The sequence below is a fragment of the Gouania willdenowi genome, chromosome 12, assembly GCF_900634775.1.
Source record: "Gouania willdenowi chromosome 12, fGouWil2.1, whole genome shotgun sequence".
NCBI classification, from domain to species: Eukaryota; Metazoa; Chordata; class Actinopteri; order Blenniiformes; family Gobiesocidae; genus Gouania; species Gouania willdenowi.
The window spans coordinates 19,049,537-19,112,600 of NC_041055.1; the positions used below are offsets into that span (position 1 = coordinate 19,049,537).

Sequence of the window (63,064 nt, forward strand, 5' to 3'; positions counted from 1 at the left end):
AAAATGTAACAAAGGGCCTCATGTGGCCCATGTCTGGTATAGATACAATATAGGTACGGTGTGGTGATTATCATCAGCATTGGAGAGCTGAGAAGATGCTGGATCAGACAACATCAACTTTGTGCAGCTTGGTCCAAGTCTCTCCACTTCATTTCTGCTGACTCGTTCTAAACTGTGACTCGTACGAAATGTTGTTTCTTTATTTTTAAGCCATTACATTCATTTAAGAACTGAAACATTTTGTTCCAATATATATATATATATATATGTATGTATATATAAGCATGCTTATGTTGTGGGGAAGCTCGTTTTATTCACCTTCCTGTCTGATCTTTCAGGGCAGCCACAGATCACAACTCAGACAACACCACAGCGATACTAAAGGAATGGCTGACTGTCGTGCAGAAGTTCTATCATTACGTCGAGTGGAGACCGATGGAGAAGCCCACGTGAGTTGCCATGAATCTGACGATACGATATATCCCAATACACAGCAATTCGATATACATTGCAATATATCGCAATTCCACATTTTACCTTCACAAGTACAAAATGGCGTGAAATACAGTTTATTTCCTTTTTTTTTTTTTTTTTTTAAACTTGCGAGAACAAGTAAATGGTAACTAACTGTAATTCATGCACCAATATCTAAAACAAGTGGTATGTTTATCAAACTGTCAAATTACATTTTTCAAAAAAGTTTAACTTTTTGAAAGATTCTGATTCTGTTAAATTCTTTAAAGTAAAAAGGAACAACTTACATTAGCTTCTAAGCTAAAATGCATTGAGAGGAGTGAGGTAGTTTAACAAGGTCTGATATGGTCCACTGACACCTAGTGCTATGCATATGTTATATGGTGTTTTAGTTCAAATCCGTGATTTAAAAAATCCATTTGGACTTTTTTTTTCTATCGATACGATGATCGCGTGGTGAAATATTTGCTAATCTGTTTTTTTTTACACCCCCACGTGAGTCCTGTGCTGATGCATGAATATATCCTCATCTCAACATGATTTTTTTGATTTATTTACTCAAGGATCTTTTGTAGCGGCACTGATTTTATATTTCACAAAGTCCTTTTCAGAGTTTTACTATTTACGGGTCACCCGGGGCGCAATGACAAATAAAGATAGAGAGAAGAAAAAAAGAAATCAGATTGCTTTTTTCCCTTTACGGTGTGAATTCTGTTTTTTTTTTTTCCGACTGTTTTCCTCAATCACAAAAAATCGTAGGTCCTACTTTTGTTCTTATACAAGGTCTTCGAAATGCTTAACTGTGAACTCCTAATCAAACTGTCCTCACTCATTTAGTATTTAATCTGCTGGCCAATGGTTTAGTGAGGACACAGCACATCTCGGCTGAGGAGCTCTTTTGGAAAAATCCATATCATTGCTCATTTATTCACTCAATTGTTCATGTTCATATTGTTTTTTTTTTTTTAAATATATGTATATATGCAAATATTTGGCGTTTGTTTAATTTAACTCCAAACAAACACCAATGAGTCTGTTCATTTGATTTTCACAAACATCACAGTATGCCTGTGTAGAGGAAAAGGAGCACAGTTGCTAATCCTGTTAAGGAATATTAAAAAAGTACTTGAGATTTACTTTGTCATTTTAATCCACATGGTGAGTGTATTTTGCCATATTCGGCCTTGCTCTGTTTTCAACTATGAGGTAAATGAATGCTGTAGTGCACTATGATAGTGTTTGGTTGCCTGTTCTGATGATTTGTTTCTTAGGTCGTATGCTGGGGAGCTGGGCCCTAAACACTGGCCCAACAGCAGATATGAGTATGTCATGAAGCTGAAACAGGCTGCGCTCAACTTCGCCCGCAAACGCTGGGCCGACTACATCCTGGTATGCATGAAGTGTGAGGAATAAAAGCCAGTTCTCCTTCCAACCATCCATCTTTTACACACATGGAAAACCAGTCAAAGCCACGAGAGAAAAAACTCACATAAAACTTCCCACATTGGTAGTTGATCGCTGAAGAAATCAAATTAAAGTATGTTCTTAACTTTTCTCTGTGTCTCTGTTTCAGTATGCAGACACAGACAACATTCTCACCAACCCTGATACCCTAAACCTGCTAATCGCAGAGAATAAGTCCGTCGTCGCTCCCATGTTGCACTCCCAGGGAGCGTACTCCAACTACTGGTGTGGGATAACCCCACAGGTGAGCTTCTCATCTCCTGAAAAGGAAAATGAGACTTTAATTCCTCTGAACTTGGGGTGTATAAGGATGAATACTCTGAGCTTTTGATGGTCAAACTAAAGTAAAGCTTCCTCATGCAGGGATATTACCGCAGAACAGCAGAATACTTCCCCACCCGTCAGCGGCACAGACTGGGCTGCTTCCCAGTGCCGATGGTCCACAGCACCGTGCTGCTGGATCTGAGGAAGGAAGGGATGAAGAACTTGGCTTTCTTCCCTCCTCATGAGGACTACTCATGGCCTTATGATGACATCATTGTGTTTGCCTTCTCCTGTCGGGCCGCAGGTTTGCGAACAGACAATGCGATTGTTGAGCACTTTACTGCTGAGATGATTAAGGCCCTGTTTACACGAGAAAGTTTTTTAGTGAAAATGCAAAAGTTTTGCTGAGTCTTGGCTGTCTGTTTCCACGGCAAAAGGTGTTTTGGGAATTTGAAACTTTTTAAAAACCGACACCAGAGCGGAAGTTTTTGAAAACGCTTTAGTCTCCATGTAAACAGAGAACCGACACTTTCTGTTTCACGGGCATGCGCACCTCGGCTGCAGTGCCTCGGACCCTTTGGAATTTAACTGTACCCTTCAACAAAGTGTCGATTTACTTCACCATCACTTGGATCAGCGGATTTGTGCGTGCACCAGATTACAATCATAGTGCTACTGTCCTACTCAGAGCTGTAAATATTTGGCTTAATTTCTATCTTTTTAACACAGACTCTTGTTGGACTCAGCTGGAACGCTGCGCGATGAATGTACGGTCAGCGGGCACATGTGCGCACCACGCACGGACGTGAATAGTGTCGGGCAGCAAATATTTATATTTATTTGGGTTCGGACGGGTTTGGGCTATATTCTGTCAGTCTCGGGCTGAGTCAGGTCTAACTTTGTAGGTCAGAATAAAGCGCGACTCTTACTTGTGTTCAGTGGAAGTGTTTTATTTTGGTTCATTGCAAAATCACACCGCCATCTATTGGCCTGGCATGTTTACTACATCGCTTTTTATGTTTTTCCTGCGGTCTCACGTAAACAGATATTGTTTTGAAAACGTTGCTTTGTGAATACGGAACTTTTTGGAAATGGAAGCAAAACCTTGTATAAACAGGGCCTAAGAGGAGATTTTCATCAATACAGTTTATTTGTTCCCTGTGTTGCCATGCAGGGGTACAGATGTACCTGTGTAACAAGGAACGCTACGGCTTCCTCAACGTTCCTGCCAAACCTCACCACACGTTGGAGGATGATCGTCTCAACTTTGTCCATGTCCACCTGGAATCCATGAGTGAGAGCACACGAAAAGCACGGACCTCCGTCAAGTACCAAATATCCTCTTTGCCAGATATTGGATCAGTGACCCTGATTCTGCTACCATGATCATTAACCCTTTAAAGGCTTGGAAGGAATTTCTATCTCAGTTAATAACAATACAGTAGGTCCAAATACATTTTTTGGGAAAAATTGCGATGAATGCGCAGTCTGAATCCGATCTGGGTGAAACTCCGTACAGTAAGTAGGCAACCAAGCCGACATTATTTAGCCAAATTTCATAAAAATTGATCATTTATGAAGAGATATATGAATATTTTAAATTTCACCAATGATGAGAGATGATGATTTTTCAAACTGATCCAGAATCAGTACATTGATCCGGATCCCCTCCAAAATGTAATGGAATCTTCCATGGCTTAAGCTTTATCTTTGGTGAAATTTTGTCAAAGTCCATTAAATACTTTTGACATAATCCTGTTAACAAACAAACCAAACACTGGTTAAAATGATTTCCTACTTGGTGGAGGTAATAAAGATAAAAGATTAGGCTATTACAGCAGCTCAGCGCAACAAAATATGAAAAACTGTAAGAAAGATTTGAAAATACTACAGTATGAGAAACATTCTAAGTCAGTATAATTGAATCACTGAATCATTGATATCACTGTTATTTTAAAGAACAGAGATAGAGAAGTACAAAAAACTAACATAAAATCTAACAAATAAAAACGAGAAGCATAAACTTCGGTGCACATTCGTAGTTTCTCTGTCCAGCTGTGAAGTATTTCATTTATTCGGCCATTTTATTTTGTCATTACTTTATCTTTTCTTTATCTTACAGTTGATGGACCTCCCATGTCTCCGTCTCGCTATATCCACATGTTCCCAAAACAAAGAGATCTGATGGGATTTGATGAGGTGAGAGACATCATTGTATTCATCATTATTAGCCATAGGGCTATAAGCTGCTCGTTGCGGGCTACTTTTCAGCCTGTGTAAGGCTAAAAATGACTTAAAGTGCATTATTATTGCAGCTTTTATATAATATCACTTATTACCTGTTTTGTTCATTGTCAATTATTATTGCTGTAATCCAACACGTTGGTTAAATATAGACAAATGTAGAGATGTGGAGCTCACAAACGCTTTGCCAAAGCTTCATTTAAGACATGTTTATTTTTTTTTCTCTTTAGATTTATTTGATCAACCTGCGGCGCCGCCCTGACCGTAGAGAAAGGATGTTGTTCTCTCTAAACGAACTGGAGATCGACGTCAAGGTGGTAGATGCTGTGGATGGGAAGTGAGTTCATGTCGATAAAATAGAAAAAAAAATGTTTTACAGTACAAAAAAAAAAAGCATGATATTCTGATCCTCAAAGGAAAATGTCAACTAAATATGAAATAAGCATAAACTTTATCTCGCATTATGGAACCGCCGCTGGACCGTAGTTGAAGGTTTAGCTGTTGTGGTTAATTTTTTTTTTTCATATCTTATTCTAAACACAGTTTAAATGTGGATTCTTGTGCTTGTTGATCATGTTATGACTCTGTAACAATGCACATGATGAACATAGATGCTCATATTGATTTACAGGCAGGATTTGGCATTTTTTCCCACATATATGTTGATTTGTGTTTGTGTGCGCGTGTGTGTTCTGTGTGTGTGCAGTGCCCTCAACAGCAGCGACATTAAATTATTGGGCGTGGACTTGTTGCCGGGTTACTACGACCCGTTCTCAGGACGAACGCTGACCAAGGGGGAAGTGGGCTGCTTCCTCAGCCATTTCTTCATCTGGAAGGAGGTAAGTGTGGGAATCTTTCAAATCTGACATTGTCGTCTGTTTAATGGGTAAGAAAAAATGATACATAAACTGAATGAGATAGAACCTGGTGAAAAAATTTCACCAAAGAGGGCGGGCCACACATTTTGTCACCTTAATGTTTAGAAACAATGAAATGATGGACAACAATGGTGGATTGTTTGCTTCAGTAAGGCTGTGCGTTAGCATGACACGTTTTCCTCTTTTGATCAGATGGTGGACTTGCAGATGGACAAGGCCATGATCTTTGAAGACGACGTTCGTTTCCAGGCCAATTTTAAACGTCGAGTCATCAGATTAATGGAGGAAGTGGAGCAAGCAGAGCTGGACTGGGACATCATGTAGGAATTTGTTTTAATGGGGGGCAGTGGAAGAGATAAAGGCAACATCTGATTACAGCAAACAAGCACACCACAATCCCAACAAAGTGCAATCGCCTAAAGCAGACGTGGGCAACCGGCGGCCCAGGGACCACATGCGGCCCTCGGCCTAATTTTATGTGGCCCCCAAAGTAAATGACAGAAAAATACACAAAACAGAGCTCAGAAGACATTAAAAAAAAATACAAAAAAAACTGTGCAGAAAAATACAGTAAAAGACAAACACACAAAACTACTACAAAACTGAACAAACTGACAACAGTAATACACAAAATGACTCCAAATAACACAAAACGACAACAAAATTACACAAAATGACTAAAAAATATGCAAAATTACAGAAAATGACAGCAAAAGTACGCAAAAAGAACACAAAAAATGACTCCGCAAATGCACTGTACTAACAAACAAGCAACATGACAAAAAGAAATGCACAAAAATTAGTACAAAAATCCCCGCAAAATGACAACCTGCACGCACAATATGACTCCAAAAAACATACATTTTACAGGAAAAATACACAAAAAAAGTAATCATTACAAGCAAGACAACAACAAACGTGCACAGAATGACAGAAAAACACACAGAAGTATCATAAACCTGTGTTAACGCTCATTGGTCATTATTTTAAATGCTGACATGAATGTTGATAATGTGGCCCTTCGATCAAACAAACACACATTTGTGGCCCCCGCTGCGATAGAAGTCGCCCACCTCTGGCTTAAAGGGTATCTGTAGTTAATTTTCAATTGCAAGTTTTATGAAAAGTTCATGTCTAATACTAAAGGTTGTTTTCTTTAAAGTGTATTCCTTCGGTAGAGGCTTTAGTGGCTGATAGGTGGCTGAACTTCACCAGTAGGAACCACCGTTTAGTTGGGTCACAGGGTTTGCCAAAACACCTACTACCACTCGTAGTAGGTGGTGGTGGTGGTAATTGAAATTCACTAAAGCTCTTCTTTAAAAGCAATAAAATGACATGAGCTATTTAATGTAGTTCCCAAACATCACTCATACACTGTACAGTATGAGTTTGTGTTTGTCTTTGACTAAATTGAATACATTTGAAATGTATTAACAAATGAAAGCATTTAAAATATAGGGTTTTATAGTGCTTATTTTTAGTTAAAAATGACATTCATTGTAATGATGAAGGGTCAGTCTTGTTCTCACGCCAAATGTGTGTTATCACTCCTTCATTCCATCATTATGCTCTATAGTTGTTGTTTTTTAGCAATGTCGGACACATGCTATTAATCACATATATGTATTTTCCTGCCTTTCTCATGTGGTATGACAGCTATGTGGGGAGGAAGCAGGTGAATCCTAGCAAAGAGGAGCCGGTGGAGAATGTTCAGAATTTGGTGTTTGCCGACTACTCGTACTGGACTCTGTCCTACATCATCTCCCTGCAGGGAGCTCAGAAACTGCTTAATGCTGAGCCGCTTTCCAAGATGCTGCCTGTGGACGAGTTCCTCCCCATCATGTACGACAAGCATCCAAAGTAGGTGTTTCCTGCATATATAAATATACTGTATATATATAACCAAATTATTACTTGTGCACTTCTCCTAAAAACGTCTATCTTAACGTAAAAGTGACTTTTGGAATGAAACCTGTCTTTCTCTGCATAGTAAGCTATAAAAGATTTTTTTTTTTTTTTGCTGCCTAAACTTGTGTCTATTCGTTATTTTTAGATTGCATTCAAATCTTTTGGTTTCTTTGAAACAAGTTCACTTCAGGCAACATGTGTGTCCAACCATACAAAATCACCACATGTGAAATACTTTTTATGATCTCTGGAAATAATCTTTTTATGAGGCACATACCTCATGGCTGCATTGTTGTCAGCTGTAATAGATTCCAGGCAGAGATAAAAAAAAAAAATAATAGTCTGAGGCGATTTTAATGTGTTTGTGGTGAAGTTTGAAATACATTTATGAAATGTTGGCGTGCCATTTAAGTGGCTTATACATAAACTGCTTACCGGCCTGTCAGTTATGATGCCCACATAGTCAGCAGTGGATCACATCTGGAAGTAAAAATAGAATTTACACAACTATTTATCAATAAGAAAGTAGAGATGTTTGATATTGGCTTAAAGACGCATTAAAGAGGAACTAAACTAAACAATAAAATCCTGAAAGAACAATCTATGCTATGCTACCTTACTCAATGCTCTCTATACCTCTCTATTCACAATTCCTTCAATCCAACTGCTCACCACAGATGCTAGTTTTTATAGGAGGGGTGGAGCCAACAGTGCCTATAGTGACATAAAAAACTCATTACACTACACTACATTTACGCTAATTCATAAGAATTCACTAAAAAGTCAGAAAGCATCATTCTCAGCCAATAGCTAAATTTGATTGTAGCTGGGTTTCAACCCATAAAGGCCAGTCACTCTTACACTTTTACAAAACAGTATGCAAAAGTTTAATATTTTGATTAAAATATCAAGTGGTTATAAGGTTTATTTACTCCTTAAGCCTAATTTTAATGTGATGCCCCACTGGATGTATTTCACAATTTAACATGATCTGGGCAATAGAAGAATTCTTATTCAGCTTCAGTAATTTGTTTTTAATATTTAGTCTCAAACAAGTTACAGCCTCAGTAATTGTCTAGCCTAACCATCCAACAGTTGTAAAACCTTCTCAACAAACAAGGTGTCTTTGAAGATGTTTAGTGTGAGGCGCATCCAGGCGCATCACATTTGTTATATATTATGTACTGGTAGCTAGTGGTTAACTTGCCGTGAGCAAGTTAAAAATGTTCTAAACAGGGAACCAAGGCTGAGCAAATAATTGCATTTGCGATATTATCGCGATATCACAAAACGCGATTTTTCTATTCACAAAGGCTGTGATGTATTTTTTTAATTTTAATTTATTGATTTCTTTTCTTGTCCTGTCTTGTACTGTCCTGTTAAGTTCAGAGAGTGTTTAAGAAGTGCAGTTTACATGTTTACATGTTTCATGAAACGTGAAGTTAGTTAGATATGTTGAAGAGGTAAAGCCACAGATTTGTTTGCTTTATTGTTGTAACCTCTGCTTTAAAATTTATATTTTATATTTATTTAAAGTTTAAATACATCTGAAATTGTTTATTATGAAACACATTGATTTATTGCTTGTGTTCATTGAAAAATACATGACAAGAGGCCCTTGAAAAAATTGTCGCGTATTAAATCGCAATCGCAATATTGAGGAAGAAAATCACAATTAGATTATTTTCCAAAATCGTTCAGCCCTACAGGGAACAACAGTCTATTTAACAGTGTGTTATTGGTTTTGACAGGAAATGACCTGGATTGTAAAAGTCAGGGCAGGAAACCCAAACAATATTCTTTTCCACCACTAGAGAGCACTGTAACACCGTAAAAGTTTCAGTAACGCTAAACTTGAGGTAGAACGACAGAACATATAGACTTTTCAATAGCGTTGGAAAAACTGATACCGATGTCGAATGATATTCAATTTTAAAGCAAATATCGGCCGATAATATCGCTCATCTCTAGTAAAAAGTAATGTCAAAATGTAATGTACACCCTAAAACCACTTTTTTCTACAGAATACGTAAATGATTAGATATGAAGTAATGTCATTTATTGATTCTAGTCCCACTCTTCACATTTTAGTCTAGGTATTTAAATTTAAATGTCAAATCCTCTTTGGGTTAAATTGTGGCTATTGCAATTGAATTTTGCTATTGCTGAGGTTAGATCAGTGATGTCACTAACCTTCACAGTTTGCCCCGCCCCTCCTATAAAAGATGGGAGGGGGGGGCAGGTTTCCTCCTCTCACAGCCCTCAGTGAGCATTGATTGACAGCTTCGTGCAGAACTGTGCAGTGCTGGGGGGGCGGGGCTGCTGTGACTGGGCGTGTCCTAACTACTCTAGGAGCAACACTCATAATCAAGGCATTTTTTGAATTTCCCCCCAGTGGCAGATCAGCGAAACCTGGGGTTGTACTTTACACTTTAAGCACCTGCAAACTGGCTCAGTTTGTATTAGTATGTATGTTATGCTGCTGCTCTGAATCTGCTCTGTCGCTGCCATTGTCCGCTTTCTTTCCCCTTTCTATAGCTCCTAGTTTTCCCTGTTACTGACTCCACTTTACTTTCCTATGTAAATGCACCGAATGCTGAGGGATCTGCAGAGCAGAAGGCTTGGCAGTGTCTTTGTGCTCCGTCATGTGTGGAAAAGTGGCTTACAGCCAGCTGAGTTTTCTCTACTTTCCTTCGTTCTTTTTGTCTGTTCGGCCTCTGTAGATCTAATTCATATGCTTGACTTCACTGCTAAGAAGAATGCAACAACTGCACTCCATCGGTGCCTCTGATGCTAGACATGCCCGGACTAACTGAACTCAGCCTCTCTCTCCACCCTATCAAATTTCAAAACGTCATACATTTGTGACTTATCTTATTGATCATGTGATCACTATTGTTTTCTTGCATTGAGAGCAAGATGTTCATTTAAAAAAATGTTTTATGTATCTACAGACACTTACTGGCATTGAGGAGAATTCCTTTACTTTGCTTCCTTATGTGTTTAATCCCAGCAAAGTACTTTATTTAATAAACGTTATGACTAGAGACTTAGAGCAATGTAGTACACTTAGACACTTTTACATGACAGCATATGACCAAAGTGGGGACATACTAAAGACGTAATTTGAACAACTTTTAAGGATTCAAAAAATGCGTCGTTATGACTTTTTTAGAGCAAAAAACAACAAAAAAAACCATTGGATCGGATTATATTAGCCTGCATCTAAAGTCTCCGATACAGGCAGTCCATTCCAGATTCCACTCCAGCAGTTAACAGAACTAATTACTGACAGTCAAAAATAGTGGTTGTCAACTTGTATTGTTGAATTTTCAGAGTATAATTTGTTTTCATTATTTTTATTGGGTTTTTTTTACGTTATATTTCAGGGTTTTTTAAATATATTTTTTTATTTATTATATTCAATTCTAGAATATTATAACGTTTAAGTTCAACTAGTGGTTATTTTACACTTTGAAAATATATATTGTTTAGTTATTCTACTCACTATAGATGACTTACCCGCGCTGTTAGACAGTGGGGAGCAAAGTGGCGGCCATCTTACCTCAGACGGCTACATCGATGTCAATGGTGCATGTACTATTTAAATAACCCTAACTTGCTCTATTTTCAACCAATTTTCTAACGGCAAGCGGAAGTTTCAACATGTACAGGCATCCTATGTCGTACCTACGTATAATAAGGTTTGTAATAAGGCAAACCGTTTGTAAATCCGCCAATATTTAATCGAGTTATGGGTGTTTTTGTTTAAGCTGATCACTTCAGAATGTCAGTTGTCTGAGGTAAGATGGCCGCCGTTGAGCTATGCTGGCGAATCCCTCTTGCGTCATAGTGTTTTTATATATATCTATGCTTTAACCAGCAACGTTTCTCGTTTTTGCCTCCAGCCACGTCACGAGCCATTAAGGGGTCTATGACATCATCAACAAGAAGTTCCACAGTGTGGATGGGAAAATGTATAGGATATCTATATATTTTCTTTTGGTAGCCAGAACATCATTAAAATGTAATCACCTGTCCCATTTATCAATTCATTCATAACATAATTCATAACAATCCGTTCATAACTTTTCAATTTATCTTGCTAACTGACAGACAGACAGACAGACAAACGGAGGGTAAAACATAACCGTACTGCTCTGTGCTTCGCACTTGGCGGAGGCAATAATTATAATAATAATAAATATAAAGGATGAATATTAACATATATACAAGTAGTGCAGGTAATCAGATTGGTATCGTGTCGGCAAATACACAATTCTTCAATATTGACCAGTGTAAACCCGCATTTTACAACCTGTTATGTTTCCTCTTTGCAGTGAGGACTACATGTCCCACTTCCCCAACAGAAACCTACAAGCCTTCAGCACACGCCCCCTCCTGGTGCAGCCGTGCCACTACGCCGGAGACACAGAGTGGGTGAGCGACACGGAGACGTCGACCCTGTGGGATGACGATTCGGTGAGGACAGACTGGAGAGGCTCCCACAAGACTCTGAAAGGATCTGCACAGGTGCCAGAGATGCTGTCGTCTGCCTACAGGGATGAACTTTAGTACAGCACAGAGACTAGAAGGTCAAAGGGCACAGAGGTCAGAGAGACACATGCCTGTGAGAGAAAGTGCTCTCCACTTTTATGTCACTCCACTGGCCTGCTCGATGTTACTCGGATGCTTTTTTTCCCCCTAAAGCATTCATCAGATGGAAACTAAAACAAAGGTCAGTCTTTATGAGGCTGTGGATCCTGTCCAGATGTGTCGACTTTTCAAATGCACGAACTTGCACGAAAGCTTTAAAACTCTTCAGACATTTCAACCAAAATGCAATAATGTTTTTTTTTTTTTACAAGAAGTCAGTTTGTGTAGCTCCAGTCAGGAACAAGTTCATTGGAGATTTTTTTTAGCCTATTCCTCAAGAGACAATCAAAGACCGAGGCTTCGATAGCTGCACTGTGCACAACTTCTGCAAAGTCTGAACCAATGTCCTTTCATTTATAATTGATCACCTCTTTATTCTCTTTAATGGCATTTCTCTTCCACGTGTGATCGATGTTTTTGTGTTGCAGGAAGATTTTCTGCACGGTGACACAAACACATTGAGTGTTTTGTATTCTGAGTTTTCTTCATGATGTTCATTTTAAAACTTGAATAACCGACCTTTTCTATGGTACGTTTAAAGTGTCAATCCTTCTTCCAGGAACAGTGTGTCCTCGTGGTTTGTCTCTACTTCTAAACACAAGTCAAGGTAAACTTTGGGGGTTCAGGTAGATCGGGTGATGGGAACGTTTTCTGCTATGATGGTGGTTTGTTTTAATTGAGAACTGCAGACAAGAGCTTATCTTGATTATAATATCATGGTTGCAGATGATTTGCACAGAGCTTGAAACTACATAATAATCAGATAAAGATATCTGATATCTTAAATAAGAGGTGTGTCATATTTAAATACATCAACACGTGACCGTGCAGTTTTTTCTCAGTTTAACTATTAAAGTTCATTGACTTGGAAACAACAGCTCTGTGTGTCATTTCAGAGACTGGTACCATCACTACACACAAAGTAAAACTTTTGTTATAATGGATATGGATTATTTATAAATAGTACAGTGCCCGTCTGAAGTATGTATTCATAGAGTGGGAGGAGCTTAAGTAGAGTTGTCAATTATGGCCAAATGAGTATGTGTTTGAAGGTTGGATGTACAAGTTTATTTGGGTTTATTTGAGGGTCAAAAGTAAAATAGCATGTGCATTTTCCTCGGTTTATTTCTATGGGACATGTGCATGATGAATTTGTTTTTGTTTTTTTTTTACTCATTTTTACGTTTTTGTCATTTAGTGTATTTTTCTGTAATGTATGTTTATTGGAGTCATTATGTGTATTTTTTGTGTCTTTCTGTTGTCTTTTTGTGCTTTTTTGTAAATTTATTGTTTTTTGTTGTCATTTCAGTGTGATTTTGGAGTCATTTTGTGTATTTTTGTAGCTTTCTGGTGTAGTTTTGTGCATTTCTGTTGTCATTTTATGTGTATTTTGTATAAATATTTAGTTTTTAGTTTATTACCCATTTTTATATTTTTGTTGTTGTTTGGTGCATTTTCTGTAATGTATGTGTTTTGGAGTCATTTTGTGTCTTTTTGGAGCCTTTTTGTGTGTATTTAGAGCCTGTGTGTATTTAAAGCCTTTTTGTGTATATTTACTGTTATTTTGTCGGTTTTTGTTGTAATTTTTGGTGTGTTTCTGGAGTCATTTTGTATAGTTTTGTGCATTTCTGTTGTCCTTTCATGTGCTTTTTGTGAAAATATTGTTTTGCTTTTTGTTTTATTTTACTCATTTAGTATATTTATTTAGGCTGCTCGCACGCTCTCTCTCTGCCCGCGGTGACAGTGGCTGGATGCACACACTGGAACAATGTGCAAGCTGATAAAAAAGTTTAAAAACAGCCAAAATGATGCATGCATGCACAAACACACAGTGTCTAATAGACAGATTAGTCAGCAAATCCAAACAGACTGCTCCGCAGGCAAAAAAGGATCAATGAGCTTATACAAATGTTACATAACAAGACAATTGTCTTATTATTCAACATAAAGTGAAAAGATTATGCTTAGCTCATGCAACTTTAATGTTTTTTTGTGGAATTACAGTAGAATGAGACAGAAATATTGATTTGTTTGAATATTGTTTAGTTTGTTGAATTTTTAATTTTACTGCTGTATATAATGTAACATTTGTGTGGTTGATGGTAAGGTGATGTCATAACATGCCCACGTGTTTTATTTGTTTTCAAGATGTCCTAAATCTGGGCATGTTACTCCACAAGATGTGATGACAAAGGACTATCACAAGGGGGCAGCATTTCTAAATTCTTACAAACCAAAAAAAGGTGGGGAGGCCTGCAGAGCTGCTGTCTGGCTCCATAGCAGTGTAATATATATATATATATATATATATATATATATATATATATATAATACTCTCTTTGTGTAATAACAGTTGGGCAAAGCTTTTGTAAAGAAAGGCTGAGGTTTACGTTTTAGTTGATTGCTGCTCGATTCTTAAAGGGGCAGTATTATGAAAAAATCACTTTATAATGGTTTTGCTACAGTGATATACATTCCTTTAGCCTCAGTCAGAGGGCCAAAGTTGAAAAAGTTCTGTTTCCTCCCACCTTTATTATTCCACATTTTGTAAAAAATCAGCTCCAAACGGGCGAGTTGGATTTTTCTCGCGTCGTGACGTCACATCACGGAAACTCCTCCTCCTGGCAATCCTGGCTCCTCCTACCCTATAAGAATGTGAGCTCCTCCCTCTCAAACTTCCTCACAGGTAAAACAAACACTGTGGTTTAATATAGAAAATTGTCATTTATGTAAAGCTACATTCACGAAATGTGTTCTCTGCATTTAACCCCTCCCTGAGGAGCAGTGGGCAGCCACGGTGTAGCATCTGGGAAGCAGTTCCACTTTTAGTGGCCGTTACACTGCCTCGTACATGACATGATCTGACGTGTTTGTGACCCAATGCGATGCAGCGGTTGCACAAAACAAACTATTATCACCTTAAATGGACTATTCCTGTGGTTAGGAGAGCTGAGGAGGAGAAGAAAGTGACTTAGCGTCTTAAAACTGGTGAATGTTTGAAACCGTTGACTCAGCTGACAGTTTACTCCGCTGATGCTGAAGCAGCTTTTGTTGGACTCACAATAGCCGCTTAAATAGCCATGTGTTTTAATGTAATGTACAGTTTTTTGGCTAAAAACAACGAGTGTGTGGATGGCAAAAAAAAATTGCTATGGTAATAAAGCTGTGGCGTGGAGTCGACGTCTAAAGACACGCCCACTCATGCATGAAAGCCCCAAAACAGCCTATTCATGACATTGACTTTTCAGAGGGCTGAAACTCTACAAAACCGGCAAGATTGGGAAAATAAACCTCAAATACTATGTTGTTGGGGTTCTTAGAACAAATGGAGATGGGTGAAAAATAGCATAATACCAGACCTTTAAACAATGAATTTAAATTCATCTAGTAAAAGTACGGACATGCTTTTTTTCATGAGCATGCTTTGAGCTCTATTCTCAACATACTAAAACATTTTTTGCTCCTTCCTTTGGAGCAGAGTATTGTATTGACTTGAAATCAATGTTGATTTCCTGTTCATTCAAACAGTGCAATAAACCTAATGATATTGTTCACATGAGCTCATTTAGTTGCATTTCTTGTGCATACACCACAGCATGACAAACAAAATGTATGTCATGCTGTCGTCTACGCAGTAAGCGGTTTCAAACTCATAAAACTTCCTCAGGTCCAGACCAAAGGTGCCGCACACACACCTATCAGTGAGATAGAAGGCCTCCCAGTTGTTCCATGTGCCGCCTGTAGCCAGCTCAGGGCTGTGAGAACTAGACTGAACCTCCTCTCAAAGGAGGAACCCTACAGCTGCCTCTTCATTGGCTCATAGGTGTGGATTCAGCTGGGCAGGATCTGTGCAGCGCAAAGGCCTTCACAGGACTTCTCTCTTTGATTCACATTCACAAAGCTGACATGAAGTAACTTTAATAAATTGATTAGCTGCTTCTGCTCGGTTTCATTTCATGGTTTTAAGAACAGCAACTGCTACCCACACCATCGCCAACAGCCACCCCCTCCAACGTGCATTCAATTGGAAAGAACAAAATGTGCAGAAAAAAAACTAGCAGGACAATAAAAAGCAGTCATAATATGTAACGTTGAGGAGTTAACACCAGTTATGTACAATTGTGTTAAATGGAAGTTACATAGCATGGGTGTAAGTGTGAGCTGTACATGTTTATAATGGGAGGAGCTTGAATGATCAACTGTATCTCAATCATATATGTATAAAAATTTAATTATATGCATTTCTTCATAAAGGTTTCTAGATATATGTACTACAAAATATTATCTATATTTGTTGTATTTTCCTTTTCTTTTTGTATGTGTTTGCTTTCATTATGTTAACATACATAAATGGCTTCAGGCATGTCTGGAACAATTAAATAAAAATATTAATCAAACCTGTAACCCCAATGATTCCAGCCAGAAAAAAGACCTCACCAATAAATAATAATTTACAGCTAAAATGTATATATAATAGGCCTATATAATACAATTTATAGTTACACATTTAAACCCATGTTTTAATTAGAAACACATTGAAGAAAATGGCAAAAAACTGTAAACTGAATAGAAAATAATCGTAAAACTGGACAAGAACACAGAAGAAAGAAAACAAACAAAGAAAAAGCATTAGAGCCATAAATAAACTATTCCATGGAAATAAGTAAGTAGCAAGATAACTTACTGAGAAAAGAAAATAAGAAAAAAAGAGAGAAACAACAACAGAAACAATGATCTTTGTAACATAGAACATACTGAAACTATTTTTGCTTTACTTCTTCTTCTTGGATTGATATTGGGCAACAGAAAATAACAAATATGTGTATCATATTGTCTTATATGTCTAGACATATTTTGTATATATATGTAAAATAAACTGAATGTTTTTTTTTTGTTTTTTGTTTTTACCTTTAATGGTTTATATGTTATTATCATGAATGCATTTGGTTAAAATGTGTGCTCTATTTACTTTGTTTATGAAATGTAAATTATTATTTATGCTTCTTCTTGTTCTTGTTCTTGTTCTTGTTCTTCTAATATATATATATATATATATTAGTTTTCTTAATGTTTTGATGAAACTTTGAAACTACGGTTCTACTTTTTATTTTGTATGAGAATAGCATAGCCTGACCTCACCTGTTTACGTGACGACACAGTCGTACGTCGGTTACGTTTGCCGCGTAGCGCGAGGAGGGGGGAAGTCAGTCAGGAACTACAACTGTAGTTCTGCAGCTGCTCGGGCTGACGCTGACAGCTCCGACACGCGCTGTGTTTCTGCCCATTTCCACACATTACTGGGATTCCATCAGTCCGGTTCACCGCAGTCTGACTGGGCCTTCGGCGGAGACTGGTTTCCTGGTCTGTGTGTAAAGCTGCAGAGTCGAGTGTGAGTGTACATGTGGACGTATTGTGTAACACACGGGTTTTAAAGCCACGTTAGCGTCTGCAGCGGAGTGTTGTTGAGTTGTGTGCACACTAGTCTGTGGAAATGTCAAAAAACACTGTGTATAGCTAATGTGTGGGTCAGTGTGCAGTTGCTTAAAAACTTTCCCCGAAGTTTTTGTTGGCTTTTCTGAACGCTCAGCGTAATGGGAGCTGTGTGAGGTTAGTGGTAGGGATGTAACGATTCACTCAACTCCCGATACGATTCGATTCACGATACTGGGTTCACGATACGATTTTCTCTCGATTTATTTTACAAAATGGGAATGTTGACAAATGACTGAAAAATATTTCTTTATTTTTTTGGGGAAAATACTATACTATTTTCCTTTTATTTTTCACTGTCAAAAGAATCCCTTGATAAACTATTCAAAATGATGCAATTTAACTAAAAATAAATCTTGAATGAAATAAATAAAGGAATAATACAAATGAAGAAGAAGCCTATTAATTTAAATTCTGGTTCTATTATAAACAATTCAAAACTGCATAATAGTTCTTTTTCTTTTTAAAAGTGCAACTGAAAATGTATTTTGTGCCTTAAAAATTGGACTTTTAAAAAACAACAAAAAAAAAAAAACAGTCATTTTACTGTATTTACGTCAGATATTTGTTAAGACCAGCAGAGGGCGCTGGTAACCCAGTGGTCGGTTGGCATGCAGTTATTCCACCAGTGAAGAAGAGATGCTATGCTAGCAGACAGAGCTAATAGAAAAACGTGACTTTTACAGATATTCACGTAATATTACAGATATTCTTTCGGTGCTAAAGGAGTAAAGAATCATTTATGAGCATGTTTAACAGTAAATGGCGACCAGAAAGAAAATAGTAGCAGATTCCGCCCGTCACGTCTGCTTCTGGAAGGAGTAATATATAGCGCCCTCTGCTGGTTAAAAAAAGTACTGCGTTTCAATTTTCAGAGCATCGATGTGAACCGTGGTATCTATGAATCGATTTTTAACTGCCTTACGATTAATCGTTACATCCCTAGTTAGTGGTGTTTAATATGCGGTCTGTGGGCCTGTATTCATGCACTCATATGTGAGACTAAAAAAACGGATTAAGCATAACTGTGTGACTTTGTAAAGTGAAAAAGAAAAGGTGAAACAGGGCTGTCTACAGACCTGTGCTCAAAGTGAGATTGCATGGAACAGTGAGACATTTAAAGCTGCAGTATGCCCCTTTTTTTATTTTGGTGCCATTTGATCAAAAATCTATAATAACCTTTGAGCATGTTGTAATTCAAAGTGTTCTGAGAGGACACTGGACCACCTTCTCTTATTCAAGCTGTAGAAACCCAGGTGCATATGGAAGCCAAAAGAGTCATAATTCAATAAATAAAAAACATTTGGAAATAGATACCATTTTGATTAATAACAAACAAATATATAATATGGCTATTAAATTGTTAAATAAGATGATATTATTGTGAAATATGTTTTATTATTCTTGAATATTGAATGATATTGTTTTATTATAATTATATATTTCATAATAATTATTTTAATGTCATACTTTTTAAAATAATGACTTTTTATTTATTTTCCAAGATTTTGGAAAATTAAAAAATCTTTTTACATATCCTTTTCCACAATGGCCTTTTTCATTTCATAATGTCATTAATTTGTAAGATTAAACAACGCGTCAGTCATATGAAATCCACGTCGACAAATTTTAGTAGTCAACATTAACGATTAAGATGACTAATCATTGCAGCATTAAAAATAAGAACAATATTTTGTGTGTTTTGCCAAGGAAGTACCAGTATGTGCTTTCCGGTAGCCAAAGAGAATGTGTAGTAGTACTATATTTGAGAAGTCTCAGCTTAGCTGGTTTATGACTGTATTAAAGCTTCTGATCTGATTATGGCCTATTGTGAACCCTTACTTCTCATGTAGGTTGGATCAACAGTGTCAAAGTGTGATTTTAAATTGCAGGCATTATGTAATACTTTGTGATACAGGAATATTGTTATAAAGGTCTATTTCTGACTTGGCAGTGAGCAGAAGCAGCTGTTGGCTGACGAGATTTGGTTTAAAAATTTATTCTAAAGGTTTTTTTTTTATTTTATTTTTTTACTTTAATTGTTTATACAATGCAAAATTAGACAAAAAAATTGCTGTTGAATGTGTCCTCCTGACTCCTAATGTCTTTTTCCTGACCTCAGAGGCCATGGCCTTCGTTGGGAGTGCAGTTCGGCGGGTGGTCTCAGCAGTGCGGCCTCCTCTCTCCCCTTTGTGTCGGACAAGCGGACGCTCCTACAGCTCAGAGCACACCAAAGAGAAGAGTGTCCCCTATGAGAAAACACTCAAACATGAAGAAAGCCCTTCCTCTGGGCCAACTAAACCCTTACCGAGGTTGGTTAGTTAAACTTCACACATTATTTTGCGGTTTTAACTTAACTTTGTGATTGTATTGGTTCATGGTTCAAGTTTTGTCCTGATCTCACTTTTGAAAGTCATTTCCTCAGCTCACCTGTAGTTTGATGCCACCTGCTTCAGGTCAGCTGACGCGGTGGTGATCGGAGGAGGCAGTCTGGGCTGTCAGACCGTCTACCACCTGGCTAAAATGGGAATGACCAATGTGGTTCTACTGGAGAGAGACAGGCTGACCGCTGGCACCACCTGGCACACGGCAGGTACAGTTATAGGCATGACATATTCAGACTTTTCTATTCCATGTTAAAAATAAAATGTTTGTGTGCATATGTTTTGTTACCAAATGCATTAGGGCTGGGCGATGTGCCTGAAAAATGTATCATGATATGTGTTTCATATCAGTCGATATCGATAATCATTGATTCATTTTTTTTTTTTTTATCTATTCAAAATAAGGACCAGAAGAAGAAAAAAAAAGGCCAAATTTAAATTCTTTTATTTTAAATGGAATCTTTAACATTTAAGTCAACAAAACTATGGAAAAAAACTCAATTAAAAGAATAAACTGTACAAATATAGATATTAGATAAATGCTTAATCAAAGAAAATGTGCAACGCGTTTTGCAAATAATAAATCAGTGAACACCTGAGGTAGAACTAACATCTTTGTCATGAAACGAACAGCAGGGTATGTATTAAGAAAATATTATGGGGGCAATTTTGACATTTATTTCCTCATTTGTAATGAAATTTTTGTCTTTAAAAAAAAAAAAAACAAGCGCATGAAAAGGAAAAATAACTCGCGTTTTTTACTATTTATATATAAACCATTGCTGCTGAATCTTGTTTATTTTATATCTGATAATATGTTACATAAAGCGATGGTTGATATTTCTCTGATTAGGGTTAGGGTCTCTAATTAAACCAGATCAGGCCATTGATTTAATCCTTAATCTACTGAGAGCAGTATGTGTTTCGTTGTTTCTTAGGCCTGCTATGGCAGCTCAGGCCAAGTGATGTGGAAGTGGAGCTTTTGGCCCACACCAGGAATGTGATCAGTAAGGACCTCGAGGAGGAGACGGGCCTCCACACTGGCTGGATTCAGAATGGTGGCCTCTTCATTGCATCCAACAAGCAGAGGTTGGACGAGTACAAAAGGCTCATGTCGGTAAGTCACGGATAAATTAAAGAGACGCAACAACAAAGTCTTTTAATTCATATATTTAAATATATGTTTATCAGCCAGTACGTGTATTTTGAAAAACCAACACGGACACAGAAAGAGAAGTGGTGCACACAAAGTTTAATCATGTTATTTTGTGCCAATTTTTTATTTTTTTTTTCAATAAAGGCTTCTTAAAGACCACCATACTTCCAATAGAAAATAAACACAAAACTCAATTTTATTTTTATTTAAATAGTCTAAAAAAAACTCTGCTTCTCAGTAAGTGTTCATTATATTTCCTTAATTTACATCTTTAATCCCAGAAAGCAAAAGTCATTTGAATGAGGCACTGTGTTATTCAGAATACGTGCAACTCTTTCTGTTTGAATGGCTGTTATGCTGCTCCTAAACCATGTATAAGAGAACACGTGGGTTGGAAAGGCTTTGTTTATCTTGGTTATGTACATCAGGGGTTCAAAGGTTGAACCAAATATCACATTTCTGCTGTAGAAGGTCCACCTGCCCTGTGTTTGTGAATAAGATTAGAGCTAAAAGCTGCCTTTTCTGTGAATTTTAGCTCCATTTCGAAGTTTTTCTTCAAGATGAAGATATTTCTAACTTCTAGTTTAAGGCCTTGTCCCCACGTAGCTGGGTATTTTTATAAACGTATATATCCACCATCCTCCGTTTAAAAAAAATAAAAAATAAATAAAAAATAGTTAGGTCCACACAAAACCGCATAAATGTGCTATCCACAAGTGAATGGACGTCACTCTGTTGTTGGCAGCTTTATGTATTGGGCTCCAAATGCACCTTTATAGCTTTGCACACCTGCCTATCAATGTTTGGGACCATGTCCATGTAGGAGGCCTGTCTGGTGTGAGCTCGGCTCGTGCATAGAGCGAGCCACCAGAGAGGGTAGATAGCGCAGACAACATGCGGTGGGGGTGGCCCCCGAACCGCTTGAGGGTGTGGTTGGTGCCCCGCTGTGACTGGGGGTCGGGAGGGTGGATTTCCAACCATGCTGCTCGGCGCGTCCCTGGGGCCCACAGTGACCGTGCATCAGAGAAATTCGCGCCCGCACCAGGACCAACACAGGCCCGCACGATACAACACCGTCCACTAGAAGTGTGAAAATATCTCGACACGGTAAAAATTTTTTTGCAGGATCGATTATCCCTAAGTATCGATTTAAAAAAATTAAGATTTATTTGATTATTTTCAAAACCTTTTCTGCTTTTTCACTAAAATGTGCAGGTACGTCTTCACAGAAATGTTGTCACTGTTTGTCGAAGGAACCAATATATTGTTTACTGGAATATTGCACTATAATGTGTCACTGGTAAGAACAACCCTATTTTTTGTTTACAGAAAGCACTATTGGAGATACTTATTTGTTTACATTGGTGTGTTGACACTTTTTCAATTTCTTGTCTGAGATATTAAATAAAAATTGTATTTTTTCACTTAATCTTTTTTTTCTTATGTCAGAGATTATCTTAGATTGATTTCTGACCAATATATCAATAATCGCAGTATTGTCATATAGTGAGATAATCGTTATCGTGAGCTTTGTATTGCGTATCATATCGTGAGGTACCCAGAGGTTCCCACCCCTACCGTCCACAGGGAGGTGGCCCCTGCAACCCTGACAAGAGAAGACACCATCAAGCGCCGAAGCAGGGCTACCCTGCCAGCCACAGACCAATAAGCAGGTGTACCCAAGCACCACCAATCGGGCATCGCTGCCCCACACCAATGCTGCCAGCACAGTCCACGTGATGTTTGGAAACTTAGAACTCAGTGTTCACACTCAAACGCAAAACCGGAACTTTCCCAAATCTTCATTTTAGTCGGAGTTTTTCAAAAGCCCCATTTTTTAATGACCTTATTCTGCATTTTCGTGTGGAAGACAGGCCAAACCGTAGGAAAATATATTCGTTTTAGCAGATACCGGCTACGTGTGGACAGGGCCTTAGACGTATTATAAAATTTCAAAAGTTTTAGTATTGGGAAAGCACCCAATATAGAATGTGTTTTCTATGAACAGACTGAATGAACAGTACTGAATTTAAAACAATTCCAAGTATAATTCAGTTTAAAATTAGTCATAAAGATATTTATTCATTAGAGGTATGTTGATAAACAATTACCACAAAGTCCTCACGTGTTATTAAAAGTTGCAGGATATAGTACATTATTTGTAAAGGAAGTATGGTGAATGTAAAAAAAAAAACATGGTTTCTCTGTATTAAATTGCATTGATTGTTTATTCATATTATAGTTTTCAGAATATTTGTGAACTGAGACTTTAAAGTTTAAGTTAGGAAATCTAGAAAAAGGATTATGTAAGTTTATACTACTCCTTTTTGTTCATGTTAACTAAGATGCGTAAGAGTTTATCAATCTATCATTCACAATCATAACACAGATGGATCTGAGAGAATATTTAAAAAATTGCTAAAATATTAAATTGAAGTTAAAAACTGCACGGTGTCTTTTTTTTTTTTTTTTCAGCTCGGTAAAGTTTATGGGATCGAGTCTCATGTGTTGTCACCGGCGGAGACCAAGGATCTGTATCCTCTGATGAACGTTAATGATCTCTATGGAACTCTATACGTTCCCAAAGATGGCACCATGGACCCAGCAGGAACCTGCACCACTCTGAGCAGAGCGGCCTCTGCAAGAGGAGCGACGGTAAGGAGCCACGTAATTACTATGAAACTGTTTTTTTGATTCTTGTAATGGTAAATGGACTTGATTTATATAGCGCTTTATAACCACACTGAAGCAGTCCCAAAGCGCTTTACATATCAGCTCATTCACCCAATCACTCTCACGTTCACACACCAGTGGGACAGGACTGCCATGCAAGGCGCTAGTCGACCACTGGGAGCAACTTAGGGTTCAATGTCTTGCCCAAGGACACTTCGACACATAGTCAGGTACTGGGATTGAACCCCCAACCTCTCGATCAGAAGACGACCCGCTACCACCTGAGCCACGGTCGCCCTAATAACTAAAAGCTTAACTATTTAATGCATGGTGTCCATCCCTGTGGGCAAATTGGATTTGTAGGGATAATTCACCATTAATGTAACACAGTATAACTTCCACTAAAGGTTGAAACATAGTTTTTTTGCATCTTTAGCGACCAAGCAGGGAGTTGAAAACACAGGAAATTATCATTTGAAGTACAGTAGTTAGTTGAAGTCCTTATTGGTGTTTGAAGAGGTTATTTTTTATTGTGTTCATTATAGTGTGCAGTTTGTAGCATTAAGTCTTTGAGAATGTTTGTGTTTCATATTTGTTTTATCTCTTTGTTGCTGTATCAAGGGAATTTCCCCATGAAAGATTAATAAAGTACAACCTAATATAATCTCCTGAACCCAGTGGATATAAGATTTCCATTGAATTGCTGCTTAGAACTCAATACTCGAGTATTGATGTTGAATGAGTAAATACTCAACTCAGTATTTCCTACTGAAATTGTCAGGTGGTCTTTGTACATGCTTTTAAATGAAAAAGAGTCTGTACTGTTTTCTTATTTGGTTTTATGATGATGATGTTGATAAAATATTACTAAAGTAGTTAAGTTTAATGATCATTGTGACCATATGTAAAGAGTGGTAAACATTCAAACACTAGATGGTCACTTCAGGAAAGGATCATACTGTATGTGATCCCACTTGGCACATTTTGGAATAATGTGTCTGGCTGACATTTGTGTCGTAAATAGATTTACTGTGTGCTCTTTAAACCAGGTGATCGAGAACTGTCCTGTGACTGGTATCCAAGTGCGAGCAGACGATCTTGGTGTGAAGAAGGTGAAGGCAGTGGAGACTCGTCATGGAACTATAGAGACTCCGTGTGTGGTAAATTGTGCAGGTGAGTTCTGAAAGGAACATTTGGCAACTCTTCAAATACAATACACCCTCATGTGGAACACGATGAGTTTAAAAAATCACTAAAGCACTTTTCTGCAAGAGTCAAAGAGCGCAACAATTGAAAAACAGTTTTCTCCCGCCTCGAAACAAGGGATATGTGTATATTAACCTTCTGTGTCTGTGATCTACAGGTGTGTGGGCCACCAAACTGGGCGAGATGGCAGGAGTAAGGGTTCCTCTTGTTGCTATGCATCATGCATATGTGGTGACAGAGAGGATTGAAGGCATACAGGTAGGAATATTGTATTCTTGGGTATATATTAAAAATCAACTCGTTGGAAATGGGCGTTAATTGCATTGGCAATTGTTAAATATCATTGCTCAAAATATGTTTGTCAGAATTTGTTCTTATCGGTTGTTGCTTCATTAATTGTTTCAATACTAAGAAGCGCACTAAGAACTGTGCAAACTTTGTTGTTGCCATAGCAGCAGCCTTAAGTCTTTTTTTACAAGAGCATTTCAGTGAAGGCTCTAAATGCAACAACACACCCTAAATAGTGCATCCACAAAATTACTTTTGTTTTATTATGCAGTAATGCTAAATATAATAGTACTATACGTACATATTTAAATTTTTTATGTTCATCTCAATTGAATTTAACATTTTAATGTTGATTTTTTGCACATTTCTGCTCTGCTTTTTGGAGCATGACCATATATTGGTTGTGACGCATTGAGGGACATCCGATATTGATAACGGATGTCGGTCTGATATCAGCCATAAAATGAATATTGGATTTTATTGCACTGCATCTAAAATCTCTGATATATATATTATATTATATTTATTCTGTTTATACAGTAGATATTATGTTGAAAGTTAAAAATTATGTAACCATTTGGTTAATAATAAATAAGTCAGTTTTTCTCATATTTTTTTTATTTTTATTTATTCAGTTTATTTCCGACATGGTTACATTCACTTTTTTTTTTTTTTTTTTTTTTTTTTCTTTTTTTGTACATGCCGAAAAAGGAGACGAGAGAAGCAGTTTGCTTATCCGGGTCCCGTCCCCTGTTTTACCATCGCAAATTTACATGGGTTTACATGTCTCTCTGGTCAAACATTCTTGATTTCTTCTGAACGTCCATCTGTAGTCAGTGTTGTCCTCTCTATCTTTGTTTGTGTTGGCCTTGTTCCCTGCCAGACGTTGTTAGCATTCCTCCAGTTCAAGAATAGTTCCTCTTTCGAAGGTGTTTGGAAGGTTTTTCCCTTTTCATCCACAATGTCACCTTGTTTTGTCTCTACATCAAGGGTAATCCAGCTGTTGTTAGTTCCATTGGCAGTGTTGTATCCTCCACTGTCTGATGATGGGATCAGATCCAACTTGTATAAACACATCACTACATCCCAGTTCACAAGCAAGGCAGTATTTTAATGTAATATATCTTAGTTCATAAGCGTGTTTCTAACTGCTGTTATTAGTTTTATTGGCAGTGTTGTATTTTCCACTGTTAGATTTAACTTGTATAAACACATTATTATATCCCAGCTCATAAGCAAGGCAGTAATTTCATTGTATAAAAAAAACGTGTTTCTAACTGCATATGACAATCAACACTTTGAATTTAAATTTAATGTAATCCTTAATCACCCCACCACCTAGCAATTGAAATGAATAAATGACAGACCTTTTTTACTCTTGGTTTCACATTTAAATCGGTCTCCGTAAAATAATCACAGTCTGAGTTTTGTTTCCAGTGTTTATATAGATCTGGGTCCATATCCATGATTACCATCAGTAGTGTTGTTGTTTAGGTGGATCCTTCGTATTTTCCCAAGTTGTCCATCGTTTTGATGAGAACTGTTTTTCCGTCCTCTTCTTCCAGGATGTAAATCCTGCAGTTTTTTGACCAAGTCTTCATAATCTTTCCTTCTTTTTTTATTTGGCGTGCCTTCCATGCAATGCTTGCATTTTGTTTCGTCAGGTTTTCATTGATGTACACCTTCTTTCCCTTGAGTTTATTTCTTTGCTTGAATATTTCTCCTTTGAATTTTATATTCGTGAAGGTTATTTTTACAGCTCTGGTATCATTTCTCTTTGGCAGGAGATGGCAGGAGTTGATGTTGTCAGGGTTCAGGACAATGTCCTTCGACTTCAGGAAGTCAATGACCTGTTGTTCAATCGATTTTGTTTCTTCGTCACTCCTGGGTTTTATCTTTAGGCCTGTGATGATGACATCTTTCTCTCTTTCCTTTTGTTCCAGCTGTTCAACCCTCGCGTTCAACAATTTTATCTCTTCAGCATTTCTTTCATTCTTTTCTTTCAGTACCTTTGTTTCGCTTTGTAGTCTTTCCAGTGAGTTTTCCAGCGTCTTTTCCAACGACTTTATCTCGGCAGATAGGTTTTGTAGACCCTCGCGTATCATCTCCTTGACCTCTTCCAAACCCGAATTGGGTTCTGAAGGGCCTCCCTGCGGTTTTTTCACCATTTTCCTTCAGTCTTGGGCCCAGTTTTTCAGGCTGTTCAGGCTGTTCAGCTGTAGCCAGCTGTAGCCAAGGTCGTGTTATCGGAGCAAACGAAAACACGTCTGCTGTCTCCAAAGACCAGAGAATTAGTAGTCAACATACCTACTGTTGTTGACTATTGTTCTGTTTGAGTAACATCACATGATCAATCCTTTTCTAACATTCCACACTACAAAATAAGTAATAAAAGTATGTATGATTCATGGTGATATCGCATCGGATCGATATTGGTATCGGCCAATACTCAAGGCTACAATATCGGTATCGTATCAGAAGTTAAAAATTTGTATCGGGTCATTATAATCAGTACACTGGCCACTCTGCGATACCTGGATATTGTGTAGAGGCTAGCAGCTAACTGTTGGAACACTTTTGCAAATGAAGTTTCCTTATTTAGTTAATCGGCAATCATGTCGGGTACAGAATTAGTAACGCCTATCTACAATGGTAGTCACAGACAGGTGTTGTGACAACTTCTGTAACCCTACAAAATGTTTGCGTTGACTTATCAACTGTGGCCAGAGTTTTTAATCGCTATAATATAAACTACAATTACCATTTACTCATTTGTATTTTTCAGGCAACTTTATTACCGCATATCAGCATGATTTTTTTTCATTGAAGAAGATGGTGGTTAACATTAGATATCAAAACTGGTGTTTAAAGAAGTCACATGTGCACAGCACACACAAACACACACGGGATCATCAGGTGTGTTTTCAGTTGATCAAAGAGATTTGTTATTGCATTGCAAGTTTCAAAGTCACTGTGTATTATGGAAATTTGATTTGTCTCTCAAATAATGGATTTCCAGAGGTTATAATGTATGTAATATATATTTAGTTAATCTGTAACTGTTGAGGCATTCTAATGACATGTCAGACACAAAAACCCCTACAGGTTTCTGTGTTGTACTGATATGACCAACAGGGGGCACTGTGGCCCCACAGATTTGAGACTTTCCTCACATTGATGTACAGTAGTGAGCAGCGCTGTGTGACAGATTGTGTAAAACTGTTCAGTTTGAGTCTCCTAATGCTGATGATTTGTGCGCTCATGGAGTTAAAGCACAATAACTGACAATGCTCCTGCAGCTGAGGGATTGTGGAGCTGCTGGTGCTTCTTAGCTGCTGTCAGAGTGACTCTGTTATCTTCTTTAAAAGGAGCTTAAGCAGCATGCCTGCTACATCATGCTGGCAGACATTAGTGCACAATGTCAGGAGGAAATCTATTCCTACCAAAGTGCAAGTCGTCAAGTTAGAGATTTCACACTGACCGTGTATTTTGTGTTTTTATCCCTGTGTGGAGAAGGTTTTTTTTTTTTTTTTTCACTCGAGTACATAAATTCTAGATTTAAGAGAAACATTCAGTGCTATGTTCTGTACTGAGCAAAGGAGAGAGCACCGAAGCACATTTAGCTTTTAATATTTGGAGTGAGCTTTCTTCTAAATGTCATCTTGTGCTGTGGTATTTTAGTTTGGTTGCCTGAAAACATAATACAAAAAGCCCCAGTGACAGAATACAGACAACATTCTTTAAAATGTAACCTAATTTAATCAATATTGCATCTTTTTCTGAACCCAGTGGGCATAAATGCACGTCTGATGCTGTGGTTTTGGACATGGACTTCATGGTTTGTCAGCAGCAGCAGCCATGTTACACATGAAGAAATTTGCAATGGTTGATTAGCAGTGTCATGGTACCCATCACTACAACTTCTTGTTTTTTATGGTTCAACTTATAAATACTTCCTGCATGCCATCATGAATATTTTTTTTTACACACATTTTGAGTTTTTTTGTAATACATAGTGGATTTCTTTTTTATTTTTAGACGCAACCATTTCTTAGTTAACTTCACCCCAGTGTTAAAAATATTTTAATGTGTGAATTCTTCCTTTCTGCAGAACATGCCTAATGTCAGGGATCACGATGCATCGGTTTACCTTCGTCTCCAAGGCGACGCACTTTCTGTGGGCGGTTATGAACAAAACCCCGTCTTCTGGGATGAGGTAAGCATAAATAAGGTCTAAAGTAGTTATTCCCACTGTGGGCCCTGAAGGCACTTCTGCAATGAGAACATAAAAAGCTTCTGGTATTCAATTATGCAAAAAGCCTGGAATTACTTGTAAATATGTGGTTACATCCACATATCCAGCAGCAAACGTTCCATCCTGAGCGGTGGGCTCACCTCTGCCGAATCTTTTTGTCTAGAAAATTAGGTTGATTGCATTGAGAGACCAACTGATCAATTCCATAATTTCAGTTTTTGGGTAGGGATGTAAAGAGAGGCTCCTATTAGATTCACAAGACAAAACAAGCAGCAGCAAGGGCAGATGAGGGAGGGAGAAGGAGCAGAGAATGCGACCGCCTTCATATTATTCACTTTATTTGTCTTAAGGTTGGGTTTCCAATGAAATTTGTGACATTGGCCAACTTTTAATGGGTTTCAAACGATGAATAAAGATTATTAAGTGGGATGTGGCATGCCTAAGTTTGAGTAAAAACTGTTAAACATGACCAAGTTATTAATTACTTTGCTGTTTGCATAAATTAACATCATTATCCAACATCGGTTTATTTAGTTCCAAGAAATCCAATCATTTAATTAAAAGAATAAAAAAAATATTGTCATTCCCTGTGGCAGTTTGATGCGGTCTTCTTTATATGCCTTTTTTTCCATTCATAGTTCTCATTAACCACCGCTGTATTCGCTTAAAAGACCTTTTTTTCCATTTTGGAGCTCATTAAAACTGATCTCCACATAGAGCTGTAGATGGTTTTCACTTGATCATGAAGAAGCAAGAAATACAGAGGTTTGCTTTTGGGATTCAGTTTTTTGCAGTTGGGTTTTAATGTGTGAAATTATGGCTAATTACATGCCTTTGTCAACTGTGCAAGTTGGAATGTCTTACTTTGAATTGGAAACTTTGAATCTGACAGATTACCAATGTCCTGTGGGGGTCCTCAGGGCTCTGTTCTTGGATGCTTCTGTTTAGCCTTTATGTGCTTCCTTTAGGACCCATTTTACAGATCTTTAAGTTTGATTATCAGAGCTACGCAGATGACACACAACTATATCTATCACTGAACCCAGATGACTATGGTCCCATTGAGGTGTTGTGTGACTGCTTAGAAAAAGTAAACTGCTGGATGAGTGAAAACTTCCTTAAACTAAACTATGACAAGATGGAGGTGATTGTCTTTGGTAACAAGGAAAAGAGGACCGCTATCAGCAAGCATTGAGTATTGAGTCTTTTATTTATTGTGGCTTTGTAATGTCTGTCTTATTATCTATAGCAACAATGGGAGAGCAGAAGTTGCAATTAAGTTTTTAGAGAAAAGGCATTTTTTTAAATGAAAAGAAGGCATGACAACAACTAGTAAATTGTGTTGATTTGCCATATATATAAAAGTAAACTGAGCCTATTTTAGTAACTATTCTTATAATGTCAAATATATTAGAGGGGTAAGAAGGCAGAATATATTGCATGTGAATGCCATGTTTTTTTTAAGTCATTATGGAAGAGAGGTCTCCTTAGTTAAGAGTGCTGTGCGGACATTCATCACGACACAGTTAAAGGCCGCACACCAGGCGTTTCATCCCTAATCGGTGGATTGATCATCAAATATGCTGCATTGGAGACGGATCTATTTGATTTTAATGACTTCCATTCTGGTTCTTTTATTACCGCCCACCACGAACCTTTCTATTTTTAGCTCCGCCACTGAAATCTGCTCTGTTGGAACAGTATAATCAGAGTAGCTCGGTAGCGACAGAAGTGTCACGATTCTGTGAAAAACCATCTTTCAAACAACAGTTTTGGCATCCATTAAAACTAATTATGTAGAATGTTCTACGATTCAAGAGACCGTTTGCAGAAGGCTGGAATACATGGGCTTTTGTTGTGTTTTTTTCTCTTTCAAGGACATACTTGTAGAGCACTTTGAGTCGTGCACTTAGAATTTCAAGTGTTGCATTCTCTTTTTTTCTGCCACAGTTACCATATATCTGTAGGAAATCTTTACCCAGTCTTCTTATATTTACATATTTGATTCATTGTTTGAGGTCTTCAAAGTTTGAAATCTCTCCTATTATCAAATCTCCATTCCGATCATCTGTCCGACTGCACATTCACTGACTCTTAGATTGGTTTTCAGATGATTTCTTTCGTGTCCTGAAACTGAGCGTTGTTTTGATGTCCTGAAGTGAGTGAAGGAGATAAAGGAGGATGGAGAGAGTGAAGAAGAGCAGGGTAGAATAATGATTAAGGCTTAATAGATGCTGAGTGACAGGGTTGGGGTGAATTACAATTACAGTGACCAGTATTTTTTCACATTACAATTAAATTACAGTTATTTTTTGAATCTTCAAAGTCAGTTACAGTTATGTTCTCAATTACTAAAGTTCATTTCACAATTACTCATCCAGAAATAAAAAAAAACATAATAAAAGTTCACCTTCCTCTTGTGTTAGCTTTCTGTTAGCATCTCTTATGATAACTCATCCTAAAACAGCTGTAAAATACACTAAAAATGTATTTATTGGTTACCTTGTTAGGCTTCTAATCAATGAAATTATAAGTTTTAATATTTTTGGTGTTGGCGTTTGAGCCTTTTTTGTGTCAGTATACCTCTTGATTTCAATTTTTTTAAATGGTGAAACGTGGAAAAGCTTGATATGAAACATATTTTAGTAATTATTAACCACATACAGTATGTGTAGAACTGTACATAGAACTGTAACATGGTTCTCCTGTTTAGCATTAAATTATAATTGACATTTTTTGTAGAATTTTTATCGCAATTAAAATTACAAAGTCAATTATCTAAACTCAATTCCAATTTAATTACGATTACGACATATTTTTTTAATTATAGTTATGCCATAATTGTAATTAATTTCACAGTTATGCGATTACAATCATAAATGACCCTTAACCCTGCTGAGTAATGACAAACGTGTGCTGCTTCTTTTTTGTGCAAATGTCATTACTGATGTCCCAACTTCATATTTGTAAAAGCAACATATTCAGATTATTGAGAGAGATGCTCATTGTGTGCACTTTGAGGCACTCTTTTCATAAAATGGAGATTGTTCCTGCACCATTAAGGAGAGAAGCTGGCCCACAATCAGAGCAAAAGTGTTGAAATCACTGAATGTTTTGCTGGAATACAAAGAGGAATATGTGGCAGATAAAACCACTGCATGGAGTACAAGCTGCTGTGCTGCAAGATTCACATTTCATTGCCCCTAGTCAACCAGATTGGTGTAGGAGGAGGGAAGCTAAAGGTGACGCCGTCTGCTCTGCAGACTGTTGAAGCTGATAAATCCTTTTTGCTGACTAGCAGGAAGTTTAACAAGTCCACATGGAACATTGGAAAAACCATAGCGGGGACAGTTACACCTGACAAATGTCACCTTTGTTGAGGGAGGTGATTTACCAGATGTTACATGATTTGGTGTGGCAGTGGGAGTCTCATAAAGGGGGCCTAAAGGGATTCAGAGGAGAGGGAAAATGACACGAGTTGTAGTGAGAATACATCAAATCCAAATAGATTTTTCTTTTTGTGACAGACATTTTAGACAGCTTCAGCTTCCATCAGTTCAGTCAGGTTAATTTTTCAATTTCAATTGTTCAATATGACAGTTCTGTAAAACAAAGCTAATTAACATGTCCCGGTACATGCTCTTGTTTGATCAACTCTAATGTGAACACATAAACAATGAACTAACCCTAACCTTTTAGTACATGTTAAAATTATTCTATTCTGTGTGTTTTTTTATAGTAAATCTTCCAAAACATGTGTTTCTTGAGTATTGTCATGAGTTCATCTTTATCGTTTAGGTATCTGATAAGTTTGCCTTCAGCCTGTTTGATCTGGACTGGGATGTGTTCATGCAACACATAGAGGGTGCCATCAATAGAGTTCCTGTTCTGGAGCAAACTGGCATTAAGTCCACAGTCTGTGGACCAGGTAAATACGCATACATGCACACACACGCATACACAAACGTATAAACATGGTATTACCATATACTCTAGTCCAGGGGAATCAGTGTACCCTTCGTTCTTAGATTATTTCGTTTTAAAACCAAATCAAAATAACAAATATACAGTGTGGTTATTTTGTTTTATTGATTTAAAACAAAAACAGAAAAACCAGATAAGCAGTGTTTTTCTGTTTTTTTTTTTTTTTTTGTTCTGTCTGTGTGATGGGGAAATAGGAGCGAGAACTGAAGTCCGCTGCACCTCCCTCCCCAGGTCCTGGACCAGGTCTCCACAAATAATAGGACTGTTTAGGATTTATTTCTGCAGTTTTCTGGTTCTGCTCCTGTTTTCATCCAGTGTGTGGATGTTTTAGCTCGTAAAAAGCTGCTCACGTTTACGTTTTGTTTGGCAGTGTTACTGTCCAAATAGTATCCAAATAAACTGGTGACTGACTATCAACTTTGAGGCTGGTGTGAGGAACAATATAGATGTTAGAACTTCTACGATTTGACTGTTTTGCGAAAACAATTACAGCTTTTTTGAGGGCAGTAAATTTTTTCATTTTGCACGTTATAAATACTGCTAACAGCAGCCGTCAACAACACGGAAGTTGAGCATAAGAAACGAGGATCACCAGTAGATTCATTACACCACCTCTGGTTCCACATATGTGCATGTTTTACGTAACATCTATTTTATTTATTTATTCATTTCTGTGTTAATAATGTTTCAATTCACCAATAATGTGACGGCTTCTTTTTACCTCCGGGAGCAAATGTCCGCCTATATCCAAATATCACACAAACAGAACCAGATTTAATTTTAAAACAGAAAAACGCTGCATGTTTGGTTTTTGGTTTTTCAGTTTTCCTGTTTTATCAGTTTTTTCTATTTTTCAATTTGGTTTTGAAACAAAATAACCAAAGAACGAAGGGTACACGGATTCAGGGGTCACCAACACGGTGCTCCATCTAAAATCTGATTTACTTTCCAGGATTCAAACTCACAAAGATAAAAACAGTAGAGTTAAATACTCCTGAAAAAGTTCTTGTATTAAATTAACCATCTTTCAATGTAATTTTTACTAAAACATGGGGACATACAGAATGTTTTGTGTTGTGTTGCAGAGATTTGGTCTATGGTTCGTGGTAATATATTTTCCTATTTCTTAGTTTAATTTTACAGGTTACACGATTAGTTAAAAGTTGTTTGTCAGGGGCTAGTAAAATAGGAACATCTATGAAATGTAATGAAAATGAAACATTTGCATAAATTAGGAGAACTAACAACAATTTTAAGTTACTGCTAGCCTTCCTTATTATCTTACACTCTTATTAAAATGAAATTTTAATGTTTAAGAAGTGCTTTTCTAACTGGTATCCTTTCAGACTATACAGTACCTATGTAATAGCTCACAGTTTGAGAAAGGCTGGTGACACTTGCTCCAGTCTAACCCATACTTTACTCTCATGATGTCATTGAGTGGACATATTTTCCACAACGCAGCTGTACCACTTGAACAGACATTCCTGCAATTATCTGACAATGCTACTGGAAACTGTCAAAATAAAGCTTCAGCCAATACTCGCTTTGAATTGACTTATTTTTATCTAATTTTGTTTACCATTCTGTTGATTTTTATTTTTTGTTATTGTTCAATTTTTTTCCCTTTCTCTGTTTCAGAGTCCTTCACAGCAGATCATAAACCACTGATGGGTGAAGCTCCAGAGGTCAGAGGTTATTTCCTGGGTTGTGGCTTCAACAGTGCTGGTATGTGAGGCAGAGAAGGGATAATTAATGTGAAATATGGTTTCAAATAAGGTAGACGAATAAAGGAAAAAAACATTAAGGTTATTCAAAATGTGGCGACAAAAACCAGGTTCATTAATATCTCTAAAAAACAATTGATAAACATCTTGAAGGAGTGCATATGTTCACTCACTTTAAAGCATGAGTTGTGTGTAAAGTGATGGATGTCAAGGGCAAAAACACACAGGGCGGAGTGACCGGGAATGGCTGCCATAGACATTGACCCATTCTTTACCAATCTGTGTGGGCGCTCAAGGAACAAATGAATAATGGAGTGGTTTTCATTTTCCGAACACATACACACACGACCAAAGTCACTCCATTACTTCACTCAAACATGATCTTACCTTTGACATTAGAGCAGGAGCAATGTAAGTATCTCAGCAGTCTAAAAAGCAGCGAGGAGAAGGGAGCGGGGGCGTAAAGGGTAAAGTAATCACCAGAACCATTAATAGACAGTTGAGAGAAAGGTTGTTGGGTTTGTTTTTTCTTGCTTAAGAGCAGAAGTCTGCAAGGTCGAGCTGTGGAGTTGTTGTGACAAAAGCTTGGGAGGTCCTGATGTGTGGGCATGTGTATTCTCACCTCTGCTCTGCCTTATCTTGCTAAGTGTATCCATTTCTGTCTGATCACACATATCGAGTGAGGCCTTTGTTAACCAGTGCCCAGTTAAGGAAGTCTCAGAATGTCCAGGATTTAAACAGCAGGATTCACTTTCTATTGTTTCTGTGCTGCTTTTATGTAGGAAATCATTCATGGAGAAAGTCATTCTTAACTGCTTGTGCAAATCTAATAACTTTGGTTTCATCCTTTATGATTTAGTTCTAATTCACTATTGAAAAAGACATAATTCAGGAGGAACGTAAAACCGTAGCCTGTAAAATGGTTTTCACCGTGTTCCACTAAAGAAAGAAAAAAAATCAATAAATGTGGAGATTTGTGTGGAAAATTATACATTTGTTTAAATGATGTGATCTAATTTCTATGGTAATGATTTTTTATTTTTTTATTTGAATTTATTTAATTCACTGCTATGAATGAATTGTAATGTGTTAAAGAAGGGACAGTTATTCAACGTAAAATTGTAGAAATATTCTCCTTTTTGGCTTGTAACAGTATTTCTATTTGAAGCAATTGGGTGTAAACACAATTTATTTATGATTAAAGTTGTGAAGCACAAAACAACAACCACAGAAAACTGAAAACTTGGCTCTGGATTTTAATATTATGCTGGATATTCTCTAATTAAACTGTTTGAAGTTTAGCTTTTAAAAAAAATTAGCAACCAATGAGGGTAGCTAAGAGGATAGTATTGGTTTAACTGTTCTATGAACAAATACGTTTCAGGATTTATTCGCATGCATTTCCACCAGGGGATGATTTACCAATGGGTTTTATTACCTCCACCAAAGAGGGTAATGCTTTCATCAGCATTTATTTATTTATTTATCTGTTAGCAGGATTACGTCTAAAGTTTAACAAATTTGACTAAATTTGAACCAAAGATAGACCTTACGCCACAGAAGATTCCATTAAATTTGAGGGTATTCTAATCATTATATTATTTCTGAATCAAATCTCTTTCTGATCATTGGCATGCTTTGTTTGTAATTGACCAATCTTTGAGAAACCAACCCGACATAAAGGAGTCAGATTTCCTAATTACCCCACCTACCCCAACGAGTTTCATCTGGATCGGTTTCAGATTGCGCATTTCATCTGGAGTTTTCCAAAAAATGGGGTTGTCCAAATATTTTGATCTACTGTATTGTTATTAATGGGCACGGAAATTTCTTCCAAGCCTTTAAAATGTGAATGATCATAATACCATGATCAGGATCACTGATCCAGATAACTGCCAATATCTGGCAAAAAGGATATTTGGTGCTTGGCAATGGTTTGTGATCTCTGAGTATACTGTAATTGTTTTTCAGTTATTTTTTTATCCCCCGCCACAAAGTGGAAGAGGGATATACTGTAGGTTTGAGAACCGTCCATCCGTCTGAGTTAAAGGGAACAGCTTTTCTCAGAAACAGTTTGAGATATGATTACCAAATTCTGTGTGTGGCTTCAGGGTATCAATACCTTGATGGAGTTCGAAAATGAGAAGCGCGCAATTATTTTCTCTTGAGTTATTATTGCCCTTTTTCCGTTTTTTTTACTCTGTTTGAGGCATCTTCAAAGGGGACAGCTTTTCTCAAAAATCATTTATGATACGATAACCAAATTTGGTAAGGCAAGGCAAATTTATTTATATAGCGCATTTCATACTCAAGGCAACTCAATGTGCTTTACATGATAAAACATTCAATTGTTTAAAATCAATAAGAACATTTAAAATCATCAGTAAAATCAGTAAAATCAGTAAAATCAATTAAAATCATCAGTAAAATCATCATTACATCAACAACATGACAAAAAATCTCTCAATCATACGCAGTAGAGAAAAAAAGTGCCTTTAACTTTGATTTTAAAATGTTCACATTGGATGCTGACTTCAGCTCCGCTGGCAGTTTGTTCCACTTCTTTGCAGCATAACAACTAAAAGCAGCATCACCATGTTTACTGTGAACTCTGGGCTCCACTATCTGATCTGTGTCCATAGATCTGAGAGACCTGCTCTCAGATCTGTGTGGCTTCAGGGTATCACTACTCAACTTTATTTATGTAGCGCAAATTACATCATCTCATTGATTCATTAAGTCATCTCAGTGCGCTTAGCAAAATATAAAGTCCATAGTAAGAAAAAGAACCCAACAAGACCCACATGAACAAGCATTTAGCGACAGTGGGAAGAAACAACTCCCTCCAGCGGAACCAGGTTCAGAGGTGGCAGCCATCCGCTTCAACTGGTTGGGTTAGTGAACAGAAGGGCAAACAGAATAGGATAGAAGGATAGTCCATCCAAGTGTTCCAGACTAGTTGAGCTGCGAACCAGTGACCAGCATTGTTTCAGATTATAATAAAATAACAATTATTTTTTTATCCTCAGAAAGTAAATTACAATTACATTCTCAATTACTAAAGTTCAATTACAATTAATCACAATTCCTGAGCCTAAAATAAATAACCTAATAAAAGTTAACTTGTGTTAGCTGTCTGTTAGCATTTCTTATGATAAATCAGCTGTAAAATACACTAAAAACCAAAATCAATCATCTGATTTCTTTCCTATGTATTGGTTACCTTGTTTCATAAATGAAAATATAGGTTTTAATATTTTTAATATTAATATTCTGAGCCTTTTTTGTGTCAGTATACCCCTTGATTTAAATTTTTTAAAAAGGTAAACTGTGGAAAAACTTGATATGAAACATATTTTAATAATTAACTACATATGTGTAGAACTGTACATAGAACTGTAACATGGTTCCCCAGTTTTTTTTTTACATAATTACACCATAATTTCAATTAATTATCAATTACGTGATTACAATTGTAATTGACTCCAACCCTGATACACTGACTGTGCCGTGCCGCGTACTTTTTCATGTTGCATTTTTCAACTTTCTGTTCTTCTCTCCTTGTATAACACTCTCCTCCTCTGTTTCCGTATCCCACTGTCAGTCAGCCTTCTGCCACACTCGTGGTGTCGCTGACGGCTCATTTGGCTTCATACCGAGAAGGATTAGCAGACAAACTCACACAGTGTCAACAATTTTACCAAACATAGACATACTAAGGCCATTAATGTCTTGAAACACACTTGTTTGCTGCAGATGAAGTGGGCCTCAAAGCTATATAAGAGCCCTTTGATCACTGAAAGGTGTATTTGTTGCTATGCAACCTTTGGTTCATTATTCTAGTGTCAGCCACCATGCTTAATGCTGATCTGTATTTATATAATGTCCTCTTTATTCCAGCTCTTTAATGGCTTTTAAGCACTGCTCCTTTACCGATCCTCGGAACGAGCATCTTTTTATGCAGATTTGAGGCTTCTCGGCACTTAGTGAGGATAAGAAAATGGCCTCTTTAAGAAAATACACAAGGCTAGCTAGCATAGGTATACAGTAAGCCAAATGGCAACGCCACACAACAATGTCTTCTCTGTTCTAGAGCTTTGAAAGAAGAAAGAGTGAAACAAGCAGAGAGGTTTAAAAAAACATCTCATGTCTTGTTGATAACATTTAAGAGACTTGCTCGGCTTGACGTTGTATAGCTACTGTAGGTCTTTATACTTCGCACATCGTTGGAACAATAAAATGGAAATTGATAGTTTTACAGGCAGTATCTTGCAGCACAAGATGTGAAAGTCTGTGCAGTTACAGTTTGTACAGGGGTTTGTGTGACGTGATGAGAGGAAGCAAAACCATCCACACTGACATGCTAGCACTCACTCACGCATCAGCGCTGATATCCTTAGTGACGCGTGTCAACGGCACATCACCTCCGTAGTCATCTACATGTTGTTACTTCTCAATGACCCTCTTTCTCTTACTTTTGAATGCAAGTACCCCCTTATGTTCGACTACAACTTTTTGGTCAGAATTCTGTAAAAAAACAACTATAAAGCATAATTATGGAATTAATGAATTATTCTCTGTGTTTTTGGTGTCGTTTGGTTGTTTCTTGTGTCTTTTTGTATGTTTCTTTTTTATTTTTGTGTATTGTGTAGTGATCTTGTGTATTTTTCTCTCATTCAGTGTGTGTTTTTGGTGTCATTTTGCATGTTTTGTTGTTGTTTGTCTTTTCTGTTTATTGTTTTTCTCTTATTTTGTGCGTTTTTGTTGTCGTTCAGTGAGTTGCTGATAATCTTAAGTGTGATTATCATTTTTAACTGAAAATTTGCATTATAAAACCCCATATTTTTAATGTTTTTGTTTACTAATTTTCAGTAACAGAACTAATCTGACTCCAGGCTCAGTCGATTGTGTCGATCACCCAGCAGCTCCTGTTTGTAAGGGTCAAACAATAAAGCAAATGTCAAAGAAATCCTTTGTAGCTTACAATTAGGTACATTCCTCCTTTATGTCCCCAAAATCAAGAGATCTTTAGACTGTCACTTTTTACTCCCGACTGATTTTTAGTTTTTCTAAGCAGGTGTTTGGATGAGCACAGTGTTTTTCCTGAATTTGTTTTGACCCAAAAAGCGATGTTTAAGCTTCAGTTCAGTACGACTCTCACATTGAGTGAAGGGATTAAAAACATTAACAAACAACAATGTGTGCTGCAGCGTAAGCTTAAACTCTCAACAGTAATATTAATATTTATTAGAATTTTTTATATACAATATGTTGTTTCTCAAAACAGATTGTCAAATATAAAGTAACTTTTTTTATTTTTTTCTTCCAAAGGAATGATGCTGGGAGGTGGCTGTGGTCGGGAGCTGGCTCACTGGATCATACACGGACGCCCTGAAAAGGACATGTATGGTTATGACATCAGGTATACACTCCGTGTAGTGGCACTTATTAACTGTGGAATGAATGATGGGCATTTCTAAAGAGCATTAATCACACGAGTCCTACTTTTTCACATCTCAGGCGATTTCACAACTCGCTGACAGGCAACCAGTGCTGGATCAGAGAGAGGAGTCACGAGTCGTATGCTAAGAACTACTCAGTGGTTTTCCCTTTTGATGAACCGCTGGCAAGTCGAAACATGAGGAAGGACCCGTTCCATCAGGTAATGGGGTCTGACCATTGGCGCGTGTTTAATAAGAGCGGGAAACAAATTCACACTGATGCTGAAACCCACCTCTGAGAACTTTGTTTTTGTTGTTATCGAACAACAGCGCGTCATTTTTGGCGTTAACAGTACATATTAGAACAAATTGAAGTGCAGCTGCTGACACATGTCACACACACACGACCTAAAAAATGAGCACAGAGGACAGTTTTTCAGGCAAAGAAGGAAAACAACATGTATGAAGTGGACGAGGATAAATATTTAGTGCTGTTACCAATGAAGTTGAGAAAAGCACAGAACGGGTCATGTGTGGGTGTTTCAGTTTAATTGGTAGTTATTTGAACTGGCTACTGTGCCATCCGGACACTCAGTGCATCACATGTTCAGAATCGTTTGTTTTGGCTATGAATACTTTTTCTGTTGACATTTCTGTCAGAAACAGGTCAAGAGGTAACATTTTTACAAAGGGCCATGTTACAAACATTCATGTCAACATTTTGAATAATGACCAATGCAAGCTTTTGTAATTTATATGTAATTTTGTATTTTTTTGGAGTAATTTTCTGTATTGTCATCTGGTGTGTTTTTGTCTTTATTTTTTTGGTTTTGGAGACAAGTCATTTGTGCATTTTTGGTATAATTTTCTATTTTTTTTTTTGTATGTTTGTGAGTTTTTAAAATACTTTACTGTATTTTTTGGAGTGATTTATTGTGTTTCTGGGGTCATTTTTTGTGTTTTTTGACAAATTCAGTAATTGTATTTTTTTCCAAGTTTGTATGTTTTATGTCTTTTTGAAGTCATTTCACGTATTTTTGTTGTCATTTGGTGCGTTTTTATGATCATTTTTGTGTTTTGTATTTCGAGTCAGTTTTAGGAGTGAATTTGTGTATTTTTTCTGCTGTATTATGTATTTTTTGTCTTGTGAGTTTTTGGAGATTTTTGTGTTAGGTCACCAGTTGCCTATGTCCACTCTATTTTAAGTTTTTGTAAGTATGCTGGAGCTGTTTAACCTTCCTGTTTCTTTAAACGTCCATCAGTTGATTTGGATTTGGTGTGCGTGAATGATTTGTTAGAAACTCGGAAGAAAAGCACAAGTCATGTCAGTTCCTGACTCTTCGTGCAGTTTGTTTCCATCTCTGTCCTCCTTTCAAGCTCCACTTCCTCCTCTTTGTCTCCATCTGCCTCCTCTGGTCAAATCCAGATGTAAATGGCTGTTTGAGGCTGCAGCACAGAGGAGTCAGTAGTGTAACTTATCCCCTGCAGCTACAGTTATTAATGCCATCTTTGCCGACGTGACCATAAATGATACCCTTGGTTTCAGTGGCCAGCTCTCAGATTCTTTAAGCTCCTTTGCTCTCCTCAGCCTGCAAAGGACCCTTAATGGGCCTTGCCACCATATTTTATCCATTAATGATCCACTTAGGCACGCGTTTCTGAAGCGGCCCTAATTTACCTTTAACTATTGCCATTTTTACTGCAGCCCTCACACGTGTAGGCAGTTCTTCACCACAGATTACTGTCACAAAAATTCCATTAGCGTTGCCGTCACTGTATTTTGTTCCATTCATTGAGTGCTTTCTCCAAGCTTGTTTTATTTATCGTCCTCGACACCTTTCATGTATTATTAAGCAGGTTTTCCTGAAGCGGCTTTTTAAGATTGACTTTTTCCAAGATTTGCACAGAATGAGCACAAAGAAGGGTGATTTGGACTGATTTCCCATGTTTCCTATGTTAGCAAAACAATTTTAATCTTATTATGATTATAAGTCGTTCACATTTCATAAAAAAAGGGCCAAATATAGTTGGCTTGGAAGTTGCAGTTTGCATTGCAACCAATGAACGAAAAATAGGATGCAGAATTAGTTTGATGTTTACGCTGAAACAATGTGACGTGCATTTTGGAGGGACACGAGGGGTTTCAACAGACTCATGCAAATCCAGAGACGTTGTTTGTGAGGACAAGCAGAACATCTCCGGCACTGCCTGCTCACACGTTTTCTCCACCTCGGTTGCACAGATGGTAAATATAGCTTAGTGTGGGAAGATTTGGCAAGAGTCGACGAGCTGCCTGCTACGAGGAGAGCATAACGCAGCGTACCTTCCAACTGTGGGCGACTGTCAGTTTTAACAAGAAGGCTGGGTGCCCTTAAAATATCTCATCTTAACGCTGTTTGGAAATGAGAAGTAGTGCTTTTTGTTTTTGGAGCAGTTTGTGTTGAAGAGATTTTGCTTCCTCTTAAATGTGAAGATGCAAAAACCATTTTTAATATTAAGGCTATTTCAGACTTTCCCTTTATAGAAATGTCATGTTTTTACTTGCTAATAGTCAATCAAACAGCTCTGCGTGAAGTTTAATGTGTTTGCTTCCTAAAGACATGAACTTCCAATTGAACCACATGCAGGATGTGACGGATATTGGAGCCAGCTTTTTCCGACGTCAATCAAAACATGTTTTAAGACTGTGAAACCTTAATCTTAGTAAGTTTTCAGCTTGTGTTAAATCTAACTTTAGTCTATAAACTTTGTCTAAATGCAAACAAGTGTTTGATGAGATGCAGTCATGCGTTTGATGTTTATTTTAATCAAATATAAATCAAAATGAACAGTTTTAAAATTGAAATAAAAAGCATGATGCAAGCATTTGAACGTCAAACTCAATCCGATTTATTTATTTATTTTCAGTTTTATACTTTTACTAGTAAAACATCCCCGTTACTATTTACTTAGTGTGATACACGTTAATAAAACAGCACAGGCGTCATTCTTTTATTAGTCAGTTATTGCTTTTCCAGGAGCTGCTGCCTAACACGGTTGATTTAAGGCACACAATAAAAAGTTTGATCTAAAACAAACAACACCTTAGAAATTAGATAAATGTAGACTGAAGGTAGAAATATTTCTAATGAGTTGACAACTTATAAACATATTAGTGACAGATCTTGTTTCATAGTCAGATTTTTCGAGGTATATAATTTGAAAAGTTAAAAGCTGCTTCTCGTGATGAGTTTTTATCTGATAAAATCATTGCGCCTCAAAGATCAACTAATCAAACACCCTTTAATCCAAAAAAAAAAAAGGGAAAATGTCTAAATTTGTGCTTCAATGTTTATTTTCATCTCCACTGTAAACACTCCATTGGTTGACATTTTCCGCATTGCATTGTGGGATGTTGAGTCTTGTAAATAGATGCATTGCGGTGTTTTTACTTCATTTTTACAGATTTTTTTTGTGTTTCTTTGCCAGACAAAGAGGACAGTGATTCTCTAGATCAGGGTTTTTTTTAATTTCAACCAACCAAATGTAGTTTTTTTGCAAAGATAGCTGTTGAAAACACACATATATAATCTTTATTAAAACATAAATCTATATTATTTGCTATGCAACATGCTTTTCACAGCATGCCTGTCGAAAGAAAAGTTTCTTTCAAAATAAAAGACAAGTCCAACATGACAGACATTAAGTATTTTTTTTTTTTGGCCAGCTTTCCGAGCAAATTATTTTTGATTTATTGATCTATGAGGCCTATACTATTGATTTATCTGATGAAATAAATGTCATCTTCAGCAGCTTTAAGAATGTCCTGAGTGCTAAGTATTCTAACAAGTTTGGATGAACTACGGTCGGGCCTCCGGGAACGTCTGCGCACCGAATAGCACGTACCACTTTCCAGAGAATGCAGTCAAATGACTCGGTTTCACCGAGTAAAACAAATCAACTTGTGCAACGTAACATTGTTTTCTACGTTAAATTGCCTTTGAAACGATATATCACGCGACTATTTTCCAATACATTTAGAAATGACTAGAAATGACCCCTCCCCTTTCAAAAAGGTCTCTGAGAGGCTCTTGAAATCCGCTCATAGAATATCCATGTCAAATTACAGCCCAATTCAACGAGCATTAACGGAGGAGTAGTCATTTGAAAAATGCCTGGCGCCCCCGTGGCACATACGGAGTAATGGGCCCCATTCATATATTGGTTTGTGTCAATGATTTGGTACCACCAGTTGTCGTAATATTTGACTCACAAATAAATGAGAATAAAAGGGCCCCTAATGGAATTGTGCGAGGCATAATCATCATCTATGTTGAATTACCTTTGAAACGATATATCACATGAATATGTTCCCATAAATTTGGAAATTACCGTAAATAAGGGGTGGGTCCCCGTGCACCTGGGTCAATTGCAATACTTGAATGAAATGAAATTAATGTTTGTGTTTGTGGATTGTTTAAGGTTCTGATGGAGCAGGGCTGCGTCTTCCAGGAGCGACATGGGTGGGAACGACCAGGGTGGTTTAACAAAGATGGACCTGCTCCTGTGAGACACACACACACACACACACACAATAAAGATCTGTTTACCTCCACTTATCGACAAAAGGCATTAAAAAAGAAAATAAAAGGCTGCATAGAATTATAATTTATGTCTGGGGACGACAAGAGCCACTCTCCAGTTGAAAACCAATAGTGGATTGTCTTCTAACTGTGTGTGTGTGTGCGTGTGTGTGTGTGTTTGTAAAGGTTAAAGACTATGATTACTACGGAGCGTATGATATCAAGAAGAATGTAAACTACAAATACAACGAGCTTCTAGGGAAAGAGTACACGTTTGGCTTCCCTCCACATCATGACGTGGTAAGATACCAAAGCAAACATGTATCTGTGAGTAGAGTTTGCTCACTTAACCTTCAACTAACATATTGTAGAGTACAGTCATCTTAGATGGTCCATCACAAAGTTTGTGCTCATTCGACAGAGTTTGTGTTTCTCATCACAGATTAAAAGCGAGTGCCTCTCATGTCGTCACGGGGTGGCGGTTTTCGACATGTCCTACTTTGGAAAGTTCTATCTCACAGGACCAGATGCCAAGCAGGCAGCTGATTGGCTGTTCACAGCTGATGTCAACAAGAAGCCAGGTCAGTCAGACACACAGAGACAAATGGATCGACACAGACAGATGGGAGAGAAGACTGACAGGAGGAAGAGGGCAGACACACACACACACACACACACACACACACACACACACAAAGAGGGAGGGAGGGAGGGACTCGGCTCATGAGAAAAATGTCTGAGATGTTTTTACCAAAAAACATTTTGCCAATGAATTAATCCGTGAGGGGAAATTCAGTTTCAATTACATCCTGACCAAGAAACATGAAAAGACAATCACATATAACATGGGGGGACAGGAACGGGAGAACTGTGGAGCAGCCAGCAGCAAGGCGGCGCTCCGTTTCTTAGATGGGAAATATGGACCAATGGGTAAGAAGAAGAGGTAAAAAAAAAAAAAAAAGTCAAAACCAAACTAGGCCCTTGTAGAGAGGGGCGGAGTTTGGGATCATGAAAAAACTTCTCAGCAAACATTGCGACAAAAACCAACAAACACAACAGTCAAATTAATACAACAGCCCGTTAGCACCAGGGGGATGGGTCTTTAGGATGGGTAGTTCGCAGGTCAGCCACAGGCCATCCCACTGCCATCTGCAGGGAAGGAGGAGGGGTCGGGGCCAGAGGAGACAGTGGAAAAAAACAAGTTGTGTGAGAGTAATCCAGGGGTTCTCAAACGTTTTGGATCCAGAGTTCTTTACAGTCAGGACACTTTTTTTCAATCCTTTTCTCAATTTCACACAATGTACTGCCATTTGTAGCCCTAAATGCCATAGGAATTATATTATTTGAACATTTCAACTTGAATTTTAGCATAATACAACAATAAATAATAGTTAAAAAAAAAAAATATATATATATATATATATATACAGTATATATATATATATCACAGAACACCGAACTACTGCTCAAGGACCCTAGTTTGAGAACTGCTGATTTAAATGAATGAACACTATGCTGTCTAATGTCACTATACTATATGTCTGTGGACAACTGGTATATTATTTTAATACATTTTTACTGTTGTTTGATTTAAAGTTGTGGTAAAATTTAGATTTTGTTTCATCAAGCTGGAAACCAGTCTTTCATGGGTACTGACTTTCAGTGGATCTAGATTCAGGACCCATCCACACCTCCTGATTGTAGGCTATGACCCTGATCAAAGACATTTTTCTAAATGAAAAATAACGTTGTACTTGATAAAACAAAATATTTAAAAGGCTATACTGTTACGATAAAACCTAGTGCAAATGTTAATTTCTTTTTTATTACCGGGGGGATGCATGGATTTTCATCTCTATTTAAATGTGCATTTTTCCCAAATCAGTGGTTCTCAACTGACTCCAAGAATACACAGGGCTCATATATTTCATTTCAAAGCCGGCCTTAATAAAGGGTTTTGACCTTTTAAATTAAGTACTTAACTCGTAGGCTATTTTTTTTTTTAAATATTTATGCATTCAATTGTCATATATAATGAATTCAATAATTGGTTTGAGGATCATATTGAATAGACTGTTTCTTTAGAGACTGTATCCCTGCAGGCTCTGATAATGATCGCTCCATGAACGTGTGAACTTGGGTCAAACAGTCTTTAACGAATAAAAAAGCCAATGGAACAATCACTCAAACAGACGACTCACCTCAGGTGTTGGTCGACTGTGGGAATATCTCATAGCTTCTTCTTTTTCTCACAGTTATTATGTGTTTGTGTTTGGGTGTGATCCAGGCTCCACCGTGTATACCTGCATGCTGAATAAAAGAGGAGGGGCTGAGGCTGACTTGACAGTGAGCAGACTGGAGCCTGGCGCTCCATTCATGCCCTTAGCACCCGAGTCTAATGGTGAGAAACGTGTGTGTGTTGCTGTGTGTGTGTGTGTGTTGCTGTGTGTGTGTGTGTGTGTTGCTGTGTGTGTGTGTGTTGCCGTGTGTGTGTGTGTGCATTTTCATGCAGTAATTCAGGTTTTTCCATGTTTTCCTCAGTAAAGAAAGTGATAGTTTAAGAAAACTCACTGCAAGGGCATTATTATTATTTTATCAACATTCCCATAGCAAAACAATTCACCTCCCACAAAGCTCAGTACAAGCAAAATGTATTGACTGTGTTGATGATGGTGCTGATGTCAGACGGTCTTGACTTTGTTCATAGAATCTTCACTAATTGTTTCCCTGTACTTTATTATTATTGTTCCGTACAATGGCAGACAACTTATTTTTCACACCCTGTTTTGTCCTGGAATTTTTTTTCAAGTTTAACGATTATAGACTAATTGGTTTTTGATTAGTAAATGTTTATACCGACTCTGAAGGTGCGTTTACGCCGAGCGCGACTGAAGCGGCAGCAGTCACCTAAATCTCCCTTGATGAGTCGCTTGAACATAGTGGCGCTTTTTGGTCACTCCAGTGAGGTGACGACCAGGGAACAGTGTGCGTCTGTGTAGCCAGTGACGGGAGAGAGAGATGATCGGTTCTTCTCCAGCCGTACGTTTACAGCGCTTATCATAGACGGCGCCGCTTTTACGATTTAAATGATCAACTTATCGAGTTACTAAAGGATGAGTTCACCATGAATGGAGGCTTATTCAAGGGGTTGAGCGTAAGGCTAAACGATTAATTGCATTTGAGATATATCATAAAATGCGATTTTCTAATCGCAAAGGCTGCGATTTTTAATTTTTTTTGTTTTTCGGCACTTTGATGTCAAAGGTTGAGCGTTTGATTTACTGAAAAAACGTCCAATTGGTTAAAGCAGATATTAGTGTTTCTTTCTTTTCCTGCATTTTAGTATGTGTGATGTTACTGACTGGATATTAGTAAGCTTTATTTTTTTTCCTTTATATCTGTTTATTTTATTTATTCATAGACTGTCCTGTTAAGTTCAGAGAGTGTTTAAGAAGTGCATTCCACATGTTTACATGTTTCATGACACGTGAAGTTAGTTAGATATGTTGAAGAGGTAAAGCCACAGATTTATTTCTGTGCTTTAAAATGTACATTATATATTTATATTTATTTAAAGTTTATATAAATCCGATATTGTTTATTATGAAACAGATTAATTTATTGCTTGTGTTCATTGAAAAATATATGACAAGAGGCCCTTGAAAAAATAATTGCATATTAAATCGCAATTTCAATATTGTGGAAAAAAATCGCAATTAGATTATTTTCGAAAATCCTTCAACCCTAATTAAGCGCTTTAATTTTGCCCCGGTAAATTGAGGAAGTGTACAGCCCTCCCGCTGCAGCCGTCTCACTCTAGCGGGAGGGAGGGGCTGCTGCCTCGTCTTTATAGACAGTGACGACCGGGGGGAGTTGTCGCTTGAAAAGTAAACATTTTTCAACTTTGAGCGACAAGGTCGCGCAGGACCTAGTTGCCGGAATTGCGCAAGTCGGGTCGCTTGAAGGGAGGTCGCTTGAGACATTGATTTTTTTTATGTAATCTAGTCGCTTCAGTCGCATTCGGTGTGAACGCACCTTAAGATATAGTGATCCCAAGGGGTCCAGCTTATGCATCCATGTAATTCATTTAGTCTTGTCTGGTTTTCCTTTGATCGTCTTGTCTTGTCCACGTCATTCCTTTTGTCTTGTTTTGGCTACCTTTGTATTTTCTTGTCACCCTAGCAACAGATGACCGCTGAACCCTTATTGGGTGAAAACTTTATAATTTTGAAAAGCTCTGTGATGGAATGAACACACTCTATGAAAAGGATTTATTACTCTTATTACTTATTCCTTAAATGAAACATGCCTGTTTGTCTGAAAGTGTTTGGCACATGATGTATTGATGATATCAGCAGATTAATAAATGATATTAGTCTTTAGCAGAAGCCACAGATGTTGTTGCACAGAAGGAACAGCTGAACTTGGTTAATACAGGTAACATTATTAGATTAAGATCTCTGGGGTGATTAATAATTGATTTACTCAGTGATTTTATAAACACATTCATTTACATTTGGTCTGAAAATCAGTTACCAGTTATCCTGAGACACCAGTTTTTTTTCTAAAAATTCCCACTAGAAAAAGCAAAATTTTCTAAATTATTATGACAGCGTTTAATCGGCTGACACAAAAATGATTGGCCTCTTTTATTTTGTCTCATATTAAGGAGTCTATTTTATTTTCTTATTTTTTTTATGCTGTTAACCTGTAAAACTTTGAGATTTGTTTAATGTAAAGTGCATTAGGATTAAAATGTATAATCATTATAATGTAATGATAATTGTGATTATATTTAATTACTATTATTGTCAAAATGCCCATATAAATATCAGAATTTTATGTCAAAAACTGGTTTCTTTATTATAAACAGCATTTTTAATTTTGCTCTAATATAATATATTGGAGTCATTGCAAAAATGGCAGCAGTTTTTCACTTATGAAGCTAATAAATCATTGTTAAAAACAAATCAACATCTCCATGCTGTCTGCAGTTCATTATGATTTTTTGACAGCTGTTAGAAATGTGCTTTAACACGCTAACAGCTGCTGTTTTGTTTTTTTTAAATATTTCCTGGCCTGACCATTTCGGCACAGCAGCTATAATTAAATATTACGTTATATTTATTGCTTCCTCCCTGTGGCGTTGGCACACATAGGTTTCCCTCCGTTATTGTTTTAGTGTTTTTTTTGGAGCATGTTGTGTGTGGGTTGGTCTATACAAATGTATGAAAGTATGCTTGGGTTTAGTGTGATCGCACCAGTTTGCCAGAGTGAGCTTGTGTCTGTATGAGTGAGTGCAGATGCTTGTGTTGTTTTCGTTGTGAGTTTAAGCATGTTCCAGTGTGTCTGCTGCTGAATGAAAGGTGCTAGTTTGATTTGTCTTTGATTAGTTTTTGTAACATTAGCTGAGTTGATTGTTTCCTACCTTGAATCAAACACGGCTCTCTCTTACATCATAATAACTTACTGTATCTAATTTAATCTTGATCTATGTCCTTTCAAAGCTGTCGTGCCTAAACCCATCTATCAACTCTTACTTCAGGTGATGCATACTACTTAGCCATCGGAGGTGGTGTCGCCGAACACAACTGGAACCACATTAAAAGTGTTCTCCACGACCAAGGCTTCCAGTGCCAGCTGACGGATCAGTCTGAGGAGATGGGAATGATCAGCATCCAGGGACCCAAGAGGTGTTTATCACTTCCACATGGTGTATACTATGAAATGTGCTTCATTTGCTGTTGTAGGGTTAAATGGTATTTTTTATGACCTGGTCAAATATTTAGGTGTATGTAGTTTAAAGCCTTAAAATGTCTAAAATTTTCCTAAAATCTCATAAAAGGTCTTAAATATGATTTTGAAAGATCCTAAAAATCTATCTCGTCATACATTCATCATCTATTTAATACCGGCGGTCTGCTCGGTTGCTCCCATCTTTACCTGAGGACCCCTGCAGCCCTTTAGCTGCCCCCGATGTTGCCTGTGTGCATCCTCTGCTTACGTAACCGTAATCACCGTCCACGTATTTAAGCTCCGAGGAGTGCGGACAGTCTGGACTTCGCTGTGCGCAAGGCTCAAACATACCGTGGCCCTGAAGGGCTCGGCGGCGAAGGTACCGCACTCAACTTGGTGCTTACCGGGGATGTGGACATGGTTACCTCGCTGAGCCCACTCCGCTCTGCGGCGGGGACGGAGCACCCTCACCCCCAGCACGGACAGTCCTCAGTGAGCTCCAACACGGGGACCGGACTACGACATTTGGCGAAAAGGGTCGGTAGCGATGTCGATCACCCGACCCGACCCATCTAGAAAAACTAAAAATAAATAAAGATAATAGTGATACATTTGTTTGGTTACTTTGATGAAAGGATACTGACACATAGTATACCTTGTTTAAAAATATAAAATAGCCACAATGTGAGGAAAAGGAAAAAAAATGCATAAAAAATTGTGACAATCATTAATATCGTAATAATCGTTGATGAATCGAATCGTAGCATCTGGAATCGTGAGGTCTCTTAGATGGCACACCCCTAAAAGTAAGGCAGTAACAATGATTTAAAAAAAACAGCTTTAGCTTTACTTGACTTTTTTGCCACTATTTATGTGAAATGGGTCTTGAATTGTATTCATTATAGTCTTGATAAAAAGTCTTAAATTTGACTTGTTGAAACCTGCAGAGACCCTGTTTACTGGGGAATTGGCTTCAGTGCATTCTAAGGAGCTTGTCTTCCTTTCTACATTTTTGTCTTTGTTATTCCCTCAGATTGACCACCTTTATGTTTTTATACCCAATCTCCTTTTTTTTTTTTTTTTTTTTTTTTTTTTACTGTCAGTACCGCTCCATATCTTCAGATCACCTCCTCTGCCTCTCCCCCACCCCCCACTGTGTTTGTTCTTCTTGTTTACTCGCAGCAGGTTAAGTCCACACTGTTCTCACTGTGGATTCTGTCGATTTTTTTTTCTCCTTGAAGGTTTTTCCCGTTTTCAAAGCTTATATCGATCGTATCCACGTGTTACATGCTGTTTTCATTCTTTCCCGATCTCATTTTCTGTTTTCCTGGCCTGTCCTTCACTCATTGCGTTACATCAGACGGGAAAACAAACCAGCGCCAATCGTAATCATGTGTTTGATCGCAGTTACACGGAAGCACAAGGATCTCATTGATTTTGGTTGCGCGTCCAGAGCTCATTCAGCTTCTATTCATGCTCGTGTGGATCCAATAGAAAGATCTGGCATCTGTGTTGCCTCTCTGCTCACTGCTTTAATGATTCTTGGCTACTGCTCGTTGTTTATCCGTGTATGAGAAATTGCACTGAATCCTTCCTGCGAGGTCTGGGTTTTGCTTTCTTATGTAGAAATTTGATCCCTTTAAACCAAGAATACAGTGTGTATAGAAATGCATTGATTTTTCCCTCTTTCTGACGTTTCATTTAAATTCCGTGGAGATACTTTAAACTTGCAGAGAAAGGAACAGGTGCTTTTATGTTTTGCTGTATGTACAATCGATGAACTTGTGCAATGTTCTTTAAAATAGTTCCTGTTCTGTGTGCTATTCCCTCATTTCATAACACGTCGTCCTCTGCACCTGTTGTCTTCAGTTCCGTGAGCACAGCTTCACATTTGAGACATCCTGTTGCACACGTGTGTCCATCCCTATGTGGAGTAATGAATTCCTGTCATAAGCCATTGATTGATGTTGAATGAAAAATAGGACTCCCGCAGTGATGCACAATCCTCACACAGACATTTTGAACTGTGGCTCTCTGCCACAATGCTATAAAAATATCCTCCACAATTGGCCTCACGCATCGTATTCTCTACCTGCCCACTCACCCACAGATGCAGCGATGCAGGCTAAACTTAGTCCTTTTTTTGTGCTGACTCAACATTGTATAACTTTGCTCTTTGTGTGTGTGTGAATGTGTGTTTGTGGGAGATAAAAAAGAAAAGGAAATGAAAAACAAATGGCCTTTCATATACTGTATATTACTTATAGACATGTCTCGGAATACACTATACTGTGCAAATGTTTCAGGTATGAACGAGCTGTTAGGCAAGAGAGTAAAATTATTTATATTTTCCTGATCAAAAAGCAAAACACAGTGTTTAAAAAAAAAACTGTATATTATTAGTTGTCAACACTGAAAAACACTGAACAATAAATAAAAGTTCCTCATAGTTACTGTAACTCGGAGAACTTTTCAAAAAAAATCCTCTGATTCTATTCTATTAACGTATTTTTCTAAACCATGCTTTGTCACTTCTCTAAACCATTGCATCTCAAAATACCCTCTTTCTCTTTTTTCTGAATCCAATTACATACCCCCTTTGTCCGACTACATTTTGCTCAGAATACTATGAGAAAACTACAACAGAGCACAATTATGGAATTAATGAGCGATTATACACATTATAAAGAATCTAACTTTGTAAATGAGTGGGAAAAAAATGTATTTAGTTCCTCCTGAATATATTAGAATATACCAGACCCAAAGTGCAACCAACAAAAGCAAGCAGACTAAGAAACCATTTATTTATTCATCAGGCTGTCTATCAATCGATCTCCTCTATTCTGCACCTACTCATACACTAACATACACATCCTAATGATCCATACTCTCTTCACAATTCACAGAAAATGACAGCTTTTTTGCCTGTGTGACTTTTTAAGGCAGTGGTTATCCGTACGGTTGTCGTATCAATATACTATTTGTACACAGCGCCCCTCATTGGCCAGTTTAGGTCACGTGACTAAGACTAAACCTAACCCTAGCCCTAAAAATTATTGCCATATAGAGTTATAACCTAACCCTAAGGCGCTACTTACGTGTACTTCGGTAAACGTATCAGTAGCACCGGGGGTTGTCCATACGTCAACCGTACGAATAGACACTTTCTTAATTTTTAAATGCATCCAAAAAAGGAAAAACGAATAACTGACAGCACAAATTCAGTTCTCAAGTCAAGGCACGGCGGCCAAATTAATAATTACTATATTATCCTACCTTATTGCAGAAATATGTGAATGATACTAAGAAGCTGTAACTTTCAAAGAAGCACTCAATCATCTGTGATTAACTGGATGATTGTCTGTGATTGGCGGGGGATGTGGTTGTTGACTGATAAGATTTGTTACGGCCAAGTTATTATGTGGTACAACGTGGATATGACAAGCCTTCGTGTTGACTGCAACAAAAGCAACACACAGCGACACACGGAGGTCTACATGATCCAGGAAGTTTTACATTTACGGACATTGGTGGTCAGCATAACACAATCTTTCATGAGGCCCAATATCTCATAAGATAAGATAGACTTTTATGCATCCCACTGTGGGGGAAGTTTGGTATATAAAATAAAAGTACTCTGATTGAGAAAGCCGCCTGTTACAGCAGCCCTTTGCTCATAGTATGGAAGTAATCCTCTTATATCTTATACTTTATGTTAGGGCTGGAAATTATATCGAGATTTAGGTTATATTGAGATTTTTATTTTGGTGATAGAGAAAATGACAAAATTTCCTATTATTTATAGCTATTTTGTATTAAAATATTCATTTCAGGAGTCACTGCTTTTTGCTACTTTTCAGAACAACATAAAAGCACAGTTAAATGATCGCTGAATGCATCCTAATACAGACCTTCCCCTAAACAAGCCACACTACAGAACTCACTCACACATGCTGTCCCCTAGAGGTGAAAAAGCCAAAAGTAGTAGATATTGTGCAGCTGTTGTTAATAAATGTGCCTGTGTGACATCGGAACATTTGACCTAAATTGTCTTTCTGGTCAGACTTCAGTTGAAATAAAAATATCTAGATTTATATCGTAAATCGTCATTTTGAGAAAAATATCGGGATATGAGTTTTGATCCATATCTCCCAGCCCATGTGTTGGTCGGAACATGCTGTTTTAACCTGCCACAAAGTGAGCCATTATCTGAATTCCAGTTTTTTTTAGTTCAGTATGATTTAAATTAGCGATAAGCACCACATAGCAGCTATTGTAGCACGGCTCAATAGGTAAAATCAATGGTCTTTTGGCTGCTGTTGTTTGTCTTATGAAGTCCATGCATACCTCCACAATTTTTGGTCATTTGTGTGTCTTCTTTTTTTTTGTTCTAGCCGAGAAGTTTTGCAGGAGGTTTTGGATGCAGACCTAAGCAATGAAGCTTTCCCCTTCTCAACGCACAAAATTGTCAACGCTGCAGGACATCAGGTAGAGCACTTATTTTTATAGGATGTACGTTTTTGTCGGCTTTAGAATAAACTTGTCAGTGGCCGAATAAAAGGTGCATTTGATTATATCATTGGGCTTTAGAAAAGAAGCAGAGCAAATGGAAGCTGTCAAATTCTTCTTTTGGTTTATTTATTTATTTTTGGATCATTTGTGTCCATACAGCTTCATCTTAGTGCTGTAATAATATAATAATCCACTGTTGATCAACTGCTATAAAACAACCATAAATGATGTGCATATAAAGCACAAAACAGCTGCTCCAAAATTAAAACTGTAATTTTTCAGCCTTAGCACAATAATGTAAAGTAAGCTGTGCATATTCCAGGTGCACATTCTGCTGTTGAAAATGCTTATAAAAATAAATGTGGAAAAACTAATTCACATCATTTTTCTCAGCTACACAATGCTAAACATATCAGGTTAATGAGCTGCTGTTAGCAGTGACTCAGCAGCAGCGACAGGCTTCATATTTACAACAACATACCGTGCTATAGTTTAGCTGACCTGCTCCTGGATAACAGTCACAGTCCGTTAAAATCCAGCTGCAGCGTTAGCTTAGCTTCACTGATGCATCTTTTGGAGACAAAAATAATGCGCGTATTTCCACTCTGAGAAGCTTGTCCTGCTCTCGCCATGATTGGCGCACGTGATGTAAACAGAAACACCTCTGACAATGCTTCTTCTTCTACTGTTTTACCGTGTTTGGCACGGCATCCCGCAAAAATATGTAGCCCCACTGTGAACAGGAAGTACGCTGCTGCTAGCAAAGTAACGGACAAACGCACCATATTGTAACGGTAATGGCGTTATTTCTTTAGAAATATATTGCGTTACAGTGCTAGTTACTGTCAAAAGTGACTGCATATAAGCCTAGACGGATTATTTTGGTTTCACTCAAAACAATTTTAGAAATGCATATTTAACATTGTTATTGTAGTTTATATTTTAATAAAGTAGTTTATCATGGAAATGTATTTTCGTGTAACACATTTTTACTGCATGTGTCTTGACTCTCAGCCAGTTTAAGAAACACTGCTTTAAACAGGAAAGTTTTTAACACTTTCTCCAGTTCTGCATCATTTCAATAGTCGATACAGTTTTAATGTTGTGTGTCTACATGTTGATGGTGTGACCAACCTTTGAAAAATATGCTCTAATGTAAATATTGACAAAAAGCATGTGTATCAGTTGAAAAAATGGGCCATACTATTAAGCTTATTTCTAATTGTTAGTAGACTAAAGGGACTACTTTATCCTATATATTGTTGTTGTGTACTCAAATGCTCACAATATAAGATGTGTGTCCCTCGCTTTTGTGTGCTGACCTCACTGGTGTCTCTGTCCACTCATTAGTAAAGCTCATGTTGTACCAACACATGCAGCGACACATATGTCCACACATGCTCGCTCTGCCTTCTTCCTGCTCGTATAAATTATGCAACGCTCCGCTGATCCCAGTCGGCATCTTCTTCGCAGCTCTGTGAGAGTGTTGGGGTGCGTCGGCTGCGTTGGGTTCCAGCAGGTTAGCGGCCTTGTGTGGATGACATTTTAATGGGCACACACAGCCAGGGCACGGGTTCTTCTGCCCTCCACTATCCTTAGAAAGTCCTGCACTTAATTCCACTCTCTCTATGGATGTGATTGTGCTGATACACAGATGAAGCCACTGAAACGCCTGTTTTAATGCACGTTTAGACTGCTTTGTTTATATATTGTGTGCTCCATTTATGTCTTGCTTTGTAGAAGAATGAACCAACAAACTCTGGCAAATGCATTTGTTGGTTTATGCTGTCGACTGTAAACAAACAGTGCATGAAGTTATGTTGCCTTGTCTCTTTTATTCTTTCTTCATAGTATAAATTAAATGAGGGATAGGCAACTTTTATCTAAACGGGGGCCACAAAACCGTGATTATCTGCTATGAGGGCCACATTATCAACATTAATGTGAACTTTTAGAATATATTAATGACTAATCTGAGCATGAATACACATAAGAACAGATGGTTTTTGTGTTTTTGGAGTAATTTTTGTTAATTTGTTTTATTTGTTATTTTTCCCCCTTTTTTTGTTTTTTGAGTATTTTTTTATTGTCCTTTTGTAAGAAACAATTCTCGAATTTTGTGTGATTTTGTTGTAATTTTTGTTGCCCTTTTCTAATTCTTTTTGTTTTGGTTTTCTTTTTCTTTATTTTAAAGTCATATTTGTATATTTTGGTTTTTCTTGTATTTATTTTTCTGTGATTATTTGTGTTTTCCGGTGTTATTTTGTGCATTTATTTTGGGGGGCTGCACAGAGTTAAACCGAGAGTTGCCCACGTCTGACCTAAATGTCCCCACCAAAGTTGGGAATGTGTGCTTCTTATTATAAAGTTCCTTTAATTAAAATTCTTTGATTAAGCCATTTCAACAAATGTAATCCTCAAAGATGAAATGTGTGAGCAGGTGTGTGACATTGCGTCACGTCTTCCTCTGCTGCCGCTCCTTTCCAGGTCCGAGCGATGCGTCTGTCATTTGTGGGAGAGCTCGGCTGGGAGCTGCACATTCCCAAAGACTCTTGCCTTCCCGTTTACAGCGCCGTCATGGCCGCTGGTGCAAAGCACGGCATCATCAACTCAGGATACAGAGCCATTGATTCACTCAGCATAGAGAAAGGTGACGTCCGCTCAAAATCAGAAACAACTGACTGTAACAGATTACAGCAAATAATACAATATATATATATATATATATTATATTTTACAAGTAAAGATGTTTCAGAATTCTTCATCATCTCGTGATCCACTATAGGGTACAGGCATTGGCACGCTGACCTACGGCCTGATGACACGCCCCTGGAGGCGGGGCTAGGCTTCACCTGTAAACTGAAGAGTTCGATCCCTTTCCAGGGCCGGGATAGGTTGGAAAAACAGAAGGAGGAGGGGCTAAGGAGGCGCATTGTCTGCTTCACAATTGATGAGTCAGTATTGCTACACTCATTCGTCTTTAGGCATCGTAAAGTTTTTAATCCATTCCAAACAGTTAAAAACTAGCTTCCATAATTACATTTTTTTTTAATTGAAGTATTTTTATCATAATGTAGCATATATTTTTCTGTGTCTTGTAGTAGCCTGGATAATGTGATCTTCCTGGTAATTGTGTTTCCTGGTTTGTCACACATAGGCTATGATCATACTTTTCTGTCTTTTTCTTTATCAGGAAAGTGCCAATGTTTGGTCTGGAGGCCGTTTTCCGTAACGGGGTCCCCGTGGGTCATCTACGGCGCTCTGAATATGGCTATTTTATCGACAAAACTATCGGTTATGGATACATCCGCAACCCTGATGGAGGAGTGGTAAAGATGCTAAAAAACATGTTGATGTAACACTTATTTTGCTCGTTTATGGAAATAGGATTATTAAAGTTGGGCCATTGAAGAGTTTTGCAGACATGAGTAAATTAGGTTGATTTAACTTTAAAGTGTGTATGTATGAGTGAGAGTAATCAGTAGAATAGACTATATTCAGGCAGGGAAAAGAGTTGGTGTTTCAATGGTTTTCAATGGATTTGTGGCCGGATTAGTTTCCTCTAATGTAGAGATTTAACGTAAAGTGCAATCTAAGCATTAATACAGGAGTCATTTATGTTTTTGGTGTTGTTTTGTATATTTTACTCTCTTTTTAAAAGTTTTTGGTGTTGTTTTGTGTGTTTTTAATTGTCATTTTGTGTGTTTTTGTTGTCCTATATAATTTTTTTTTGTTTTAATTTAATTTGTTTTCTTTGTCATTTTGTTTATTTTTGAATCATTTTTGTGTGTTTTTGTTCTCATGTATTTTGTATATTTTTTTCATTCATTCTGTATGTTTTATCTGTCATTTTTGTTTGGTCTTGGTCTCATTTTGTGTATTTTTTTTGTCATTAAATTTGGGAACCCATACAGGGCCACCAGTAGCCCATGTGTGCTTTAGCGTTTCATGTCTTCACAATATGTGTGATACTGTGAAATGATCTGTTTTACAGCATATTTTTTAGCTGTGTCATTTAGCATCGTAGTACAAAGTAATCTGCAGTCAGCTTTTTTGGTTTTACTGTGTCATCTCACTTTATATTTCCAAACTTGTAGCTTTAGTTTTTCTGTATTTTCACTCAGCATTTTTCTCCTTTTGTTTTCAGGTCAGCGCTGATTTTATAAAGCGTGGTGAGTTCACCCTGGAAAGGATGGGTGAGACGTACAAGGCCAAGGCCCACCTCAAAACCCCGTTTGACCCCGAGAATAAACGTGTGAAGGGCATCTATGCCTGAGGAGGACTGCACTTGCAAAAAACTGGGAACTTATGTCTTTTCTTCACATTTGGAAAGAGCTTAAGTGTGTTAATGAGAGTAGTGCAGGAGTTCCATGTAACTTTAATCTGACAGTACACGTTTTATTATCAAAATGCTAAAACTCGAATGCTTCGAACAAAGTTTGAAGACTTAATCCTTGAGCAGCAAAAAGCATTTATAGAAGAGATAAATCAGCAAAGATAGCATTTCATAGCCTCCCTCAATATCAGTATAAATCTTATTAAACTCCAAAGATGTCTGTTAAAGTCTAGTATTTGAAATTGATCTCCTCAGTCATGTTGAGGCGTTTGTTTTCTACTCATGCAGTTATCTTTTGTTTTAACTGCTAAAATCGTCCGATTAAGCTATACTTGCAGACGCATTACATTACACCAAAGGGCCACTAGGAGCGCTGTTTACCCAGAGAAGACAAAAGATCCAAATTATGAAGTAAATCAAAGAGCAGTGAGATCAACTAACTACTTTTTACAAGAATTTCTAGTTGATGGTCGACTACGCACACATCTTCAACTTTTATCAAAGTGAATGGTGAACTCAGCTCTAATTTTAAAGCAAAAAAAACGTTTGATGTTTAAAAAAACTGAAGTCTTAAAGTATTTTTAATAAAGTCTAAAATGAGAATTATGTTATGCATTAGGAATGTTTTTTTTTATTATAATTACGAGTTATTATGAGTTTTCTTTATACAGAGCCCTTGAATGGACACTTTTTTCACGTGTTCATGGAAAGGTGAAATGAAATGCACTTTACTCACCAAAACAGAATATTTTTTTTTTTTTTTTACCTAGATTACATATACCGGTATATATATATATATCATCTTTGTATTTTAGTTCTAACCGTTCTTGTCCTAAACTTGGATTAATCTTCTCAACGTTTCTACGGAAAGATTCAAATCCGCCCAAAACTGAAGGTCTCGTGGGGTGAGGTGATGTTGCGGGAGATACCGGGAACCAACCAGACCAAAAATGATGTCGGTTGAATCACTTTCCTCCATCTCTGGCAAAGAAACACAAGAAAACAAGATAAGAATGAATTAAGAACACTTTTATGCATCTGTTTATTCTGTGAAACTTTTTTTGCCATCCCGTACTTGCCTCACCGGACACTCTTTTCTCGATGGCACCGGGGAGAATATGTAAGGATAATGTTCTTCGACTTCTCAAGTGCTCTTAACACCATCCAGCCTACAATCCTGAGGAACAAGCTTGAGAAACTGAATGTGGAGCCAGCTTGCATCACATGGGTCACCAACTACCTGACAAGGAGGCCACAGTATGTCAGGCTGGAGGACACAGTCTCTGAAACTGTGGTGACCAACATTGGCGCTCCCCATGGAACTGTGTTGTCCCCTTTTCTTTTCACACTGTACGCCCATAGGTCTGCAACATACCACATGCAGAAATACTCAAATGATACAGCTGTGGTGGTGTGTGTGAAGGTAGGGCACGAGGAGGAGTACAGGAGGGTCATCTCTGACTTCACACAGTAGAGCAGGTCCAACGGACTGGTGCTGAACACAGCAAAAACAAAGGAGATGATTGTGGACTTTAGCAGGCGGAAACCTCATCATCTACCGGTTGAAATTGATGGGGAGGGCATTGAGATGTAACCTGGCAACACCTTGATTGATGTGTAGCCCTCCCTCTAACTCGAGTTCTCCACATCGATCTGGGTCAGTGTCAGGCGAATCCTTTTGGAACCAGGGAGAGACATGAACAGAATGCTTGAAGCTGATTGGGCAAAGCGCCTGTCCACCATGATTTGTTTTAGCCAATCTCACGGCAGAGATGCTGCTATGGCTACAACAACAACAAGGCTCCGCTGGTGAAAACATATGTCGTTACCGTCCAAAAATGCACAAAGAGCCTATCGCTGTTGCTCTTTCAAAAAGGAAATGCTGGATTCTTTGAAAACTGAGTTTATAGCAGTTTCCACATGTGAATGTTAATCTTCCTGCGTCAACATCTTTCTGTTTTGATTCAGAGCTATGCTAATAGCGGTAGCCCAGCTAGTTCCTTTATCCGCAACTGCGCATGCACCAGATATCTCGCCCTAAACCACAACACTGCCTCATGATTTGTTCGAACCAATTTGGTTCGATTACGAAGGGTAAGGGCTGGAGCAGCACAAGATGGATTCTCTTGGTGTTCACAAACACCACAATCCAGGCAAGGTTAATTGAGACGTTCAGCACACATAAATATCTGGGTGTCCACCTGGACCACAAACCGGACTGGCCAGTGCATGCTAATACAGCCTACAGGAAGGGACAGAGAAGACTCTTCTTCCTAAGATCTTTTGATGTCTGTCCTGAGATGCTCTACATCTTCTACCAGGCAGTAGTTGTAAATTGTGTTTTTTGTTGTTGTTTGCTGGGTGAACAGTGTAAAGGCCAGGGAGGGGAACCGACTGGACAAGCTGGTCCGCAAGTGCGTGTCAGTAACGGGGAGGGGTGTGTGCTCTGGTGGAGAGTAGGATGATGAGCTTGATGAAGTCCATCCTCAGTAACAGCAATCAACCGCTACACAACACGGTGGTTGCACAGAAAAGCAGCCGGAGTGACAGAATCCTGTCCATGCGCAGCAGGACTGAGGTTCAGGAGGTCTTTTATCCTGGCTTCCATAAGACTGTACAATGGCTCCTGCTAATGGGAACTTTTATTACAGTCTTTTTTAGGAACTTTTTAACCTTTTATTTATTTATTTATTTATTTATGAGTATGTGTGTGGAATGTATGGCACACTGTATGCTACTGGGCACTTGAATTTCACATCTGGGGATGAATAAAGTATATATCTAAGTTTTTTGACAGTCATTAAACAGTGCTTAAAGCTGATATATGGAGTTTCTGAGAAATCTATGTTTTTGTATGATTCTTTTGAAATGCGAAAAAATACCTAAATAGTCTGTTATTATGGTCTACTGCCGGTGGTCGTTCATATAAATTCATGTATATAAGTCACGCCTTCGTCCGTAGACCCCTATACAAATGTAAGAAAGCGCCGACTTCGCCCAGCCAATAGGCTTCAACTTCCTGGAACAGGCCACTGTCAATCAAAGTGAATGCGCGTGCATCGTCACAATAGCAAACCGGTATCACTGAGCAGCATAGCGTCATGGAGGAGCGCTCCGAAACTCCAAAGTGACATATTCTACGATTGCCAACGTATAAAGCTTCTACTATAAAAGAAAAGAAAAGTCCGGGTACAAAGCTTGTGAATAAAGGTCTTTGTAACAGAATTAACAGAATTTATCTCCGCACTGCTTTTCGAAGGATGCCGAACGAACCAGGATTTGGCGAAATTTCTCATGGACGGGTAATGAACATGTTTTAGTCAAAAGTTATGGCACGCTAACAATAAATGTTTAGTTTTTGTAGGTATGCGACTTTATGTTTTGCAATGCGTGTGCACAAACAGGTGTAGCTTCTGGTAGATTGGC

The 63,064-nt window shown here is 37.7% G+C and overlaps 2 protein-coding genes across 3 annotated transcripts in view; both read left to right on the plus strand.

Moving 5' to 3' along the window:
- Positions 1-12,760, plus strand: part of cercam (cerebral endothelial cell adhesion molecule) — a 15,460-nt gene extending 2,700 nt beyond the window's left edge. Inside the window, exons 2-12 of one of the 2 annotated variants that reach the window (XM_028463227.1) lie at positions 339-449; positions 1,746-1,863; positions 2,048-2,182; positions 2,302-2,506; positions 3,377-3,496; positions 4,325-4,401; positions 4,677-4,783; positions 5,153-5,285; positions 5,517-5,644; positions 6,981-7,184; positions 11,573-12,760. In XM_028463227.1, coding sequence (XP_028319028.1) covers positions 339-449; positions 1,746-1,863; positions 2,048-2,182; positions 2,302-2,506; positions 3,377-3,496; positions 4,325-4,401; positions 4,677-4,783; positions 5,153-5,285; positions 5,517-5,644; positions 6,981-7,184; positions 11,573-11,807 — 1,573 coding nt within the window. In that variant the 3' untranslated portion in view covers positions 11,808-12,760. The remainder of the gene's footprint in view (positions 1-338; positions 450-1,745; positions 1,864-2,047; positions 2,183-2,301; positions 2,507-3,376; positions 3,497-4,324; positions 4,402-4,676; positions 4,784-5,152; positions 5,286-5,516; positions 5,645-6,980; positions 7,185-11,572) is intronic. The other variant, XM_028463228.1, reaches the window with a different exon arrangement.
- Positions 12,761-17,081: 4,321 nt separating this feature from the next.
- Positions 17,082-60,244, plus strand: sardh (sarcosine dehydrogenase). The gene is made up of 22 exons (XM_028463088.1): positions 17,082-17,277; positions 19,501-19,690; positions 19,835-19,971; positions 20,701-20,879; positions 23,394-23,573; positions 24,641-24,764; positions 24,955-25,055; positions 29,197-29,301; positions 33,139-33,268; positions 34,966-35,052; positions 40,383-40,473; positions 40,572-40,713; positions 44,954-45,037; positions 45,241-45,354; positions 45,497-45,635; positions 47,342-47,455; positions 50,600-50,747; positions 55,185-55,278; positions 57,790-57,952; positions 58,088-58,256; positions 58,496-58,631; positions 59,450-60,244. The coding sequence occupies exons 2-22, from the start codon at positions 19,506-19,508 to the stop codon at positions 59,576-59,578; spliced, it is 2,751 nt and encodes a 916-aa protein (XP_028318889.1). The 5' UTR covers positions 17,082-17,277; positions 19,501-19,505; the 3' UTR covers positions 59,579-60,244.
- The last annotated feature ends 2,820 nt before the right edge of the window (positions 60,245-63,064 follow it).

Bases quoted from the DNA above. Each gene is read 5' to 3' on its own strand.
- sardh (XM_028463088.1), top strand. From the start codon at position 19,506: ATGGCCTTCGTTGGGAGTGCAGTTCGGCGGGTGGTCTCAGCAGTGCGG. The intron at 20,880-23,393 runs GTAAGTCACGGA...TTTTTTTTTCAG, and splicing joins AGTACAAAAGGCTCATGTCG to CTCGGTAAAGTTTATGGGAT. The intron at 50,748-55,184 runs GTGTTTATCACT...TTTTTGTTCTAG, and splicing joins AGCATCCAGGGACCCAAGAG to CCGAGAAGTTTTGCAGGAGG.